Below are 70,903 nucleotides of genomic sequence, written 5' to 3'. Positions count from 1 at the left end.
ACCTAAGTCTGCAATGCAAAATATCCACAGATATAATTATCCAAGCTATGTTCGAAGTTGTTTTGGAATTTGGTCAGGGACTCTTTCACCATAGAAACTCAATTTTGCATGCTATGTAGAATTATCCAAGAAATCTCAAAGAGAAATAAACCCTATGAGAATCAAGTAATTATAACCGCACCAATGGCACATCATCTATCACGTATTATCAAATATTTTTCTTTCTTATAAATATAAACCAATTTATCATCTAAGCTTATATTATCTGAAATCTAGGTGTTTTCCGATGACAATATAAATCTCGTATTTTGCATGCTTGGCCAAAGGAACATAACAGAAACACAAAGTGAGTTATCATTCAGTTGAAGAAATTCAATTCTATCACAGCCTGTAGTACTTTACAGTATCTGAAAAATATGTAAGGACTCAATCACAATGTCGAAAAATTGAAATCCTCCACTTAATTTGCCTCCAATGATAAGGCTCATAATTCTACTTCCAAAAAAACAAAGTTTCATGTTGGATTGAATTTAAAAGGTTGACGTGAAAACATGAGGATATCACACCCGGAAGATATTAATTACAAAGGGAGGTCCTCTGTAAATGGCATTAACTTATAGTATAGATGTAGGAAGTGATCAAAGGAAAACACTAGGAAGCAATTTCTCTTTTGGAGCAGTCTTGGAATCTACATTTTCTTTTCATTGCTCATGTAGCACTAGGTAAAATAATTCTTACCGGTCACACAAGATATAGAATGTGATCATCGTTAATCTGAGATCTAAAATGTGAGGGCACAGAACTTGTAAGCCATCTTCTGATGCATCTTGCAGTGGCCTCATACACTTTTAACACATTCTGTTTTCCTCTGCTGGGAAGACTTTTTTTTTCTTTTTGGCTAACCAAGTTGCTCATTACAAGCCATGTCTATCCACCAAGCCAAAGATGCCAAGAAAACAAAAATGAGGACATACAAAATCACACTCATTTCAGAAGCTCTACCCGACACAACAAAATATCCGATTTCAATTCCAAAACAATTAACAACATGATGTTCAAAACTGTCGACTCATTTCCTCTCCTACCATTTTCAGCAACCGAAGAGAGCATCAAGGAAAACAAGTGCTTTTCACTATATACACATGTTATTGCACGAAGAACAAATCAATTAGCAATTTAGATTAACCATATATACATATATACACACAAAATTGAATTGCATATTTCATAAATGTTAAACCCTAGATCAGGGACGAGAGAGAATCAGATGAAAGAACAAACCCTAGGAGGAGTATCAGAGTTGGAATCCCTGCCGCCGTTTTGAATAGCGCCTGATGACCTTCGCACCCTTTTCTTCTCTGCCCCTCCTGTTCTCTTCATTTCTCCTCTATGCCTTTCTGCTTTTGCTTCTCTCAGTGTGCGTTTTGTTCTGAATGAATAGACAAGAAACAAAAAAAATAAGATTTATTTACTATTTCGCCCTTGAAAGTAACTTCTAGTCTAAATTCACTCCCTAAAGTTTATTTTGTATCATATTATCCCTTAAAACTAATTCTTGTGTTTCATTTTGCCTATTTCCGTTAATTCTAGCAAAACCACCATTTGAAATGCTGAGCTGTCATGAGCAAAATTATAGTTCCAAAAATTACCATTTGAAGAGAATTTTTTGAAACGGTTGTATCACAAAAATTTTTTGGGGGTGGGGGCGGGGGCGGGGGCGGGGGTGGGGTTGGGGGAGGGAGGTGGGGTGAGGCTGGGTGGCTAGGTGGGAGGAAGTGGGACAAACTGGGTGGGGGGAAGGAAGTCAGGGTGGGGGGCGGTGCTGGGTGAGACAGAGCTAGGTGGGGGCGGCGTCAATGCTGGTTTGGTGGCTGGGCTGGGTGGGTGGTGAGGTTGGGTGATAGGGCTCGGGAGGGGGAAGGGGAAGAGAATTTTTTTTTAAAAATAAAAGAATTGGGTGCTGAGTGACTGGAATTACAATTTTTCCCATGACAATTCAATATTTCAAACGATGTGTTTGCTAGAAATGACAGAAGTGGGCATGGAGGAACACGAAAATTAGTTTCATAGGGTAATGTGATACAAAATAAACCTAAGAAGGTGTATTTAATCCTAACTTTTAAACACTTAACTTTTGTAGACCTCCAAAGACTTTTTTAGACTTTCATAAGAAAAAAAATGTAGGATGAGCATACTTTTCTAAAAAATTTACAACTTGGAATATATGAGCCGAACTAGCCCATGTCAAGCCCATTATATAATGCCAATCCCAAATGATCCTCTAACCCAATTCATATCAATTGCAGCGTTAAGCAGCCATTGCATCTGCAGTAGCAAATGGGCAGCCACTGCATCTGCAATACCTTTGTTCTCTTTTTATTTTTTTTTATTTTTATAACATTTTGCATTGACTAGAGATTCGATCAGAAGCTTTAAAAACCTGATCTTCTCGTAGTACATGTATAAAGATTCCTTGCACATTTTTTTTCTTTGCAATTCCATTCTGATTTTAATAGCGTGAAAATGTATTATCAGATTGAGATGAGAACAATATTTAAAGTTGTTGTTTGTTCTTTATCATGGGAAAGGGGAATTGGCACTTAGTGTAGAGTTATAAGAAAAAGTTTGTTGTTGACATTTTTTTTTTTTTGGATTCCATGACAATAATGTAATTTATTAGAAGTCATTGAAAGTCTTCTACATAAAACTCTATTGTAAGTCTATAAAAGTCCATGAAAGTCTATCATAATTTTGTTAAGTTTATAAAAGTCTATGCAAGTCTATAAAGTCCATAAAAATCTATAAAAGTTTATAAAGTCCATAAAAGTCTGTTACTTAAAAAAAGTATTTAAAAATCATAATTGAATACACCCATCTTAAAATAGAAGTTAATTTCAGGAGGCGAAATTGTAAATAAGTCAAAAAATAATAAAATAATGAAAATTGCATTTACTTACATTATGGTTTATTTGCTAAGGTAATTACATTAATAGGTGGAAAGAAATTTTATTGTAAAATATATTTTTCTATTTTTGTTCTTTCCTTTTCGACAAATTAGTGTGTTTTTTTTTTTCTGACATTACCATTTGCTTTTGGGCAGGGTGAATAAACTTTTTTTCCTTTAAATTTTTCTTTTTCACATTTTTATTGAATTTTTTTTTTGGGCAAGTGACAAATAAATCACTAAATAATTTATATTTATAGATTTCTGAATCTACTTTTTTGTAATTTCATTTTAGTCACCATTGCTAAAATGAAAAAATAAATAAATTACAATAGATCAATAAACATATACTATCATGCATATTTAAATTTGTATTAGGTTTATATTTGACTGTTAGGCAACAAAACGACTTAGAGTTTGGGTCTCCAAAACCCCAATTCTAAAATAGGAATGGCAATGGAGGACAGGGGGTTGGATATGCTACCTCCATACCCATAATTGAATTTAATTTTGGCGTTCATATCCACCCAATCCTCAGATTGTTCAATTTGAGGATTCCCTGTACCCATATCCTTGCGGAATGGGATTCCCATCCTCATCCGCCCCATTAGTTTAAAAAATTTATTTTTTAAAGTTTTTAACAAATAAGTTTACTTTAAAGGCACATAATATAGCTAAAGATAAAAAAAATCATATTTGACCAAAAGAAAAAGATAGTTCAAAACTAGTTATATACATATTATATGTTAATAATATAAATATAAAATTATTTAAAATGAAAATATTATAATATATTTTTCCATTAATAAGATTATAAATAAAATAAATAAATAAATATAAATTGTTGATGCTCAAAAATGGTAGAGCACTCAACGTCGAGTCAAATCACGTGGACCTGTTGACCTCCCACTGAGAGAATGACACGTCGAAGTAGGGTATGAATGCATAGCTGGGCCTAACTAGTGAGTAGTGGTGAAAACGTAATATCCGAAGCACCTTGCGCAAACACACAAAAGTGAGCGGGAAGGGCACCGGTGTGGTACCGGCCAAACCTCCTCCGACGCTCAAGTCATTGTCAAGAGAATATTTGAACAGAGTGAATGAATAATATAATAATGAGTGAGTCCCATTTTCTGACAAGAAAGTACCCCTTTTATAGTACTTTTGGAAGGGTATCAACCAATCTGGTGATGACACGTGTCCCTTGTGACGACTTGCATTGTGGAAGTGCCACGTGTCACCTGTTTCGGGGATCCGAATGAGTTGACAATGGTCCAAGCCTAGGAGGCTGAAGTTTGGGAGGCCGGAGCCTAGGAGGTCAGGGGCTAGGAGGCTGGAGCCTAGGAAGGGCTTTAGTCTTTAGGCCTAGGAGGTCGGTGCCTAGGAGCCCAGGAGCCTAGGAAGACCTTTGCTTAGGCCCAAACGACATGACGCTAAGTCTTATGTGACTTGTTGTTCTGTCGAGATGATTCGTGATACGAACATATATATATACAAGAATGCTCTAAAACTAATTAGTTTGTAAGTTAATACAAAGCTAACTACCATGTTGGGCTCACCACACAATGTAATCTCAAAATCCGAATCGTCTATTTTTTAGGCCCTACTTCAAAGATCATCCTTGTAAAAAATCTTCAAATTCGGAAATCATTTAGTCATTTGATTGTAACAACAACTATTTATATGTTTTTATCAAAAACACTGATCGTTTATTTATTTGATTTCAATTAGATGACTAAATGATTTCCGATTTAGTTGATTTTTTGTAATGATGATATTTGAAGTATGACCTAAATAATTGACGGTTCGGATTATAAGATTAGTTATGTGGTGGTTCCAAAAGCATGGTTAGTTTCGTATTAACTTACTAACTAGTTAGTTTTAGAGCACTCCTATATATATATAATTTGGGGCGTGTTCGGGGATGGAAATTGCAATACCATCCTCGCTCTATACCAGATATGATAATTTCGAAAATCTTCAAATCCATAACCATACCGAAATTTTCCCCCCATATTCGCCATGTTCGGTCCCGGTACCCGCGAGTATTTTAACGCACAATTTTTTTGTCAACCTAAACTCTATTTCTAAACTCTAATCCTCGATCAAACCTCTTTTCTAAATACTAAATCAAGGCCAATGCCAAAATTTCATGCCCATAAGGCATAACTAATGAAAAAACAGGAATGGGCAAATTTGTAATTTTTGATGCACCAAAATACATGACATCATCAAGTGGATTTGGTCTATTGACTAAAGTGTGATAAATTTCACAACCTATTGACCTTTATGGGAAAAAAAAGCCCATAGAGACTATTATGTAATATTGAAACGTTTTATTGATTTAAATGGAATTATCTATTTTTTCTACTTAGGTAGCACATAATATGCAATCCAATGTGAGAATGTCATATAATTTTTTTTTTTTCAACAGAGTATCATATTTTATTTAGATAGTGTAATCGTTTTATTTATCAACCGTATTAACTTACATAATATAATAAACTTAATTTTGATGGTTTAGTCATTAGGATATTGGTCATGCTGGTAGTGGTTATGTTCTTTGTAATTCTCAGTGTTAGACAATAATATATGGATGTTTGCTTATTGGTTATGGTATGCTTATGTTCTTAAGGGTAAAGCACTTGGTCTTCTTCAAGGATTGATATAGATGTAGCGACTTCATATTGTTGTCGAATGTGATTCCAAAGTTCTCATTGATCTGTTATTGTCTTCAACTATGCCTCTCCAAAATCGTCAATGAAAGGATGGAGTACCTCATTCATCAATCGCATAAAAGTGGCTTGAGCATTACATAACCCGAATGACATAGCCACTCAAAAAGTCCCTGCTTTATCTTGAAAGCAGTCTTCCATGTGTCTTCTTTATGGATGCAAACTTGGTGATAGCAAGATTTGAGATCAAATTTTTTAAAGTAGCAAGCACCATGTAGATGATCTAAAAGGTCATCAGTCCTCGATAATGGATACCAATTCTTGATTTTTATTTTGTTGGGTGCCCTGTAATCAACATACATACATCATCCTCCATCTTTCTTCGACAAAAGAAATGGTGAACAGCTAGGCTGGATGACTCCTCATTCAAGAATCTCATGTACCTGTCTCTTGATTTCTTCAGATTCTGTTAGAAAAGTGTGATACAAACCCAGGTTTGGTAGTGGTGAATCTCCACGATGGTAATCCTTGTACATCCTGAAATAAGTCATTGAGTACGTACTCCTCATGCAATTTCCAATATTGGAACATTGTGAAGGTGATAAAGACAATATAGATAGGGTCACAGCTCCCGAACTCTACTCTTGTGGCCGAATCATCAATAAAACAAATTGTCCACATAAATTGACCAACCTCTTGGCCTTGGTTACAGGCTTTTCTGACAAGAAAGTACATTTTTTATAGTACTTTTGGAAAGGTGTTAACTAATTCGATGATGACACGTGTCTCATGTGACAACTTGCATTGTGAGAGTGCCACATGTCACCCATTTCGGGGATCCGAATGAGTTAGCACAGGTCAGAGGCTGCAGCTTGGGGGCCGGAGCCTAGGAGGTCGGAGATTAGGAGCCCAGGAGCCTAGAAAGGGCTTAGTCTTTGGGTCTAGAAGGTCGAGGCCTAGGAGCCTAGAAAAGGCTTAGTCTTTGGGCCTTGTAAGACCTTACTTAGGCCCAAACGACATGATGCTAAGTCTATGTGACTCGTCGTTATGCTAAGAGGAGAAGTAGTACGAACATAAGTCTCCTAAGTTTCCGAGCAAAAGGTACTTCTTGGTTGGGAACTTTGTACATAAAGAAGTCCGAACAGAACGACAAGTGACCACATACTTGTTCCTGCTTAGGGTACTGTCCAAGAGTCTCCTAAGTTCCTTAGCAAGAAAAGCTGTACCGTAGGAAAGCTTGGGAGGGTGAGGCATGAAGGATCATAAATTTTTTTTTTTTGTTAATTCTAATTACTCCGTACTCCGAGCCAGAGACACTTGGCAAAATCTCAATGAATCCCACCCTATTGAATGGTGGGATATTGCTCTTGTAATTTAAAATTTGAATTTAAATTGAAAGCCCAAATATAAAGGGCCCAACCCACCTTCACATTTATTTGTTACTGTTGAAGAGAGAGAGAGAGAGACCTAACATAGTGAAATGAGCACTGTGAGTTTCAGAGGGCTGGGTCGGAATAGGGCAGTAGGTAGGATCTCAAGGCTCGGAGGGTCGGAGCTTGCCAGTGGGTCGGAAGCCAAATAGAAGAAAGGCTGGGTTGTAGAGAGGCTCGGGTCGAAGACCTTGGGCTTAGGCTTGGAGGCTGTGAGGGGATAGGGTCAGAGACTTCACAGGTGGGCTCCGAAGTTGCGCAGGTCGGAATATCCCGACGAGCTGCTCGGGTTGGAGCTTGTGGCTAGACGCGAAGGGTTGGGCTTGGAGCACCGAGTCGGAAGTTGATGGGTGTTTGGAATTGGGCTCAAATCACTGTGCGTGAACCTTAGGTCGGAAGAGAGGCAAGTTCGTGGATCAGGCCGGAAGGGGGATGCTCGGGTAGCTTAAGTGCGTCGGAACCGAGGCGTGAAGCTAGGTTGTAGCTGCTCGGGGTTTGAAGCTCGAATGTTGGGTTTAGTTTTGTTTATCGGCTCGAAATTGCGACGTTGTTCGGAGGCTTAGAATTGCGACGTTGCTGGTTGAAAGAGTTATCAACATACAAAGACCAACTTGGGCTATTCGACCTGATTGCCGGAGTTGATGAAGTAGGTGGGCCAGTGGTCGATACAATGGTGGAGGAGGGCTCAGTCTCGGGTAGGAATGTGGATTATGAAATGAAGTCTGCAATGGCTTACCCTTTTATCATTAGAAGTGGGCGGTAAATTAAATTCACTTAACTCGATAGACCATTTGATGAGTCGGCTAGAGATCTCAGGCCATTACAAAACTTACCTTAGTGGTTGGTTGGTCAGAACCACAATAGGGTGAGCCTGGAAGTATGGGCGGAGGCGTTGAGCTGACGTGACAAAGGCGAGGGCTAATTTTCTATCTTTAGATACTTGGTCTCAGCATCTTGGAGGGCTTTGCTGGTATAGTACATCGGGTGCTCGACCTTATCCTCAAGTCGGATTAAGACCAAGCTAGTGGCTGTCTGGGAGACGAACAAGTAGATGAGTAGCTTTTCCCCTAGCTCGGGTTTAAATAGTAGGGGTGATTTACCTATATACTCCTTAAGGTCTTGGAAATCCTTCTTGCACTCGGGAGTCCAATCAATGTATTTTGTCCGAGCCTTGAGAGTTTTGAAGAATGAAGCACAACTATCGGTGACCTTGTATATGAATCGTGTCAAGGTGACGACCCAGCCTGTTAGGCTTTGGACTTCCTTATAATTCTGAGGGCATTGCATGTCAATCAAGGCTTTGATTTTCTCAGGGTTTGCCTCTATCCCCCTTTGGCTAACCAAGAAGCCAATGAATTTTTCCGAAAATACGTCAAACGTGCACTTGGTAGGGTTCAGACGCATTTGGTACTTCTTGAGTACTGAAAACATTTCTGAATGTTTGTGAACGTGTTCTTTCGCCCGGACACTTTTGACAAACATATCGTCCACATAAACCTCCATGGACTTGCTGATATATTCGGAAAAATTGAGTTGATCAAGCGTTGGTAGATGGCCCTATCATTTTTTTAACCCGAAGGGCATGACCTTATAATAATATAGTGTTCGGTCAGTAATGAAGGCAATATCGTCTTGGTCAAGGTTGTGCATAAGGATTTGGTTATAGCCGGAGTAAGTGTCCATGAAACTAAGGAGCTCATGACATGCTGTGGCATTAACCAGCTTGTTAATTCTTGGAAGGGGAAAGCTGTCCTTAGGGCAGGCCTTGTTGAGGTCAGTGAAGTCCATGCACATTCGCTACTTGCCATTAGACTTTTTGACCATCACAACGTTGGTAAGCTAATTCGGGTATGAAACCTCACAGATAAAACCTATTTTCTGTAACTTACCCACTTCCTCCTTCATAGTAGGATAGATCTCTGGTTTGTATTTCCTACATTTCTGTCGGACAGGACGATGCTGTGGATTAATGCTTAGGCGATGAGAGATCACCTCAGGAGAGATCTCAGGCATATCATTATAGAACCAGGAAAAGACTTATGTGCGAAGGAAACAGATGAGTTCTTCTCTGAGACCAACAGCCAATTGGGTTCCGACCCGAACCTTGTGGTTCGGGTGGGTAAGTGATATGGGAACCTGTTAGTTTCTAGGATTTGTTAATGTTGGCTATTTTCCGTGTCAAAACAATTGTATTAATTTGTATTTATTCACTCACAAGCTCTAGGCTAGATTTAGGACAAGGTCTGCTGCTTTGAAGAAGTCAAGAATGAACAAGTCACAAGGTATACTGCACTTCATTCATTTCATGAAATTAACAGATTTTTGTCTATTTGACTAGTCATTCACTGATCATAATGAACACTGTTTTTCACGTACAGTGACTGTTACTTAAATTACAGTTGCTACAGTGGGTCATTTCGGGTTTTGCTTTTTAAGCCCAATTCTTTGAAAGCCCATATTCTATTTAGTATTAGACATGCATGTGCATTGCACAAGACTTGTTTTCTCCACTGTAGCATTCAGATCTGATTTTCTCTTTCCCATTCACGCATACACACTATTCATCATCTTCTTCATTCTGATTTTTAAATACAAAATTCCTTTTGACAGCTGATTTTTTCTATCCTTAGTAAATACTAGGATACCCCACTAGGACAAAGGGAATATGCCCTTAATCCGTCTCTTGTGGACAGCCATTGATTGGCTTCCACGTGGCATGGGCGAACATGCCTCTTACGTGAGTGTGTACGGGCATAAGGGGTGCTGCCTGGTCAGATATGTAAGTGCGTTGATGAGCAATTTCAGAGCGTGAATTCTTGGGTTTTCACTGCTGGGTATTTTCCATGTGAGGTGCTCATCTTCATAATTTTCAGAAAAATGGTTTTTAATTCTTGAAAAATCACATAGAGATTTTCTGAAATTGTTTTTGTTTAAATCTGAAATTCTATATGGGTTTGAGTGCTTAAAAGTCTTCATACATACTTCAAACACATTCATTCTAGATTTAAGTTGAAGGATTCAATATTGATCTTTTCATGCCGATAGCTTGAGAAGATTGATCTTTGTTTGTGAATCCTACATTTGCATATCATGTTCATGCATTGATGAAACCACTGAGCTTGGTGCAGATTGGTGCCATGGGTTGATGAGCTTGGAGTGGAGCTGCCTTCTTCATGAATGACCATCTGCCTTGCGTATGGAAGTTGCACAAAATGGGTAAGATAGCTGCCACTTAGTCTAGGACTTAGTGATTGAGCTTGTGTGCTGAGTACCCTCTTTTGTATTGAACTTCTGATTTAGTGGATTGCCTGGTCAGCTGGATAGACCCCCAGTTTTTACCCTTTGTGGTTTTTCTGGGTGAACATCTTGTGTGTTTCTGTCTTCCATATTTGTGTTGTTATGATTACTGACTCACTCATCTTTTAAACACAAATCTGTACTGGAGCTATTTGCTTAAAATTGATATATGACTTATATAACTGTTTAGATAATCACACACCACTGTAGTTGTGGATAACACTGGGATGCCTATTGTGATGGGTCCTCTGAGTGTATAGGATGTCACTTGATCCTTGGTGTGTTTGATTTGTGTTGTTTTACTGAAGTGATTTTTTTGGTTTTTAGAAGTCAATGTGGAGTTTCACATTTTGTTACTGGACCGTCAGAGTTGTGTTTGGTTGACTAGTTCGTGAGTGATCACATAAACCAAAAATTGGGGTCCGATCACTGAAAGTGAATTTAATCAAGTTAATTGAGTGAATAGATCACCTAAATTAAACTTTCAATTGGTATCAGAGCGCTACTCTAAAAGCAAATAGAGAGATCCTAGGGTGTCGTTTGTTTTCTAGGTGTGTCTAGATGGAAAGAGATCGTGTTGCGGGATCTTGCAACTCTCCTCCATTCTTTGATGGCAACAACTACGCTGCTTGGAGAGAAAAATTTGAAATTTTTCTTGATGCCTATGATGAGTTGGCATATGAGTATCTCAATGTTGAGTGGATTCCTCCCACACGGATAGTTGATGGGATTGAAACTCCTAAGCCTAGGTCCGAATGGTCTTTTGCCGAAGTCACGGCCTCTAGCTCCAACAAGAAGGCTAGAAATGCTATTGTCACTGCACTGTCTTCCTCACAATTTGCACACATACAACATTGTGTCACGGCTAGGCAAGCTTGGAACAAACTTAGGGTTGTTCATGAGGGGGACAAACAAGTTAGGTCACTTAAGCTTCAAATGGTACATGCCAAATTTGAAGAAATTAGGATGAAAGAGTCCGAGTCATTTTCCGAGTTCTATGAAAGGTTGGAAGCCCTCACAAATGAAGCCATGTCCCTAGGTAAACCTTATGAGGAGTCTACCATTGTCCAAAAGGTTCTTAGATCTCTACCTAAGAGATTTCAATCTAAGAAGCATGCAATACAAGAAGTCCAAAATTTGGATGAACTCAAAATTGGTAAATTGGTAGGAAAGCTTAAAACCTTTGAGATGGAACTTGAAATGGATGAAAGGGATAGCAAGAAGTCAAAAGATATTGCTTTGCAAAGTGTCAAAGAGATGAGTGAAAACTTGAGTGAAAAATCATCCATGTCCGATGATGAGGTTGCCCTTTTTGTCAAAAGATTTAGACGAATTCTTAGAAATAAAGGGAGAGAAGCTAGAACTAGTGGTAACAACTTTAAGGAGTTCAAATTCAAACCTCAAGGAGAGAATTCATTTGAGAGAAAACAAGAGAGGAAGCCTAACTTTAAAGAAGGAAGAACAACCAAGAGAGATGTGAAATGTTACACTTGTGGTGGAATAGGTCACATAGCAATTGAATGTGCAAACAATAGAAAGAATCATTCTTCAAGTAAGAATAAAGCCATGAAAATCACTTGGAGTGATAGTGAGAGTGATGACTCAAATGATTGTGAGTCTTCTTCCGATGTTGAGGGTGATGAAGTTGCATTTGTTGCATCAATCAAGGAGATTGATCAAGTAGATGGTGGGTCTGACTCAGAATCTGTTCCTGATGATGAGTCTTACACTGCACTTTGTGATAAGTATGACTTACTTTTCACCGAAACTCTTAGCATAAAGGAAGAAAATCAGAAACTAAAGAATGCTAAATTGAAATTGTGTGAGAAGATTGAGTCATTAGAGAGTGAATTAGAAAGTGTGGCTATCTTGAAACAAAATTTTGAGAGTCAAGTCAAAGTGCTCAAGGAGAGCAACATCTACTTTAAATCTTTGAATGAAAAGCTTGAAAAAGAAGTTCATGAAGCAAATGAGAGCATTGTTGAGCTCACCATTGGGGCTGAAAAGGTTGATAGGATGCTTAGGATTGGAAAGCTTCATGGTGACAAAACCGGTTTGGGTTTTAGTGAAAATAGTCCTAGTGTATCCAACACAAAGACCATTTTTGTCAAGTCAGAATCTGATCATAGTGTCAAAAAGGGTCTAGGTTTCATTGACATTGGTCAAAATGCATCTCATTCTAAGTCAAGTCAGCCACATCAAGTGTCACACAAATTGATTGTTCTACTTCACTTAGAAAAACAAAGTTTGTCCCGGTTTGTCATCATTGTCATGTCAAGGGTCACATTAGACCAAATTGCAACAAACTTAGAGGAAAGAAATCAAGTGAACCAAAGAGAAATGTTTCTCTACAAGAGCAAGTGAACAACCTACTCAAGGAGGTAACCAAAATTGCCTTACTTGTCACCCCACTTCCCAAAAATAAGCCAAGTCTACATCAAAGATGGGTTGTGAAGAGCTCCACTAAATGTCTAGTAACCTTGAATGCTTTTTCAGCCACTAAGAGGAACATTTGGTACCTAGATAGTGGGTGTTCCAAACATATGACGGGAGATAAGGAGGTCTTTACCTCTCTTGCTCCTTATGATGGTGGGAGTGTGACTTTTGGAGGAGGAGAGAAGTCCTATGTGAGTGGAAAGGGGGTTGTACACATACCCGGTATACCCGAATTGAAAAATGTGAGATTTGTTGATGGGCTAAATTCTAATTTGCTTAGTATTAGCCAACTTTGTGATGAATGGGGTGGTGAAGTGTGTATGTCCAAGAGTGGATGTAGAATTGTTGACTCCCAAGGAAGGGAGATCTTGAATGCCCCTAGGTCTAGGGATGATTGCTATGTGTTTGATGGCAATGTTGGAAAAATTGAGAATACTTGCAATAGAGCTATTGATGACACTAGCTCTCTTTGGCATCAAAGACTTGGTCACATTAATGTTCATGACCTTTACAAGTTGTCTAAGCATGAGGTTGTTAGAGGTCTTCCAAAGATAGGAAAGCCCGAAACTTTTGTTTGTGGTCCATGTCAAATGGGGAAGCAAACCAAAGAACCACACAAAAGAGTCAAAGACATAGGCACCTCTAGGACACTTGAACTAATTCACTTGGATTTAGTTGGTCCGGTCCAAACCTTGTCAATAGGTGGAAAGAAATACATTCTAGTCATGGTAGATGATTTTTCTAGGTACACTTGGGTGTCATTTCTTAAGGACAAGTCGGAGACATTTCATCATTTTGTCAAGATTGTGAAATTGCAGAAAAGTGAAGGTATGTCGAGTCTGTCAACCCTGTCCAGAATCAGATCAGACCATGGTACTGAGTTTGAAAACTCTCAATTCGATGAGTTTTGTTGTCAAATGGGTATTAAACATGAATTCTCAGCTCCAATAACACCCCAACAAAATGGAATCGTTGAGAGAAAGAATAGGGTTTTGATTGAGATGGCTAGAGTGATGTTGAATAACAAAAATCTTGCTAAACATTTCTGGGCTGAGGCGGTAAACACGGCATGTTACATCATAAATAGAGTCTATCTTAGGCCGGGAACCAAAAAGACTCCCTATGAACTGTGGAAGGGTAGGAAACCTAAGGTTACACACTTTAGAGTGTTTGGGAGTGCATGTTACATCCTTAGGGATAGAGAACATTTGGAAAAATTTGATTCCAAGAGTGATGAGGGTCTGTTTTTAGGCTATTCATCCAACAGTAGAGCATTTAGAGTCTTCAATTTGCGAACAAATTCTATGTTGGAATCCATAAATGTGAAAATAGATGATCATGATGCATCTATTGAAATGGCTGCAGATAAGGATGGATTGTTCCCACAATCTGATCCTAAAGAGGTTAGTTTGGTTAAAGAAGAGTCCAAGTCAGACAGTGATGAACCTACTGATGACTCAAAAATTGTTGAGTTTGACAAGTCAGAGAGCGAACAAAATGACAAAACACTGAGTGACAGATCTGAAAAACCAAGATGGGTGAGGTGTAACCATGGTGAAGATGTAATTCTAGGTTCTTTAGACCAGCCAGTTAGGACTAGAAAACAAATGGCCAATGAACTTGCTCATGTGTGCTATGTTTCCATTGTTGAACCTAAAAATGTCAAAGAAGCACTCAATCATGAGGAATGGGTGAGTGCAATGCATGAGGAATTGAACCAATTTGAGAGAAACCAAGTGTGGACTCTTGTAGAGAGACCAACCAACACAAATGTCATTGGAACCAAATGGATATTTAAAAATAAATCCGATGAATTTGGGAATGTAGTTAGAAACAAGGCTAGGCTTGTTGCTCAAGGGTACTCCCAATTAGAGGGTATTGATTTTGATGAGACTTTTGCACCCGTTGCTAGACTTGAGTCCGTTAGGTTGCTTTGTGCCATTGCATGTCATCTTAGGTTCAAATTGTATCAAATGGATGTCAAAACAGCGTTTTTAAATGGTTACTTGAATGAGGAAGTGTTTGTAGAACAACCAAAAGGTTTTGAGGATCCTCACATGAGAGATGGTGTCTATAAATTGAGGAAAGCCTTGTATGGGCTGAAGCAAGCTCCAAGAGCTTGGTATGAGAGACTCTCTCATCACTTGTTGTCCAATGGGTATCAAAGAGGGTCGGTTGACAAGACTCTATTTGTAAAAAGGTTGAAAAATGATGTCTTGATTGCTCAAGTTTATGTGGATGATATTGTCTTTGGTTCTACTTCAGATTTTCATGTTAAGAGATTCATTGATGTAATGTCTAGTGAATTTGAAATGAGTCTAGTTGGTGAAATGAATTTCTTTTTAGGGCTTCAAGTCAAGCAAGTAGATAGTGAGATATTTATCTCCCAATCTAAGTATGCTAGAAACTTGGTCAAAAAGTTTGGGCTTGAGTCTTCCAAAGTGGCTACTACTCCAATGAGTAAAAGCTCCAAACTTCATAGGGATCCAAGTGGTAAGCAAGTGGACCAAACCTTGTATAGAAGCATGATAGGAAGTCTCCTCTACCTCACAGCTAGTAGACCGGACATATCGTTTGCGGTAGGAGTGTGTGCTAGGTTCCAAAGTGATCCCAAAGAATCCCATTTGTTTGCAACAAAAAGAATCATCAAATATGTAAGTGGGACTCTTGACTATGGGTTGTGGTATACCCATGACACCAACACTAAATTGGTTAGATTTAGTGACTCCGATTGGGCTGGGTGTAGTGATGATTTGAAGAGCACCTCGGGTGGTGCTTTCTATGTTGGGAATAACTTAGTGTCTTGGCATAGCAAGAAACAGAATTCTGTCTCTTTGTCGACTGCTGAGGCTGAATACATAGCAGCAGGGAGTTGTTGTACACAACTTATTTGGATGAGGCAAATGTTAGCCGATTATGGAATTGATGAGAAAACTTTTCTCATCTATTGTGATAACATGAGTGCTATAGATATCTCCAAGAATCCGGTGCAACACACTAGAACCAAGCATATTGACATAAGACATCATTTCATTCGAGATCTTGTGGAGAGTGGCACTCTTACCTTGACTTTTGTTCCTTCCGAACAACAACTTGCAGACATCTTTACAAAAGCTCTAGAGAATCCAAAGCACATTAGTCTTCGGAAGTCAATTGGCATTTGTACACATGCATGAGTCTTTGTAGTTAAATGTGCTTCATTGTTTAAGTTTCTTTTATTTGGTTAAGTAGTTTTTCTTTTAAAGAAAATAACCACCTTGAAAGGTCTTAACATTATGTGTCATACTCTCTTTGATATTCAAAAAGGTTCTTGCATAACATGAGTCATGTCAATAAGCATAATCCCCACTTCTTGTCAAATGTTAGCCTTGAGATTTTTTTTTTAACACTTTGTCATAATCAATCAAACTTGTTAAATGCTTTTCAATGAGAATTTGTTTGAGGATGCAATTTAGCCTTTCAATATAATTTCTCCTTTGTGACCCATCTTTAGCTAAAATTTTCCTCATTTGAACAAATGTGCACCATACAAAAACAACAAAAAAAAAAAAGAAGGAAGGAAGTGTGCCCAAAGAAGTCACGGCCCTAGGGAGAAACAAGGTGTTTTGATGGTGTTCTAGGGTAAAGAGTCGCAAAATTGGAGCAAATCATTGCACTTAACTTGGGATGTGCCTAAACAAAACAAATGAAAATAATTTTTTTTTAAAAGCCATTGTCATGAGTTAAAAACTTTGTTTTCAAGATTTGTTCCCAAATTAGAAATTCTCTTGAGTGGTTAAATTCTAATCTCTTGTTGTGGATAAAAATTATTTAACCTCTTTGGTTGTCTTTGACATCATTTTTCCATCTTCAACAAGTCTTGAATGCTAGCATTGACCTCCCTATATCCCAAATATGCTTATTCTCTTGCTCAAAATTTGCATTTTTCATTTTCCATATCTATGAGAGTGTTGACATTGGTGGTTCATTCTTTTCAAGTGTGTTTGTTGTTTTGTCAAATTTGTTTTGTCAAAAATAAATTCCCTGAAGCACATCTAACTCATAGATTTTCTTTGTGTGTCATTGCTTCCAATTCTCCAAGGATTCCTCTATCTTTTTGTTTTATGTTCCAGTACGCAGTTTGTTCATTTTGACTAGTCTCACAATCGTCAAATACAGTCAATTTACTACAGGACCATTCTGCACCTTGGATTACTGTTCATTAAAGGGCATTTCAGACTTTTCTGCATACCTATGTTCTTCTCTAGCTGTCCCTCATATTACATGTTTATATTCTGTAAGCCCGGTATCGAGATGTTGCATTTAGGGGGAGTTTGTCTTTAGGGGGAGTTTGTCTTTAGGGGAGTTAGCATTTAGGGGGAGTTCGAATTTAGGGGAAGTTAGAATTGTATGGAATTTTTTCTCTTTCGGCATGTATTTTTCTTGCATATCTCTCCATTTTTCTGTGCTTCTGAACTGAATTTTCTTTTATGTATGACCTTTTGTCTTTCCATGACAAAAAGGGGGAGAATGTATTGGTTGTTTAATCTCCATTGCTTGCTGCGTTTAAACTACATACTATCATATTTTGTGTTGTGCAAGTTCTTCTTCTTGCAGGTACATTATAACAAGTGTTGGGCTGTGTGTTGAGAGTCTTGTGAGGTGAATGGGTTATTGTTTTGTCAAGGAAAGCCAAAGGGGGAGATTGTTAGTTTCTAGGATTTGTTAATGTTGGCTATTTTCCGTGTCAAAACAATTGTATTAATTTGTATTTATTCACTCACAAGCTCTAGGCTAGATTTAGGACAAGGTCTGCTGCTTTGAAGAAGTCAAGAATGAACAAGTCACAAGGTATACTGCACTTCATTCATTTCATGAAATTAACAGATTTTTGTCTATTTGACTAGTCATTCACTGATCATAATGAACACTGTTTTTCACGTACAGTGACTGTTACTTAAATTACAGTTGCTACAGTGGGTCATTTCGGGTTTTGCTTTTTAAGCCCAATTCTTTGAAAGCCCATATTCTATTTAGTATTAGACATGCATGTGCATTGCACAAGACTTGTTTTCTCCACTGTAGCATTCAGATCTGATTTTCTCTTTCCCATTCACGCATACACACTATTCATCATCTTCTTCATTCTGATTTTTAAATACAAAATTCCTTTTGACAGCTGATTTTTTCTATCCTTAGTAAATACTAGGATACCCCACTAGGACAAAGGGAATATGCCCTTAATCCGTCTCTTGTGAACAGCCATTGATTGGCTTCCACGTGGCATGGGCGAACATGCCTCTTGCGTGAGTGTGTACGGGCATAAGGGGTGCTGCCTGGTCAGATCTGTAAGTGCGTTGATGAGCAATTTCAGAGCGTGAATTCTTGGGTTTTCACTGCTGGGTATTTTCCATGTGAGGTGCTCATCTTCATAATTTTCAGAAAAATGGTTTTTAATTCTTGAAAAATCACATAGAGATTTTCTGAAATTGTTTTTTTTTTAATCTGAAATTCTATATGGGTTTGAGTGCTTAAAAGTCTTCATACATACTTCAAACACATTCATTCTAGATTTAAGTTGAAGGATTCAATATTGATCTTTTCATGCCGATAGCTTGAGAAGATTGATCTTTGTTTGTGAATCCTACATTTGCATATCATGTTCATGCATTGATGAAACCACTGAGCTTGGTGCGGATTGGTGCCATGGGTTGATGAGCTTGGAGTGGAGCTGCCTTCTTCATGAATGACCATCTGCCTTGCGTATGGAAGTTGCACAAAATGGGTAAGATAGCTGCCACTTAGTCTAGGACTTAGTGATTGAGCTTGTGTGCTGAGTACCCTCTTTTGTATTGAACTTCTGATTTAGTGGATTGCCTGGTCAGCTGGATAGACCCCCAGTTTTTACCCTTTGTGGTTTTTCTGAGTGAACATCTTGTGTGTTTCTGTCTTCCATATTTGTGTTGTTATGATTACTGACTCACTCATCTTTTAAACACAAATCTGTACTGGAGCTATTTGCTTAAAATTGATATATGACTTATATAACTGTTTAGATAATCACACACCACTGTAGTTGTGGATAACACTGGGATGCCTATTGTGATGGGTCCTCTGAGTGTATAGGATGTCACTTGATCCTTGGTGTGTTTGATTTGTGTTGTTTTACTGAAGTGATTTTTTTGGTTTTTAGAAGTCAATGTGGAGTTTCACATTTTGTTACTGGACCGTCAGAGTTGTGTTTGGTTGACTAGTTCGTGAGTGATCACATAAACCAAAAATTGGGGTCCGATCACTGAAAGTGAAATTAATCAAGTTAATTGAGTGAATAGATCACCTAAATTAAACTTTCAGAACCTCTTCCACACAATTGTCATCTGGTTGGGCAATTGTTCTGAAGAACTCATAGCGTGGATCCTCGGGAGGGTAGGGGGTAGGGTTGGTGGGGGAAACAGAAACAGCCATAGAGGGCTTAGCCTCTTTCTTCTTCTTGACAAAAGTTGTGTAACATGACCGAGTAGAAACTTGATTGCCTTTGACCACCCCTGTTCCTCATGGGGTCGAAAACTTAATCAGAAGTAGGTGGGTGGAGATCATTACCCTGAGTTGGTTAAGTACCAGTCGTTCCAGGATTACATTGTATGCCGTGGGGCAGTCCACCACCAAATATTGAGTAGTCGCAGTGGTGAACGAAGGATACCTCCCAAAGGTGAGTGGGAGGTAAACCCCACCAAGATGAGTGACCGTGTCGCCTGAAAAACTGAGTAAAGGGGCGACTGACCGGTCAAGCCTCTCATGGTCTGTCCCAAGGGATGTGAAGCCTGAGGCGAAGAGAATATTGACTGAGCTGCCACAATCGACGAGGATCCGAGCCACATCGAAATTAGCGATTATGGCCTCAATAACTAAGGGGTCGTCATGTGGAAAAATGAAATCACGTTCTTCTTTAGCGAAGGAAATGGGCGACCACCCGAGCCTAGGAGTCTTTTTGCCACGGTGGAAGGCCACAGCCATAACGCCTGAGCATTGCTGAGCACTTCGGGCGTATTCCTTTCTAGCCATGTTGGAGTTGCCAGCGAGGGTCGACCCCCACAGATGGTGTTAACTCGCCATCGTCGTTGTCCTTCAGCCTTGACCTTCTTAGTGGCCTCATTGTCCACAAAGTCGCCAACTTGCTTGCCTGTACCAGAGTCTCCACTGCCTCCTTAAGAGCTCTGCATACCTCGGTGTTATGGTCATGGTCATGGTTCTCATGGTAAAGGCAAAAAATGTTCTTGTTAACCCGGTACCGTATTTGTGTTAGGCGGGGTGGGAGCTTAGGAAGTATGTCTTTGATCTGGCGATATAATTAAGGATTAATGCCATTTTGCTCCCCAGACTATTACACTTGTATCAGTTTGCTCCCCATACTTCTAATTTAGAAAATTAAGGACCCTGACTTTTTCAATTTTACCAATTGAGGTTCTTTCGTCAATTTACACATTTTTCATCCTAAATGTCGAAAATGATCAACCAAAATTTAGCGAGAAATAAAGGAGATAAAAATGATGTATGAGGAAAAAATGGTAAGATCTAAATGGAAGAGACCATTTTACCCTCAAAGATTTGGATGAAAAATGTGTAAATTCTCAGGAGAATCTCAATTGGCAAAATTGAAAAAGTTAGGGTCCTTAATTTTCTAAATTAGAAGTCTAGGGAGCAAACTGATACAAGTGTAATAGTCTGGGGAGCAAAATGCTATTAATCCCATTTAATTATGTATAAGTGACAGTGAAGACAATATATACTTTGAACTTTGAGGCATAGGACGTTTGATAATTTTTCTCCCTTCGTTGTCCTCCGCCTCTACCATTACCAAAGTGTTTCTTGTTGAATTTCTTGAATTTCTTGAACTTTTTCCCTGACCCCCCAAACTGGTTACCCGAGCAAGGCTCGAGTTGGGGTGGCACTATGATAGCCTGGTCGGTACTTTGATGGTCCATAGTAGGTGCCTTATTCCCATATGTTTTGAATTCAGCAGTGGCATAGACTACAATGGCCTTTTGCATGAGTTACTTGTAGGTGTGCGGATTGCGGCAGTTAATTTCAAACAAAAAGTCCCCTTCTCGGAGACCGCCATTGAAAGCAGCAAAGACCACCCTATCATTGCGGTCGCGACACTTGGATCGTTCTAGCTAAAATCGGGCAATGTACTCTCGGAGGGACTCCCTGGTACCTTGACGGACCCGTGTTAGATTGTCCGTGGTGTAAATCCTCTTAGTCTGGATAATATATTGGCTTAGGAAGAGTTCTTGGAGCTCATCGAAGCAATTGACCGAGCCGGGGGGAAGCTGATAGAACCAATCTCTTGCAGTGCCAGAGAGGGTGAAAGGAAATATCTGACACCTTGTAGTGTCATCAACACCTTTGAACTCCAGAGTTGACTAGTAATTCATGAGGTGATCATACGAGTCTTCATTTCCCGTGTATGGAGTTATTTTTGGAGGTCGGATGTCGCCAATCGGGGGCACTACAAGAAAACTTATTTTTCCCGACAAAGATATTTTGTCGGGAAAAGTCTTTTTTTGTCGGTAAAAGTTTTCGCCGACAAAATAATTTCGTCGCCCACTTTGTCTCCCAAAGCTCGTCGAGCAAACCTTTTATCGACAAAATATTTTACTTTGTCGGGATATATCAACGCCGACAAAGTTATTTAGTCGGGAAATTAGTCGGTAAAGGCCATCGGACAATTAGATTTAGAGTTTTTTGCCGACAAAGATTTTGTCGGGAAAGATATTTTTACCGACCAAATGGTTTTGTCGGGAGAGTTTAAATCTTTGCCGACAAACTCTTTGTCGGGAAAAGTCCTTTTTTGCGACAAAACTATTTTGTCGGCCAAGATGTATATGTTTATGCTGACCAATATTTGGTCAGGAAAAATCTCTGCCGACAAAATAACTTTGTCGTTAGAAATTTTATCAATGATAATTCATGCACAAATTATTTTAATTAAATTAATTACATATTTAAAACTTTTTACAATTAACAAAACTGCAATTAGTGAAAGATACCTTTTTAATTCATATATCAAAAAACATACAATAAGTGAGTTCATGTCCATATAAAATAATATATACCCAACAAATTCCAAACATATAAATAGTACCCTAATTAACCATGCATGTGGCAGCCTAATTCCTATCCAAAAAATTTACCCTGCAGTGGCAGCCTAATTCCTATCCAAAAAAATACCCTGCAATGGCAGCCTAATTCACATCCAAAATATACAACATAGCTGCATGCAGTGGCAACCTAGCTAATTCACATCCAAAATATACAACCTGCATACAGTGGCAGCCTAATTCACATCCAAAATATACACCCTGCAGTGGCTGCCTAATTAACATTCAAGATATGTTTGATGCATGTCAAATTTATCAAAAAATATAAATTCTAGATAACCCTAAAGAGGTGTATGATCATCCTCATCGTCATGAGCACCATCATCTTGTTCAGGCTGTACCTGAGTATGTGTTGGGGGTAGTACTAACCCAGGGATAAGAGTCTGAAGCTGTGGTAGAAGAAATTGAATCTGTTGCATTAAACCCTCCCTTGTAGCCTTCTCTTCTTGAAGCTGAGCTCGCAGCTGCTCCAATTCTTTAGTAGTGGAATTTGATGGGGGAGTAGAAGATGATGCAAGATCGCGAAACCTCCCATAACCCAATCCACGGATTGCCCGTCCTGGTTTAGTACCCATTACATCCATAACAATTTGAGTCCCAACCTGAATAGGAACTGAAATATCTTCTACTGTTGTACCCTCAGGATACTCCTTCATGATATCATCAAGTATGGCATTTTGCTTCTCCATCATCTTATCCTAGAAACAAGTAAAAAATTTGGATAACATTAATAATCTGTTAGGCAAAATCAATAAGTAAAACTTGGAAAATATAACATACAAGAAGTCTTTGTAAATTTAAAGGCTTTGAGATAAAAAAACCAAATTCTTAGTATAATGGAAAACCAAATATAACATACAAGTAAAACTTGGAAAATATAACATACAAGAAGTCCTTGAGATAAAGAAACCAAATTCTTAGTATAATGACAGCATAAAGAGGATGCATTTGGATTGAGACAACAAAGGCTTCTTTTTTATTGACCAAGACAAAATATTGGCTTCCTTCAATTTACCAAACAAAAAAGAAAAATATAGGCTTCTTTGTCATGCTTTTACCATTTTGATTCACATGTTCTTTACTCTTTTAAAAATGCCTAACAGTATAGGCCACTAAGGTCTAGAACTCTACCACTACTGAAATCTTAAATGCCTTTTCTTTTGAAAACTTCTAAAATTTTTCTGGTGAATTGTTCCTGTGTGACCTGCACTTTGGTTCTAGATTCAAGTTCAGATAGCATGCTAATTAGTCAAGTATGATGCTATTGTCATCCCTCATCAATCTTTATTTGCTTGCGAAAATGTGAATGTGATGAAACATAACCATTAATGGAGACAATAGAAGTGAATATATATAGCATACAATCTTCATAAGACAGAACACAATCTAGAGAAGATAAGATATTGAAAAAGTGTTATGGTTGACTGGAGTGTGAAACAAAACTTGCAGTCCATTTATAAACCAGTCAATCCAAATCATAAATAAACCCCCTTTGCACCCCTTAATTTATGATCATTAACCTTTTTAAAAAAATTAACAAAACTTAGCTCCTCAAGCTAGGCCCAGATATTATAAGCATAATGGCCATCTTATATATTACAAAAACTGAGAATATTAACAACTGAGAAAATAAGACATTATAAGCATGATGGCCATCTTACATATATTAAAAAACTTACATATTTCTCCTTTGCTAGCTCATTGGTCCATGTTTTACCATCCTTCTTGTGGTGGACCTTCTTGAAGGTGACAACATCTGGAAACTTCTCCCCAGCCTGTAATTAAAACATGATTTTAATTTTACCTTATAAAGAAATCAACATCATTATTCTTATATCACATGAAAATTTTACCTCATAAGCCTCTTGAAATGTCACACCGAACGGACACGACCCAGCACAATGGTTAATAGGCTTCTTGGTCCGGTTAACCTTGTTGGCCTCGGATCGCTTCTGCAATAATTGAAAAGGTTGGAGCATTACATATAGCCAAATGTTTACAAGTTGAATATTATAGCATAAATTTGTATATGTAATATTAATTTGTACAAGTGACTGGAATTAATACCAAAAATGCAGGACTAGAAAAAATATCACACAACTTCTGCCATTGTTCAACATCTCGGTCTGCCATCTCATCAGGAGGAGCTGCCCGTGCATCCTCATCCTTCTCAAAGGAAAGGTAGTAATCATGCAGCTCGTACTTGAACTCATTGTATGCCTTATTCATCACCTTATTAACATATTTATAACACCGGTCATCTTCCAAAGGTATATCAAAGTTTACCTACAATCCACGATTTAAAAAATTTGTAATTATGGCTAAAAAAAATTAGTAATAATATAACATATGAAATTGAAAAGGTTAATAGGAAACTCACTGTCAACTCCTCCATAAGGTCAACTCTAACATCTTGTGGAATGTGCCTCCAAAATTCATAATTCATTGGTGCTTCACTTCGTACAATGGCCCCTATGTCATTAGATAACAAGCTTCGTGTGGCTCTGTCAGGTAGATTACTAACGTTATGAAGAGTGACGTGAATCTTCTTCTTCATGGTTCGTGTGAGGGTGAAAGACTTAATTTGTCTACTTGGCCCTCTCACACCCCTTTTAGAAGCAGGCAAAGAACCCTCTGTGGGTGCTGAAAAGAGATAAATCAACATAAATCAAATTACCATACAAAATCAAATTGACTAAAATTAAATAATTGATTTTCAACCATTAACTTCTTACCATGGGAGCCTTGTTCATTACTGGTCTGGGGCATTGCAGAAGAGTCTGCATCCTCACCCAATGAGGGTCCTATATTAACAACAAACATATACAAGTATGAGAAAAATTATGAGAATTTAAAGTCAAATATTATGTACAAAAAAAGACTTACAATCAGCTTAATTGGTCTTGCTGAAAACAAACACTAGACTTAGACAAATTACTTAGAAGATATCCCAAATTCAACTCAACTCCACACCATTTCGAAAATAAAAAAATTTAATCAGATTTTAAGTGGGCTAATGAAGGTCATACCATTAGCAGATGTTCTGGCAGCAGTGCTTTGAGAACAAGACTTGTGACGACGACGTGCACTGGTAGACCGAGTCTGACTGGTAGTTTGGGGCATCGTAGTTTGTGTTGCCATAGTCTGTGGTGGTGAAGTCTGCTGAACTAAAGTCTGGGGAACAGAATTTTGGGGTGGTGAAGTTTGGCGAACTGAATTCTCAGGTGCTGAAGTGCAGCGAGATGAAGTCTCAGGTGGTGAAGTACGGCGAGATGAAGTCTGGAGGACAGAATTTTGGTGTGGTGAAGTACGACGAACTGAAGTCTCAGGTGGTGAACTGAAAGCTGTAAAAAGTCGCTTCCTTGGAGGCCTAACAGGTGGTGGAAGAGGGGTAGACAAGATGGTATCGGTCTTGCTCCTATTGGCTGTACGGCTCCTCTTTGCAGTACAAATAAGATCCATCGTTTGTCCATGGAAGTGCAATATTCTTGCTGGCTATGTAGAACTTATGAACATTAATATAGCACTAAAAATATAAACAAAACTTATACATAGCACCAAAAAAAAAAAAAAAACTTAATATATAACAAAAATTAACTCCTAGCAGTGCATTATACAAAAGCAATTAACTAATACGGAACAAAAAATAAAATGATCAAATGATTACATATTAGCAATTAACTCATAGCATGAAATAGGTAATACATAGTAGCAAAAAAAATAACTAATACATATCAGCAACTTAACTCGTAAGAGCATCATATAGTTTAGTATACTCATCACTTAAAAAAGCATGCATTTTCTAGCAGCCAATCCCAAGGCTCATTATGTTTAGTTATAATGTATTTAAAAAAAAAATTAAAAAATAAGAGTCCTCTAGAAATCATATTGAATTTGGATTAAAGTAATGGAAGATGCAAAAGATGTAAAGGAAGCAATTTGGAATATTGAAGGTGCTAGATTTCCTATATATCTTGACACCTAATCTTAAAGTTTTTCTTGTCTAGTGAAAAATTTAAAATTATAAATCATAAGAAAATGGCTGGATTTATTCATATTGTGTAGAGCTTTTCCCTATGTCTTCTAGTTCCCGTTTTAGTTTTTTGTTGGGGGGGGGGGGGGGAGAGAAAGGTAGACAGGGGACATGTAACTCTCACTAGTTAGAACTAATTACTTTCTTTGAAAACAATATTTTCCCTTAATATTTTGAAACACAAGAAATAAGCACAAAAAATATTCGTAAAATCCATCGCCTGTACTTTTCTATTACATTTAAAGTTGCTTCTTAAGGGACTAAAGAAGAGACTTCTAGCCTTAGAAAGTGGCTTCTTTTAAGTTTGTTTTTTTCTTTGTTTTCCTATGACAACTTGTATGAACAGATAACAATATTTAAAAGGGCAAACAAGCATAATTTATCTTTCCCCTAATATGTCAACAACAATTAAACAGGCAAGAACTTTACTTATAATTTGTCATTCACAAACTGGGTGACTATCTTATGGTTACTATATTACTCTAAGAGTGCAAGCTTATTTCTCATCTCATGACAAAATTAGATGCATATATAAACTTAAAATCAAACAGAACAACAAGCAGAAAATTAAACAAACAAAAAACCTTAAAATATAAACCTAATAAAAATTAATACAATAACAAATTTACAAAATCAAATCCAGAAAAAAAAAAAATAGCGGATTTTTACCTCAAATAAGCCCTTGGAGCAAATCAACCTGCAAGCACAATACTTTCAGAAACCAAATGATTAAATTGGAATGAGAAACCCATAATCCATTTAGAAACCATATCATTAAACTGAAATTTGAAAACCAAAACAAACAAGAAAAAGAAGAAAAAAGAAAACCTTTTCTCGCAGGAATAAGGAATGGTTTTCTGAAGTTTGGGTTTTGGGTTTGAGTTTGGATTAAAGGGTTTAGGGTTTGGGTTTATAAGGTCACAGAGTATGAGAAAGGGGCTTGGGGTTTATAAGATCAGAGAGTGGTGGCGATCGAAATGGCAGAACAAATGAAACCCATAGATAGAGTGAGGTGGACTGTGAGAAAGGCGACGGCTGAGCTGGGTTTGTGGCGACGACGACGGAGGCGACGACGATGGAGGCGACGACGATGGAGGCAACGACGACGGAGGCGACGACGATGGAGGCGACGATGGAGGCGAGACTCGTGGGTGGAGAAGAGGCTGAGTTGGGTGGGTGAGAGCGTTCTGTGTTGATGGAAAACTGAGAGACAGAGTGGGGTGTGAGAGACTAAGAGCGTTTTTGAATGCTCTGTTAATTTTGTTGAGAGGGCTTTTGGTTTTTTTTTTTTTTTATGTTTCTCTACTTGGCCCGACTAATTTCTGTCGGCCCATTGAAACCTAAGTCTTCACTAAGCGGGAAAAATGCGCGCTATTTTTTTTGTCTAAATAGTTTCATTGTTTTCCCGACAAAACTAAGTTTTTCGCCAAAACTTGTTTTCCCGACAAACTATTTGTCGCCCAAAGTCATTACTTTGTCGGCCCATTTGGCTTAACTATTCTGTCCTTTTTTACCGACAAAACTATTACTTTGTCGTTAGAAACCATTTTGCCCGACAAACCTTATATTTGTCGGCTAAACTATTGTCGGGAAAAATAAGTTTTCTTGTAGTGGGGAATAGATATATAGGATGCGAGCTGTGAAAGGTCTGGGTAGCTCCCTTGACTCCAAGGATGGGAGTCCGCCATGGCCTCCCCCTCCACTCTCCTTAGGCATTCACTGATGTCAATGAGGAGTTGTGTGAGCTGGTCGAGTAGTGGTGGAGGTGGAAGAGATCTTTTGTTATCAGAGTCAGCGACCTGCTCGTCCATAGAAGCATCATTTTCTGCACGGTGCCCAGTCGGCGAAGCCTGCTCCCCCCCTTCGTCGCTTGGGACAAATAGCCTCATCTTCCTCGAAGTCTTGGGGACACGAGTTGGATTCACCCAGGGCCGTTCGCTGCTTCTCTCATCTCGAACGGTTATCGTTGAGCAAATGACAATAGTCCCCATAAATGTAGAACTCCTCGGAACGGATAGAATGCTTTCTAAATCGGACCCGGCTGACTGGGTGGACGAGCCTTTTTGGGAAACCTGGGGGTGGGCGGCTAGCCTGCCCCGCATCCGACTGACGCTGAACGTTCCGATCCTTTCGAGGGTTCCCTCTCTCACCACTCCGAAGAGTAGTCTGTTCTTCCCTTTTCGTGGAGGAGTTGCTCGTACAACTGTGTTGTGTCACGCTAGAGGTCGAGTTGTTCCTGGGTTTGTTGGAGTTGGGTTTCCAACCGTCGGATGTAAGCCTCCCGATCAGGCTTGGCAACCTTCTTGCATTTTTTTGTCACCCGCTGAGGTGTTGTCAACTTGGTCTAGAATAGGACTTCCGTCGGACATCGCAAGAGTCGAAAGGTGGGGGGGTCAGATAGTTTTGTACCTTAGCTGAGGATAGAGAATCAAATGGGGAAAGTTGGACTTTCCCACAGATGGCGTCAAACTGTTGATGCCAAAAAATGGTAGAGCACTTAACGTCGAGTCAAACCAAGTGGATCCATTGACCTCCCACTGAGAGGATGACCCGTCGAAGTGGGGTAGGATCAGGTAATTTGGTCTGACTAGTGAATAGAAGTAAGAAATGTAATATCCAAAGCACCCTGTGCAAACACACAAAAGTGAGCGGAAATGGCACCAGTGTGGTACCGGCTGAATCTCCTCCGACGCTCAAATCAGTGTCAAGAGAATATTTGAGCAGAATGAGTGAGTGAATAATATAATAATGATTGAATTGTTCTTTTTTGACAAGAAAGTACCTCTTTTATAGTACTTTTGGAAGAGTGTTAACCAATCCGATGATGACATCTGTCTCCTATGACAACTTGCATTGTGGGAATGGCACGTGTCACCCGTTTGGGGATCCGAATGAGTTAGCACGGGTCGGAGCCTAGGAAGCTGAAGCTTGGGGGGCCGGAGCCTAGGAGGTCGGAGCTTAAGAGCCTAGAAATGGGTTAGTCTTTGGGCCTAGGAGGTCGGAGCCTAAGAAGGGATTAATCTTTGGGCCTAGGAGGTCAGAGCCTAGGAATCCAGGAGCTTAGAAAGAGCTTAGTCTTTGGGTCTTGTAAGACCTTGCTTGGGCCCAAACGACATGATGCTAAGTCTATGTGACTTATCGTTATGCGAAGAGGAGAAGTAGTACGAACACCGATCTAAGAAACGCCTCCAATCAAATTTCCAAACCAGAGCAACAACTTTGAAGCTCTGAAGCTCGTGACCTGAAAACTGAAAATTGCCTCCAATAAATTCAATAATTCAAATCAAAACCAGTAATAAATCAAATGAGGTAGATAAAACAAAGAAACATATAGATCTAACAAAGGCCTTCAATCAAATTTTCAAACCAGAGCAACAACTTCATAGATCTCAAGCTCGTGAGCTCAAATTCGAAATTGACCTCCAATAAATTCAACAATCTGAAGCAAAATCAACAATCGAAAATCAAATCAATGAACAAAATCAAGGATCGCAAGCTTGACAATCTCAAACTCGTGATCTTAAATTCTCAAGTCCCCAGCTTCGATTGAGTTTTTCTATTGAAAATACCAAAAAAAAAAAACACTAAACTAACATAATAAATGAGAATAGAAAAACTAGATATGGGCAGAATTGAAAATAAAAGTGAACTTGTTTCAGTATTGACTAGGGGGTGCGAGCTAAGAAAAAAAAAAAGCAAAAAAAAAAAAAGGGATCTAAATTATTTCTGATAAAGGTAGGTTAGAAAACCATATTATTAATTGGGGTAATTAGTAATTATTTACTTAAAAAAGTTTAAGTACGAATTAGAACAAATAATAATTTAATTACCTAATTAGAAAAATGATAATGGTCAAAATTTCATGTACCAAAATTGAAAAGAATCCTTTGGTTTGTATTTTCTAGTAAAATTAACGGTGTCAAAAGCTTTCGGTTGAAGAACAGGATAGGAAGACAATTTGGGCAGAGAGGATAGACGCAGAGACCCATTGGCTGGGTTTATCGTTAACCTCTTCTTTCTTGCAAGAGTGGCTGGCTGTGGTTCCCTTCTCATTCAAAATCAAATGCTTCCTCTGTATTCTCTTTCACACAACACACCACCTTTATCACTGCAACCGCTTTCTCTCACAAATGATAAGCTTAAAACATACATTTCTGAATTTCTAGTACTGAACGGGAATGGGGTTTTCAAGAAGAAGAAAACGCACCCAAATTCTTCTTCTTCTTGTGTTGTTTATGCAGTGGAGAAGGAGTCACAGCAGTTTGAGGTAGACCCAGATAAGGCCAGAGAAGCCCTTAGAAACCTTGACCAGCAGTTTCAATCTCTTTCCCAAAAACAAGTCCGCTCTCCCAGGAAAAAGGGTACTCTCTCTCTCTCTCTCTCTCTCTCTCTCTCTCTCTCTCTCTCTCTCTCTCTCTCTCTCACTCACTCACTGACACACACACACTTGGATGCAAATGAACATGTGAGTGAGTTTGAGCTCTGCTCAAACGTACCAATTTCTTTACTCCCCTATCAGCTCTCTTAGTCTTGTTTAATAAAACAAAGATAATAAAATGAAAAATCAAACAGAACTTATATTTGATGATTGTCCATCATTGATAAATTTGACCTCAATGGAACATAAACCTTGCATGCATATAGTTAGATTTGCATGAACTTTTTCTAGACCATGATTTGATTCTGCACCCTTCTAATCCTTCCTTTGCCTTATTTTGGAGTTAATAGCATTGTTCCTTTTAACCCAATATCTACTGTTCTATTGGCTTTTCAGCATTCCTTCATGTGCACAGGAAAACAAAACACAACCTTCTTTGGGACTTTTTTATTAGAATACCAAGACAAAGGGCCCTAAAAACATAAAAATATATCACAAAAAATCCAGAATTTACCAAAAAGGGGAAGATTTGAGTTTGACCAGGATTTCATTAATATATAATCTTAGAATTATGAAACTCCTTCCAGAATTACATTTCTAATTATAGCCTAAAAGTTATTGCTGAAAATACTTCTTAGTACACAATCTTAAGATTGAATGGTTCAGACAATGACTTGTTCTAACAATATTTTTGTTGAATCTGGAAGTAGTGTTTATGAATTACAGTTGCTTATAGGAGTTTTGAGTCTCATTATAATGCAGCAGATTCCTAGCACAAAACCGCTTTTACAATTTAAAGCCTTGTCATGATAAGCCATAGATTGATTTCAATTTGCAGTAAGGTTTCATGGCTCCCTTAAAGCAAGGTGTACTATACGATTACAATTAAAATAAATTTTATTTTGTCAAATTGTATTTTCTAATATAATTTAGTTGACTATGGACTGCAGCATCTAAAGCTGCAAAGCTATGATTTTGTTTAAATCTTTGCTAATATGTGAATTGTGAAGGAACTATGAAGTAGCATTTGCAATTTCATAGGGCCTTATTAGGAATGGCAATGGAATTATTTAATGGTATGTTAATATTATGGGAAGATTATTGATGAGAACTGTTTTCAACTGATTGCAGCTCCGGAAGTGAATCTTACAAGAGAGCAAACAGATGATCAAGAAACTGGGGAATTTTCAGGATCTTTTTTCACATACACTGCTGTTGCTCTCTTTGCTTTCACCATTTTCTATAATGTGTTCTTTTTCACAGTTATAAAGCCATCCATAGATGGACCAGAGGAAGCTCCAGCCACAATTGTTGAAAGACGAATCTCAAAGTAGCAGTTTTTTGAGCCACTACCAAAAAACTTTTGTTCAGCACTGATGGGTTATCAATCATTTTGGAGCAAAGCTTATGAATAAGTTAACTCTGGCTTGACCTTCTATGAGAATCTGCACAGATGATACAGAAGAATTAGTCCTCCTTATAATCTTTTTAATACTATGAATGTGCAAAATATTTAGAGAAGGAGAGAAGTCAATAATGGCTTATCAATATCTTTTATAAGTTCATGAAAATCCAATGTTTCCCATGATCTTGGTCTATATGGTGTATATTACATTATCTTTTGGTTCCTGTATATTACATTATCTTGGTCTGTATTGTATTGTATTGTATTGGAACCGAATCTATATTTTACATTCTGTCAGCATGCCTTCAGCTGCAAAACTTTATTTTACATTCTTCAGAGCAGAAACCACACTTTGAGCATCAAAATTGTAACAAAGTGAGTATGAGAGGGACAAAAAAGCTCCCTCCCACTCTTTCCATTGCCCAAGCTCCCATCCCTTCCTCCAGACCACCCTCCCTTCTTTTCTTAAGCCTTGGGAAGCTAACTATGAATTTTAATGTGCTGTCAAGACCTTTGGTCCTTTACTTTAAAATCCTATAAATATAATAGTGCCTAATTTTAAACACCCTACTCACCAAAAAAATTTGTCTAAACCCCCACCCATCTAGAAACTCTTTCAAAACCCCCTAAAACTTATAATCCTAAATTACCCTTCTGACGCGCACTGACGCATGCTGACACATGCTGACGTCATTGTAACTGTATTTTGGTGAAACTGTTTTTTTTTTTTTTTTTTTTTTTTTTGGAATTGAAGTTTTTGCTAAAACTCAATATTTCATTAAAACTAAAATCAAACACTGAAATTGAATTTCATTACACTAAAACTGAATTTCAAAAATTCAGTTACACTGAAACTGAATTTCAAAAATTTTCAAGAATTCAATTACACTGAAATTGAATTTCAGAAATTCAGTTACACTAAATTGAAGAATTCAGTTATGAATTCACTTACTGAAACTGAATAAAGTGATGAAACAATTACACCTCGACTAAAATGCCACCTTAATTAAAAAACAATTACACCTTTACTAAAACAATTACACTTCACTAAAACAGTTACACCTTTACTGAATTCCGTTTCACTAAAAAGAACACAGCAACCTTATAAAAAAAAAAACCAACAATACAACAAGTCATTGAGATGAGAGGAGTAGCCAACAATACAACGTCGTCTGATCACCTCACGCGCGACGAGTACACGACAGTCGCCACTACCTCGATCTGTTTCTACCTGCAAATTTGATTCATCATATTTCAGAACCATAATTTCATTCAAAGTTCATTTAAAACTCATGTTTCACGAACTGAAACTGTTTAATCAATAAATTAAGTAAATTTGTATATACTTATAAATCAATTAAAAAACCCACATTTCTATCCGATTAACATAATTAAGGTAGAACTGAATTTGGGGTGAAACTGAATTTTCAGAAAGTAAAACTAAATTTTCTAGAACTGAAACTGAATTTACACAGTTACACTAATTAAGCTAGAAACTGAAACTGAATTTGTTGAATTCAGTTGCACTTTTTAATCGCCGAGGTACCTGTTTAAGACCAGACAGTTCAACAAATCAAACAGGGTTCATAAAATTGATCGTTCAACGGCCGAGTCGGGCGGTGACCACCACACACGGTGGCTGTCCAGCCCCAATCAACACACAGAAAATTACAGAACTCACCCAAAAATATTCTTGGACCTCGAATTGAGCTTTTAGGATTCGGGGGAGGCTGAACAGCAAAAAAAAACACCCAACCCGCCGCCACAAGTGGCGGATCTAGCGGTTGCAGCGGCAAACCAACATGAAAACCAAGATTTGAGTTAAAACAACCCAACCAATAGCAAGAGCAGGTCGAGGGGACAAAGATTGATACCTGGATCGACAGAAAACACCATCGGAATCGGCCCAAAAACCGTCGGAGAAGCCGCAGCTTTGTAGCTTCGCAAAAGCCGTGCCCAGTGGTGGTCGGAGTGAGGAAATGGCATGGAGAGACTGAAGAGGAAGAGGCGAGAAGAACCCAACCGGTCCGACACCTCGTCGCCGCCGGAATTGACGGATCGCCGGCGAGAGAGCTCAGATCTGCTTAGACTCGATCTGGCATCGACGTTTAGTTTCACGGCACGTGGAGGGCATAGGGAGGAAGAGGAAGGAGAGGCGAGTGTGATGGGACCGGTCTCACCGGCAACCGTCGCCAGACGGCGGCGCACGCCCCGGCGACAGCAGCGGGGAGAGAGAGAGACGCAGAGGGGAGAGAGGCAACAGATAGGAGAGACCGAGAGAGAGAGAGAGAGAGAGAGAGAGAGAGAGAGAGAGAGAGAGAGAGAGAGAGAGAGAGAGAGAGAGAGTATTAGTTGGCTGAAAATGAAAATAAAACAAAAGGGGTAAAACTGGAAAATTAAAATATGGGGAGTCAAAGTTGACTGGGTATTAGTTGACTAGGGGGTTTAGGAAAATATTAAGTGTAAGATTGGGGGTTATAAGAGAGTTAGATTTTGGGTGGAGGTTATGAGAGATTTTATCTCTAACTAGGGGGTTTATAATTATTAACATTAAATATAATTATCTAGTTAAAAAAAAATTTAACAGTTTTGGGCTCAATTAAGTTTAGAAGTTAACCAAATCCAATTTATTAGCCCACTGTTTTCAGCCGAAAGAAATAATACAGCCCATGACTCATTACTTATTTAGTAAAGCCCAAAACTCAAAATAAATTAATTAGGTCCATTCCTTCCAGCCCAACGGAACTAAGACAGCCAAAATTTTAGCAGTAACGTTAACATTGCAGTCTTCTTCTTCCTCCTGTTTGCTTGTTCCTTTTATCTTCTTCTTCTTTCTTCTTATCTTTTTTTTCATCTATATCTTTAGAAATTATAACCTTGGCAACTAAGCAGTGGTGGACCCAAACGGTAATCACCTAGTAATCTAGTATATAATCTTGTTAAATGTGACAACTCATTGTATTTTTTATATAAATAATAAAAAAGTATATAAAGTATATTAACAAATAACTAGAAATTGATCATAGCCATTTATGTCTATAATTTAGTCTATAAATTGGTACATTTTTCTCCTTACTCTCATCACTTGCTAACTCCTAAATTGAAAGACAAAGAAATTAAGAGATGAAATTCTCATGTTCTAAACATTTCCTCACATTCTTTTTTATAACACTTCATTAGTTGCTGAATATTCTACTCAACCTCAACTAAAATATCTTGCAGTGCACCTACCAACCCTCAGATAAGTAATCAAGTAATTACACACACCGACACATAAGAAGCAATAATTACAACAAAAAGTCTATAAATACACACACAAGAAGCTATTAACCAATTACGACAAAAAAAAATAATAATAATCAAACAAGCAAGGAGACCAACACGGCAAGGAGACCAAATTCAAAGCAAACTGGAGCTAGAATTTAGAAAGTGTTTAACTTAAATAAAAGAGTATTAATTATAAGGTATCGAACAAACTTTTAATTTAACCAAAACCACCCAAATCAAATAACTTACAGCTCATCTTCCATTAAGTTTAAGGTACTCGCAACCCAACCAAAAGCATTCAAGCTCACAAATTTAATTTTAAGGTAATATCAACCCACCAACAACCATAAATTTAATTTTCAATTTATCTACACCACACACACACGGTAGGGGGTTTGATTAGGTTGAAGAGCACACACACACACACATAGAATTTCAGTTTTTACTGTAGTTTCAGTTTCACTTGTTTCAGTCGTAGTTCCAGTTATAGAGAACACTTTTATAAAATCGCAATTTCAATTATCTGATGCAATTAACAAACTAAAAAAATCGCAATTTAAGTTCATTTTGCAATTTCAGTTTACAGTTTCATTTCGTAATTTCAATATTTGTTTTACTCAAAAACACCCAAAATCACTCTCCAAAGCCAAAATTAAAGGTAACCTAAAATGAGTTCCTAAACCCCAAATTTCAATTTCTCAAATACTCAAAATTAAACTAACAAATATATAGGAAAAATGAAGCCTATAAGGAGAGGAGAAAAACCCACTAAAAACCAAGGTGATCGGAGGTTGGAGGTGGCCAGAATCTGGCGAGGAAGCCGGTGACTTTATTCCCCTTTCTTGTGTCAATTTGCTATAGGTGGCAGGCAGCCGGCAAGGGGGAGGGGTGGGTTAAGTTGGTGCCGATGTAGGGAGCACATCAGTGGTCAACATTCATCGGGGGAAGGCCAGAGCAAGAAGCTTCTTTATGGAGCAGTGGCTGCGCACATGGATCGAGAGAGAGAGAGAGAGAGAGAGAGAGAGAGAGAGAGAGAGAGAGAGAATAACATATATTTTAGGCATAAATTCAATTTAGACACATAACTATATATGCTATTTTAACGGGGTCCACGAACTTTAAAATATTTCAAATATACACCCGATCTATTATCTAAATTGAAAAATGGATTTCCGTCCATTGATTCGTTGAGAGATCAAGTAAATGTCAGTTTGGCTTTTGCTGACCGGGATTACTTGGCGACGTGGCGCTATCTCAGCAAACATTTCCCGCCAAATAAGCGACACAGTGACATCTGTCCACCTAACCCCTAACACGGGCCCACAAACTCATCATCTCTTTCTCGCTTGTCGAACACAAGTGATGGATTTATATTCGAATTTGGGAGAAAACGTGATGTTTTTGGGAGACTAAATGGTCAAGAGAGCGTTCGACGAGCGGGAAAGAGGTGATGGGCGTGTGGGCCCGTGTCAGGTGGCCATGTGTCGCTCATTTAGCAGGAAAGGTATGCTGAGTTGGTGCCACATCGCCAATTAATTCCCGTCAGCAAAAGCCAAGCTGGCATTTAATTGATCTCTCAACAAATCGATGGACGGAAGTCCATTTTTCAATTTAGATAATAAATCGAGTGTATATTTGAAATATTTTAAAGTTCGTGGACCCCGTTGAAATTGTATATATAGTTATATGTCTAAATTGAATTTATGTCTTTTTTTTAATATCATAACTTACAAATGTGACCTTATTGTTAAATTTGAACAATAGGTATAGTAAAGGTTAAATAGAATGCTTGTCATGCATCATAGAGTAATTAATTCTAAATAAAAACGCAAGTTTTTATCTTTAGTCCAATTTTCCAAACTCCAAATGGACCAAGGCCACCAAACAGATACAACAATTCTTAGAAGTTAGGAAAAAAATATGGGAATTACTTAGGTCCTGAGGTTTGAGGACCCTTTTGTCCTTAGTGTTGATGTGCCCAATAAAATCAAGTTTATGTGTTTGATTTTAAAATTGATTAAACATGTAGCCAAACACTCCCACTCATCTAACCCAGCAACTCCACCCCCTCCCATCATCACTTCCAAAGGTCCAATACTGGCCATCCTCACCACCGGCACCGGTGACATTCACTGCTGGCACCAACGACCTCTACGTACTGGTGGCAACGTCCACCACCGCCCAACCGCCGGAACCCCCTCCCTCATCTTTCTGCCTCTCTTTTACTCTCTCTTAAGTAATTGGAGATCTACTAATACCAAAAATCTATAACTCTACAATCTAAAATCACAACAACCAAAAACCAATATCATCCCATGTCCCTTCAATCAACCAAAAGGGTATCCAAAAAATCCAACACAAAAAATATATATCTTAGTGAGAAAAAAAAAAATTAAACCCCAAATCTTTTTACAAAGAAAGGGGAGCCAGTGGTGGGGGGTTCTCTGGTAGTGGGTGGGTTGTTGGTGGTGGGGGTTAGCCGATGAGGGGGTTGTCGGTGGTGGACTCTGACAATGAAGATGAGAGGGGGTGGGCTGCTGGGTTGAATGAGTGGGGGTGGGTGGTGCCGCGGTGGTGGAGAGGCTAGGTTGAATAGTGGGAGTGTTTGGCAATTTTAAAAGCAACTACATGGCTTTATGTTATTGGACACATCATTGTTGAGGACAAGAGGGTCCTCAAACCTCAGGACCTAAGTAATTCCCAAAAAATATGATCGGCAGACTTCTAGTGGCTGCTGAGCACTTGGACAGACCAAAGTCAAGAGATGGCAGACTTCCAAGCTTGCAGCGGTGCTGTGCAGTGAAGTTAAGGAAAATGTTAGGGATTTTGGAATTTGGGGAAAAAAATATGATCAAGTCCTTTATTTTGCTTTTATGTTTTTTTTATTTTTTTTTAAGTGACTCCTCCCAAACATCATCTATTTGGGCAGGTCATTTAGTAAAAAACAGTTCAGCGTGCTGCAAGTTCAATTCCCTCAAATTCTACTTTGAAGCTTGCCCCTGTCTCAGTGTTGTGTTTTAATTATTACTCGCAAGTGTACGAGTCTAGAGTATAGACGACACTTTCCAAGGCCGATCCTCAAGGAGTGTTACAAAAGAGATACACTAATTTAAACTTTAGTTACTTTAAATCTAACCTAGCTTAAGATATTTGATGGTTTTTTTAATAAGAGAAACTAAATAATAACTAAATAAAATGGCAAATATGGGTGGAAGGGACTAGAAATTGGTATGGAACCAAGGTCTAGGGTAACAAAGATCTAGTAATTTCCCATAGAAATGAGGGTACCCAAGACTTAACTTGATGCTCTTACCAAATGTATTTATATTTAAAGCTCAAAAGAAATTATTTTTCATGGTAGCTAGATCTTGTTTTTGCTTAAGAGCACAAGCTCTAAGCATCTCAAGTGAAACCAAATTTTAAGTAACAACTAGAGATCAAAAAATTTGCATTGAAACTTTAACAACCAAGCATAGATGTAGAAAAGAGGTTTCTAACAACCTATGATACATGGCATCATGGGTGAAAATTTGCTCTTTTCACAATTTGTAAACAAGATCTATAAAATTAACTAAACATTAACTAGAAAATATAACATGGTGATGCTTTCCCCTTACCAAGGTAAAAGGGTCTAGTGAGTAGTGACCAACCATGGTGAAAATAAAAACAAGGAAAAAAAATACTAAAACTAAAAATGCAAGAGAATAAATAAACTAAACTCATAATATTAAAAGACAAGAATGAAATAAGAATAGACTAAATAAAAGAGACAATAGGAGAATTTAAATAACTAAATAAACATAACATTAAATGGAGATGTACTACAAAGTAAAAATAAAAGAAGACATTACAAAACGTAAAAATAAAAATAAAGAATAGGCCTAAGCTAGCATAGCCCCTAATGGGCGTGAAAAAGGAGAGCCCAGAGATGAGGGCTAAGGCTTCTTTAAATAGGCAAAGGACTACAAAGAAGAGATGAAATTTCCACGAAAGAGCAGCAAAAAAATATGACTCACTATTACTCCAAATTGTGTTAATTGCGTTATTTTTCTCCTTAACCTTTTTTCATTCTAGTGTTAGCACAATCAGAAGCATAATGACCAAATCTCTGACATTCAAAACATTGAACATTTTTCTTTGAACTCACATTCACCTTAGACTTTGACCTCCTACCCTTGTTTTGTTCAAAATTCCTATCACTCGACTTACCTAGCCTGTATTTCACCTAAACATGCATCTAAATCGTTTAAAAAACAAAGTCAAATCTTTTATAGTTATAGGAGTATCAAACCCCTGATTATCATCATCATCAGACTCATTAGAGGTTTCATTAACAGCTAGTTTTTAAGAGCAATAATTTTCATCTTCTTAGGTTTAGGGAATTGCATCTTAAAAGTCTTTAGTGAACAAACCAAGTCTTAAATTTTCAAAGTGTTTAAGTTTTTAAATTCTTCAATAGCAGTTACTTTTGCATGAAAACATGTAGAAAGAGACCTAAAAACTTTTTTGACAACCTTATGTTTAGGAACTATTTATCACCTAGGTTATGACAAGAATTAATTATATCACAAAGCCTAGCATAAAATTTAGAGAAGTTTTTCAGTTTCTTGCATTTTTATATTTTTAAATTGAGTTGTGAGCAATTGCAATTTAGACTCTTTGACAGATGAAGTTCCTTCATGGATAACTTGCAGAATATCTCATGCCTCCCTAGATATTTCACAGTGTGAAATATGTTTGAAATGATCATGAGTCAAGGCTGTGAATATTGCATTCAAGCCTCACTTAAGATTGCAAACAATGAGAGATAAGCAATAGAACTGCTCGCACGATCCATTCTCAGTGACCTTACCTAGGATCTCACTAAGTGATTCTAGTGACTTGCTCTAATACCAATTGAAATTCTCAAGTTGATCACTAACTAAGCCTAGAAGGGGTGAATAGTCTTAAACACAAAATTATCCAATTTTAAAAATTACCAAGTTGATAAATTAAGCAACGAATTAAAATAAAATCAACTAAGTAATAAAACCAATAATCAATCAATCACATAGTGCACACAAGATTTTTTGATACGAAAAACCCTCCATTGAGTAAAAATTGCGGGATCTAGTCCAGGGAAAAAAATTCACTATGATACCTGAAAAGTTACAACAAGTTAACTAGACTCGTTCTAAAAAGATACACTAACCTCACACCACTTGCAGCTCTTCGATCACGAGAATAGTATGGAGACCTTCTTGCCAACGCCCTGAAGACAAGAGCTCGCAAACCCAGCTTCGATCATGATACTCGAGTTCAATCAAAGATGGAGAATGAATGAAAGATGTGATAGCTTGAATAGATTCACAAGCAACAATTTATTCAAACTATTCATACTTATGCACGATGAATTATCATATATGATTAATGTTTATGTAACAAGGATGTTCATAGTATCATAACAAAGATCACACCAAACCCTAGAATATATAATCTCTCAAAGTTGTATAATGTGTGTGATGAACCTAGAATTATGAGAAAGCTATATATATAAAAGAATCAAAACCTTATGGAATAAGGAAATAAGACAAAAATCATATATATAGGAGTAGGAAACAAGTCATAGACCCTGTATATATATTTGAAAATATTATAGATGAATTATGGATGAAAACCTTGAAAAAATCAGACTAGGAAAAGTGAAAACTTAGAAAAAATCTCACGGGATCGATCTCACTTATTAAAAAAAATATTCAAAATTTCATAGGACCGACCTTCCCAGGCATATGGTCGATCCTACAAAGCATAGGATCGATCCTACCAGACATAGGTGAAGGGAAACGTGGGTGAACCTAGAATCAAACATCTAAGTGTGGAAGCATGGTGAATTTTCAATTATAATCACTTTTTCCCTTAGCCCTAGGATCCTTAGGTTTGATAAGAAATGAAAAACTAGTAATAGCTATACAAGATAAGAAATTACTGTTGAAGACCATCTTGGGAAGAACCCAAGATTGCACACATCCATAGGGATGCCTTCATTCATGTCCATCTTCAAGGTTTGGCTCCACTAAGAGGATGAACTCTCATCTAGGCTAGAAGCTTAAGACCCCAAGTGTGAACTTTCTAAAGCTAGTCCACATCAAGTGTGGAAGAAGGAAAGATGAAAATAAAAGAATGATCTACAAGACCCGTTCTTTTCTGGGTATGGCATCAATGGAATGGTGATGGAGATGGGTTCTACAAGGCCCATCATTTGAATTTCCAATTTTACTCTCTTAGTAGATTAATTAGTTAATTAATCCTACTTAAGAAAATATTATGTCAAGTGATCATTTCAAATTAGTCACTTGACTTATGGGCTTACTAATTGTCTTCATCAATTAGTAATTAAGTCATTAGAGATTTATAGTCCCCATTAGTACTTCACAGTTAACTGAGCTCACAGTAGAGCAATACTAGGATGGGTGACCCACTGGGAAGTGTCAACTCCCAGTCTTAGGTAATAACAACTATCACGATAATTATGATCAATAATCAAACATATTGATCCTCAGTATATATCATCCTTTTCTTTTGGTCTCCCACATTGTATGTGTGACCCTTTAGGTTCTTACTCGATTTGGCAATATGATCACAATTAATCTAGAACTCCCTATCCTCTATAAATAGGGACCCTTACCCACATAGAAAATGATCTCTTCATCTCTATATCTCCTCTCTCTCATCTTTAGACCTAACTCTCATTATCTCTCTAGAGCTTTCATGCTCTCTTTGTACAATGTAACACATTTATTCATAATGAGAACCCAAAAGACATAAGTAGATGTAGCCCGATCACATGGATCGTGGTGATCCATTATACATCTCGTGTTCATTATGTGTCTGCTAAATATACCACCGATCCAAATTTGTGCATCAACAACTTATTTATCTATTTATGTCATATGTTGATGTTATAAATTATATTTCTTTAATTAAGATATGATTCACACTTAAACTAAATAGAAATTAATTAATATGAGTTGGGGCGTGACATGTGCAGAGAGAGAAAAATCATATTGTAAATATGTAACTAGTGAGATAAGGGTATGTTATGTACCTTCATTCATGAGCAGATTTGTCAGCCAATAATGCACAATAGAAAGAAATTAAAGTTCAAAGGTTGAACCAAAATACAAATAAATTTCTTATATCATATGCATGCACTTTTAAGACATGAAATGAAATTTTTCTAACCATTGTCAATGAACTTCTCATGATGAGAAGCCTATGAAGATTCTATTCACCAAGTTCTCCACATTAAGAAAAGACTGGACAACTCATATTGATTCATCTTTTAAAATATCCTTTTGAGTTTATAATTTTAAAATTTTTTGATTCTTCGTATCCTAGTAATTCACCACCCAAATTGCAATCATCATTATTGAGAAACTAAGGGTCCGTTTGGGAACCTGTATTTCAAGAGGTGGATTTGGATTTGGGCTTCCTAAATTCAAATTCACCTGTTTGGGCTTATCTTTAAGTAAGGATTTGGATTTGGCCCAAATCCAGGATAGATTTGAAAGGCCCAAAACCGTGTATTTGAAATCACTTCTGAATGTAGGTATTTGAAATACTCAGTCCAATAGAAAATCTATCACGATCTCGCCTCCACAGAAACCCGACCTCGCCACCACCTCTAGGCTTCGATCTGCTTATGCCGGCGTCGACGAGCTCCTTCTGGCGTCGGCCACCTCTGTCGGGTTCGACTTCTCCGGCCAAAAAGTTGTCTCATCACAACCTCGCCTCCACACAATCACCACCTCCCAGAATCGATCTGCTCCTGCCGGTGTCGATCAGGTACTCTCTCTTGACTTGGGGCCTTGCTGCCTTCACTTGACTTGGGGCTATCTTGGTTTGGGCAGGTACTCTCTCTTTTGTGCTATGCACTTTGAAAGCCGAAGATTTCTTATCAGTTAGCTTCTTTCTACTCCCAATCATCCCATCATTCTCTGAAAATAAAAACCTTAAAAACTTGAGTGTATATAGATGACAACAAAATTGATTGTCCTGGTAACTTGGGAACATAAGCCTTCATGGTTTTGGTAATTAATGGTAAAGAACAGCTTTGAATCTGCTTCACTGAAAATTCCGAGCATCTATATATCAGACAAAAATATATGGTTACTAACATTTTAACAAGTGATGAAATTAAATTGTACCCTCAGAGACTTTTGTCAGCAGCAATGCTCTGTGATCATTCTGTGGAGAAAGATCATCTTTTTCTTCATGCACCCTCACCTTCACTTTGGGATACACTTCAAAATCCAAAAGAAGCAAAAACAAAATTACATATTGCCCACAAAGTTAAGCTTGAACAAAAATCTGATTAGAATTACTCACTTTATTTTGTTTGTGCTTTAAACCCAAAAACAACAATTACCCACAAACATAATACAATAGAATTAGAAGTTAACAGAGGGTTTGCTCACTATGAAATTTGTTGATGTCTGTTTCCAAATTGGAATAGCTTTGGCTGGTCCTTAATTCAGTTCCTTGGAGGACATGCATGGAATTGGAACCTGCAGAAATCTTTGTTGGGTCACTTTTGGCAAAGCTTTGTGTTTGTTCCTTAAGAAAAGCTTCCCAGAAAAGAGAAGAGCAAAGCATTATATTACACATGTGGGGGAGAGAGGGCTTTAATTTTTTTTTTTCTGGGGAGAGTTAGAAAAAGAATATGACTAGTCAAAGAATTGGGTTTATTAATTGGGATGTGAGAAATTAATTGGCCCTGCTGCTGTTAATTTTTTATATATGTATACGTAGAGCTTCAGTCCCAAGTATTGTTTGATATCTATCTACACCTACCAAACTAAGCAAAAACGACTTGGCAGCAGAGTTCATTTCTCTCTTTATATAAGTTTGCTTATTAGCTTGGTCAATATAGCATCTAGTAGTGCACAGAGAATTATTAATTAAAATAGTACTCTCGTAGCTGCAGAGCCAGGCCAGAGAAGCTTAATTAAGAGACAACTAGACAAGAGATCAGAAAAATGGAGATATTTTAGTAGTGCAATGAATATACTTAATCAAGCAATCCTTGGTTTTATTTCAGGTTGGGCAAGAATCTTTCAGATCCATCACTAGATCTTACTACAAAGGAGCAGCTGGAGCACTTCTGGTTTATGACATAACCAGGTTGGTGGGTGAGAATTGCATGTGTTTGCGTAGTGGTGTACTTTGTGGTTGTGATTTAGTAGGCACATGGTTTTCTTTTTTCTCTTTGCTGTTAAGGGAGCACAATTTTGTTTTGTTATTATTTTTCAAGTTGTCTTTTTGATCTTTTTATTTTATATTTTGTTTGTGGGAATTTGGAGTTCTTGTGATTAAGCTTAAGTTAGCAGTTGTTGATGATTTGTTGAATGGTATGGACCATTTGCTGGTTCTGCTCAGACTCACCCACCCATCTAAACCCACATATTATTATTCTCTCTCAAAAAAAAAAAAAAACCCCCATTTATTATAAACAAACAAACATAAGAAATTTGTGTATTATGCAATTGTATTTGTTGAAAGTTAGGTGCTTTGGCTGATTCTGGTTGATTTCTGTTACTTGTTGATTGCTGTTAGGATATGTGGTGCATGTTACTTGTTGATTGCTTAATAAAAAATTGCTTTAGCATCCAGAATTACAAAATTTTTATTGTTCATTTGTTAGGGCAAATTGGTTCACTTTGTAGCCCTCATGGATAATGGTGAGAGAGGTTTGTTAATTCAAAGCAGAAATGAAAGGATGACAAAGAAATTACGTAAGAAAAAAGTAATGCAAGTTGTTGTTTTAGTTATTAGTTTTTTGATGTTAGCTATTGGTGCTCAAAGGCGGAAGAGAAAGTATATGACAAAACAACCTTTAAGATGTGAAGTTGATGAAAAAGCTTATAGGAGGAAACTTTGGATGAGAGCCTTAGAAAATGAGCCTACATGCTTTGCACAATTAAGAATGAAGCCATTGCAATTTCAGAAGTTGTGTAATATTCTACAAGATCAAGGTGGGTTGGTGACTACAAGAAATGTCACCATTAAAGAAGTTGTGGCATTATTTTTGCATATGCTAGGACACAACCTTAAAAATAGTACTATTAAAGCTATATATGCTCGCTCAGGAGAAACAATAAGTAGACAATTTCATGTTGTTTTACGAGCAGTGATCAAACTTGGGAAATATTACATAAAACATCATGAAGTAGTTCTCAATGAGCGAGATGCTGAGAAATGGAGATGGTTTCAGGTATTAAAAAGTTTTTATTCCTTGCATATATAATTGCAAATCAAATTATATAGTACTTAATTATAATATGAGCATTGATGTGTTTGTTAGGGCGCACTTGGAGCACTTGATGGGACTTATGTTAATCTAACTGTTCCCATTGATGATAAACCAAGATATCGAAATAGGAAGGGTGACATTAGCACGAATGTCTTAGGTGTTTGTGATGCTAACATGAAATTTACTTACGTATTACCTGGTTGGGAGGGATCTGCAGCAGACTCTCGAGTGTTACGTGATGCCTTGCATAGACACAGTGGCTTAAAAGTCCCATCAAGTAGGCATTCAATCCTACACTGTAACATTCATAGTTTATGCTGTGTAATTTTTATTTTCATTCTCATTTGATGTTTGATCATACTGTATACTTTGTATTTGTAGACAAATACTATCTCGTGGATGCGGGTTACACTAATGGACCAGGGTTTTTAGCTCCTTATCGGGGTACTAGATATCATCTTAAATTGTGGAGGGGAAATACTCCAACAAATTACAAAGAGTTGTTCAATCTTCGATATTCATCTGCAAGAAATACAATTGAAAGAGCATTTGGATTATTGAAAAAGCGATGGGCTATACTACGCACATCAAGTTTTTTAATGTGAAAACACAAGTTAGGATTATTAATGCTTGCTGCATTATTCATAACTTTCTTCGAGATGAGATGCCAGAAGATGAATTATTGAATGATGTGGACCAAGACTTGGAAAATTCTTTAGAGTTGGGAAATGAAGATGTGGATGAGGAGTACATTAGAGCAGTTAGAGTGACTGAAGAGTGGACAACATTCCGAGATACCTTAGCCATTCAAATGTTTGAAGAGTATCAAGCTAGAGCAGCTTATGTTGTTTGAACTTATAAAAATATAATTATATTTTTATGAATATGAATTTCAGTAGTTTTTTAATTTATAGTGATCTTGAACATTAATTTACATTTCCCAACAGTAGTGATTTTTCTAATATAAAATAGTAAGCCAATATGTGGTTTGAACAATTTTTTATTCTTTTTTTAACAATATGTAGTGATTTCTAATATAAAGTACAATTTAAAATGAGTTAGTTTAAATTTATAGGTCACGGGCCTCATTTATAGGCTATCTTTGCAAGCCTATCATATGTTACCATAATAATATATTTAAATTTAAAATTTTCAATTGAAATCCTTATTGAAATTCTCATATTTCATTTTTTTATCCAAACAATAGAATTTGAAATACATGAATTTGAAATACATGAATTTAAAATACATGAATTTGAAATTCAAATTCAAATTCAAATCCTCAATCCAAACGGACCCTAATTCTTTATATCCATGCAAATTCACTATCCAAATTGTGGTCATCACTGTTCATTAATACAAAACTAACAACACTAAGGAAGAAGGAGAAAAATCTAAACTAACAAATTAATCCGATGGCATGAGAAATGTACCTTACCTTAAGATGGAGATAATTTTTTTGTTTTACATTTTCTTTCATATTTATTTTTTACAAAATTCAAAATTGTTGTGAGAACGTATTATTGGACACATGGCATTTTATAGTAATTTTTTTTTTTAAGACTATAGTAAAAGGTTAGCTTAGATAGGTTGAAAGAAGGCTGGATTAGGAGAGGATCAAAATCTGTATAATACAACTATGTTTACTAAATATTTTGAAGGTAATATTCTTTTAGTAGCACAACTAACTTTGGTCTTAAAACTAAAAATAAACTAACAATGATTTAATTTTGAAAAAAAAAACAAATATTAATTGCTTAAAAAAAAATATATTACTTATTTTTTTCTTCAACTGAAAAATCAACAATTATTTAAGATATACAGTTGGTGGATAAAACAATTGGAAGAGTTGTACCTTGGAACTTGAGGCACTCAAGTTCGATCCCCGCTCCTCTAAATACAAAAAAAAAAAATTGAGATAATGATTCGTTGTAGTTGGTTGTTACTTATAACCATACACAGGTTGTGTGCAACACATACTATAATTTCTTTTATCACCTGTTTTTAGCCTTTAATTTTGCTATTTGTTTTATTTTCATATGCTTATTTTCAATTGATTAAAAAAATAATTTTTAGTATATTTAATATATATTTTGATGAAATTTGTGTGTAACTGACGTCACTGACCCAACGGTAAGTCGGTAACAAAGGAAAATTACCAAAAACAAAACAAAAAGAAACCTGTAATTGCAAAGGTTTGCTGGATATTTTGGGAAGAGAGAAAAAAAAAAAGAAAAAGAAAAAGAAAAAGAAAAAAGAAAAAGGAAAAGAAGAAAGAGAAGGTTTGTTTTCTGTTTTGTTATGGTTGACTCCCATACAAAAGAACAAGAAAATTTTGGATTTACAGAGAGAAAGAAAGAAAAGAAGAGAAGGATTGAAGGGAGGGATTACGAGAGAGAAACAGAAGCCTGAAAGAGCTTTGACTCTCTCTGCAAATCCATGGCGTTTTCACACCTTCACATCGCCTTTTCTCTTTCTTCCCCTTCCCAAATCCCTCATTTCTTGTTTTAGGTCGAGAGCGCTCTCTCTCTCTCTCTCTCTCTCTCCTACCTTCGAATTTCATCTGGGCCTTCTTGAAAATCACGTGAAATTCAAGAAATCTTAAGAAACCTTCAGGTGGGTTTTATTGTTCTCCAACATTTTCATCTTTAGCTTCATTGGAAAATAATTAAGAAAGAAATTTAGACGTCATTGTTTTTGTTTTGTTTTCTATACAAAATCAAAGATTCCTGGTTTGTTTCTGCAAAAAAAAAAAAAAAAAAAGCATTTTAAATCAAGAAAAACATCCCAGTTTCTAAATATGCTTCCTGCCAAAATCTTGGAGCTGAAATGTTATGGAGCTCAAATTTTGGATTTGTCAACATGATTATCTGATTTCTTTCTAATATATTTTTCTTGTTCTGTTCAGATTCGGATTTATTGACCCTTTTGCTCAATTGTGTTTTCCTGAAATCTCAAGAAAAGCTGGGAAATTGTGAAACATAGAGGCTCTGATTCATGGGAAATTGCTGTGTAACCCTTGGCACACCTGGCCAGAACAAGAGGAAGGCCAAGAAGAAACCCAATCCATTTGCTACTGATTTTGGTGGTGCCATTAATGGCAATGGTGGTGGGGACAAGCTATGTGTCTTGAAAGACCCGACTGGCCGAGACATTTCGGTTCAATACGATCTGGGTCGCGAGCTTGGAAGAGGGGAATTCGGAATCACATATCTGTGCACAGATGTAAACTCAGGCGAAAAATTGGCGTGCAAATCGATTTCAAAGAAGAAGCTAAGGACTGCTGTGGATATTGAGGACGTGCGGCGAGAGGTTGAGATTATGAGGCATTTGCCTAAGCACCCGAATATTGTGTCATTGAAGGACACTTATGAGGATGACGATGCGGTTCACATTGTGATGGAATTGTGCGAGGGCGGTGAGTTATTCGACCGCATTGTTGCTAGGGGGCATTACACCGAGCGTGCAGCTGCAGCCGTAATGCGGACGATCATTGAAGTTGTTCAGGTTGAATCTTATTCTTCTGTGGTGTTAATTTGGGTTGGTAATTCATATAGTTGTGAAATTTGATAATTATGCTCTTACATTAATTTGATATAACATGATATGGTTTGTCTTATATGAATATATGATGCTGGCTGAATCAGATTTGTTATGTTCTTTTGTTCTATTTATTGCTTTTGTGGTAGTTTAGGGGAAATCTCTATTAGTTTTGACCTTGATAAGTTTGTGGTGCTTCTTGTTCTTGTCATTTACTCTATGAACTTTAAATGGTAAATTAAAAAACATTTGGTGATTTGAATGTTTGCCTCCATCCGCTTGCATGGATATTCTCTGCAGGCACTTGTAGTTCTTCTCTGCATTCTGTTGATTGGTTTGAGTTTCCTGTGGTTGATGTTGAAAGTAAATACTATTATGTGTATAACCTTGATGTCTTCATTTTGTCTTTCCTTGTTCATTTTCTCTAACAAGATTAGTCGAAGTGTTTCATTGGTTTATTTATTCTTTTTGTTATTTTATGGGGCATATATATTCTTTTAGGTGATTTCTTGATGATTGTTTGAATCTTTTGTACATACAATATGCTAGATCATGCTATTATAACTACTTCCTATGCACTGAAGATACTTGTCTATATTACATAACAGTGTGATTAATATGCAATCTCTCTCTCTCTCTTCCTCTCTTCTTACATGTTAAATTAATCGATCTGCCAATTCTGTCTCTGATGTCACTTATCTTCATTGATTTGCTGTTGCTGGATGATGGTGTTCAGAAGATTCTCTTGTGAAAATTCTGGTTTACTTACATGCATTTTACTTTGCAGATGTGCCATAAACAAGGAGTAATGCATCGGGATCTCAAACCAGAGAACTTTCTATTTGCAAATAAGAAGGAAACGGCCCCCTTAAAAGCAATTGATTTTGGGCTGTCTGTATTCTTTAAACCTGGTACTGCTTCAGTATAGCCTGTTTACTGATACTTCCCTCATTATTGAAAATCATGTTATAGCATCATTTTACCATCTCTGCATCTGCTTATGTTGAATACAATGTGGCTAAAGGCTCCCTATTCTGTAGGCGAGCAATTCAATGAGATAGTGGGAAGTCCATATTACATGGCTCCAGAGGTTCTGAAGCGCAATTATGGCCCTGAGGTTGACATCTGGAGTGCTGGGGTTATCCTGTATATTTTACTCTGTGGTGTTCCACCTTTCTGGGCAGGTTTGTGTCTCTGTTTCCAGTATTTCTATTTTGATTCTTTACAACTCCTATAGGTGGTTAGAGATGAAAAGGGATTATGCAGTGTCTAGTTTGATTGTCTAAGATAATTGTGAAAAAGATATCTCTGATTTAGATATCATGCACACAAGTGCACCTGCTGGTGTATTTCCTTGTTTATATTATTAGTATTTCCTTCTGGTAATTTTCAGAACTTTTTCCCTGTAGAAACTGAACAAGGGGTAGCACAAGCAATTATTCGCTCTATCATTGATTTCAAGAGGGACCCTTGGCCTAGAGTCTCTGATAATGCGAAGGACCTGGTTAAGAAAATGCTTGATCCTGATCCAAAGCGGCGGCTGACAGCTCAGGAAGTGATTGGTAATTACAGTGATCTGATATGTTATATAATTGCAAAGATTTATTTCTGCAAAGATATATTGCTTTATATGACAAGTTCTTTCCAACTCTTTTCATGTAGATCATCCTTGGGTACAAAATGCCAAGAAGGCCCCAAATGTCCCACTTGGTGAGAATGTCAGAGCAAGGCTGAAACAATTTTCTGTAATGAACAAACTGAAAAAAAGAGCTCTGGGGGTAATGTTTTAATCTACTTTTCATTATAAATTATTGATGTCCCATAATTATAGAAGTCATTTATGTTGGGCAACTTGTATCTTGTGTGAAATTTTCCCTATAGGCTTCATATTTTTTTAAATTGATGTGTGAACATTTGAATCTTTTCATCCATAGGTCATAGCCGAGCATTTGTCAGTTGAGGAAGCAGCTGGCATAAAGGAGGCATTTCAAATGATGGACATTGGAAACAAGGGCAAGGTAACCCTGGAAGAGCTTCGAAGTGGGATACATAAGCTTGGCCAGCAGATTCCTGACCCAGATCTTCAAATACTAGTTGAAGCTGTAAGCATCAATTTGTGCTTAGCCAACTTGTCCTCCATACTTTTAACCTTGGGTTGGATTATAATATGCTTAACTCTGCAACATGTAAAATCTTGAGAAGCAAACTAAAATCTAGCAGCAATAGTTTCATTGTGATGATTCAGCTCAAAATAAGAATGTAAAGAAGTTAAGAAAAAAAAACATGTGAGAGAGAGAGAGAGAGAGAGAGAGAGAGAGAGAGAGAGAGAGAGAGGAGAGGAGGGTTAATTGCTAATTTTCTTGTAATTGACTACAATATGTTACTGGAAAACATTTCATGTGAGTTCCTTTTGTGGTTTGTAAAAAGTTACTAATTGATTTCTGGTTTCTACAGGCTGATGTTGATGGTGATGGAGCTCTGAATTATGGAGAGTTTGTTGCAGTTTCAGTTCACCTTAAAAGGATGGCCAACGATGAGCACCTACATAAAGCTTTTTCATTCTTCGATCAAAACCAAAGTGGGTACATAGAAATTGAAGAATTGCGGAATGCTTTAAATGATGATGTTGACACAGGTGGCGAGGATGTCATCCGTGCCATTATGCATGATGTGGACACAGATAAGGTGATAATTGTAGTTTTTAGTTCACATTACTCATTTAAAGACAATTAATTTAGAAAAGCTTTAGCCTTAATCCAAAAAGATTTTATTCCATTATACATGATTAGAAGACCTTACTTTGTTGCTAAATGTGAATCGCAATATCATATTTCAGACTTTCAAGGATTTTCTGGCCTTTTGACTTTTTGAGTCTTCCTTTTTTAATACCTTGCTGTGTATTTGTTATTTTCCCGAGGCCAGATAATCTTAGTTGGCTTTCCTTTGTCTAGTTCCTTGTTGATGCTATAATTGTAGTGGGAAAATGCTTATTCTAAGAACAGACTGGTCTGGTCACTCTGTATTCTGTACAATATCTGGAAGCATAATTTGGTCTTTCCATTTTGTGTATTTTTTCTCCAGTACTTGTGGACAAAGGAGGCCAATCATGCAAACTCCAGATTCACCCTCTCTACTTCTGTCATTTACAAAATGTGTTCAACTGTTGTTTGTCTTTCTTTTATTGCTGACTGAATCACCCTAATTGAAAGGGTTGTCTTGTGCTTCTGGCCACCAGTGTTACACTATATATATATGTGTGTGTGTGTGTGTTTATAATATAATTATTGGCCTTTTAAAATGTTTTTCGTCTTGGTAACTTGAACTACAACCTTTCTCATATCATCTTGCAGGATGGGCGCATAAGTTACGACGAGTTTGTTGCTATGATGAAGTCTGGTACAGATTGGAGAAAAGCATCAAGGCAATACTCGCGGGAAAGATTCAACAGCATAAGCTTGAAGTTGATGAGTGAAGGGTCCTTACAGATAGGGAATGAGGGTAGATGAACCAACAATTTTTTTTTTTTTTATTTACTTGAACCAACATTATTTGAAATGAAATGATGTTTAAAAAGTTGAAAATTCCTTTGTTTTCTGTTGGACTTATGAATTCCTTTTTTCTTTTCTTTTTCCTTCTATTTTAATTTTTCTTAAGTAACCTTGTAATATGCAGGATCGGAGGGTCTTAGTGTCTTTTTAAATAGCTATGTTTAAGATTTGTTTGTTTTGAGTTAGTTGCAAGAAGAAAAAGAAAAGAAAAAAAAAAGAAATGAAACATTAGTGTTAGAGAGGGAAGTTGGTGAGATTATTATTGTTGACCTCAATATGTGGTTGTAAATATGTCAATTAAGGGCCACAGACCTTTTCCACTAGAAAGGATTGTCTATATAATTGCTTGCATGTGCAGTTGAAGACAGGTCATGCCACTTGATACTGTTCTGTAATCAAATTATCCCTCTACTTCTGGATTTTAAGACAAAAGGAAAGAATCGAAAGCTTAAGTTTGGTTTGTTTTACTTATTACGCATATTTATATATACATATATGTACATGAATAGAAGCTTTATGGTGTTGATTTTTGGTACCGTTTTGCTTTTGAACACTTGATGAAGAACATGTTTTATATTGGAAATTCTACTCTTGGTTGTTTGATTTATAATGGTTGTAAAAAATAAAAAATAGTAGCATGATGACCAAAACTCAGCTGCCAATTTTATTTTGAAATGGGTGTTTAGTATCAAAGTCCTCCAAGGTATAAAAGCTTCCTGTCTGCTACTTCTTCCTTGCCAAGCTGCAATGTGTCGAATATATATGATCACAAGAAGAGATGCTGCTCTCAATAGTCAATGGTCTACAGCTTGAAGGAGAAACTGGGTATACAAGGTGGACATATGATGACTCTTGGATTCCGGGGGACTTCACAACAATTTTCATGGATTTCACATCATTGTTGATTTCACCAAAAAAACAGTAAAAATTAAACAATGATAAATTATTTATTTTTAAAAAACTTTTTTTTTCCCAACAGTAACATGCTTTGGATTAAAAGGAAAGATTTACACTAGAATAACCAAGTAGTAACTTCTGGCCAAAGAAATTTTATTCAATGACCATTTTAAATATCAACTAAACTTTTTTGACCTCCTCTCTTTAAAACTTACTTTTCTAACCTTTTTTAATAAAATACCCATAATACCCTTCATATATATATATGTAAAAGGGAAAATGTTAGCAAAAGGACTATAAATATACTCCTATTTTCAGTTGAGGACTCCAATTTCACTTTGATTCAATTAAGGACTAGAATTTTTCAAATGGCTCAATCAAGTACATTCCGTCATGTCTGTCACATTTACCGTTAAAAACTGGTCACGTGACCCGCACGTGACCAGTTTGCAGGGGCATTTTCATCTTTTCGTGCACAATTAAATCAGACCTTGCCCATCCCAACTGCAATCTCGATTTCCCGCCATCCACATGGACTTTCCCACCAATATTAAACCTCAATCCCCATCTGAAACTCTAGGTCTATATATTAGCTATTTAACCCAAAAAACAAACAAAGCATTTGAGTGGATTATTGAGAGCATACCTGGTAATTAGTATAATGTATTGCTAGTGTGGAAGACCCATCCAGATAAGGACATCTTGGACTGATTTGAATCCAGAAAGGAGGTTCGAGTGTTGTTCCATGGTATGATTCTGATGCCTCAACTTACTTTCTCTTATTTTTTTATTGTCAAATATTCAATATTTAAAGATTTCTGGCCTTTGTTTTCTTGGGGCATTTTTTCACTGTCCTCTGTTTGTAAAATTGCAGAGAGGCAGAGGTGGTTGCAATCTGTGGAGGTGGGTCGATCCACCTATGTGTGAAAGGTCGAGGCAGGTGATACCTGGGCTTTTAAGGAAGCAAGGGCTAATGGAAGAAGAAGTTGGTCGAGTGAAATCAAGGTTAAAGAAGATGTGGCTCTGCATCATTCTTTCATGGGTTTTCTTTGTTCTTGTACTGATGTTCGGGAGGGAACATGAAGAAAATGGGTTGGGTGTTGGTCCATAGGGCCTATAGGGTAGTCTTTAGTTATCATTTTAGTAGTGTCTTTAATGTATGATGACATTGTGCAAATTACTGTGATGTATTTTGCCTAATCGGGCTTGTTCTACCAGCACATATTGGGTTTGAAATTGTGTAAATGAATGTAATATCGGCATCTGTTGTGTAATGGAATTAAGTTGAATATTTTCCAGATTTGGGATTGAATTCAGTTGAAATTAAATCAAGTGTTCATGTTCTTTTTAACAAATAAGCTTATTTTACAATAATTTCATGCCAAAATATAAGTTGAATCATTGTTGTCAAAATGGACGAATAACAAAGTAATCACGGTTGCAAAAGACATTAACATTAACATGTCTTACATCTTGCACATGAGAAAATTTGGACATCTTGCAAAAGACATCAAATAACAGTTCCTACTTAGGTTCCCTAATAACAGTTCACCTTCTAATCCACCTGCTTAATAACAAAAAACAATTCACCTTCCTAATACAAATATGTCCCACCATTCCACTATCAAAATACACAAAAACAGTGACCACCATTCCACCATTCCTAATACAAAAACTTGCTAATGTTAGTGATTTACCACAAAAAACAGTGACCACCAATCCCTAATCCAAAATCAAAAGCAAAACAATTCAATTACAAGCAAAATCACCATCATGTCCTGAAATTAATTGCAAAAACTAAACTAAACCCATAGCCTATGGCTGTTTCTTCTTAGCAGCTGACTTCTTTTTTCATGTTGGGCTGTTCAGTGGCTAGACTGGTTTATGATCTTGTGTTCCTCTTGGCAGAAGACTTAAACCTCCTTGTTGGCTGAGACATGGAAACTTGGTGAGATGATGTAGCAGGCTGGGACATGGAACTTGGCTGGTATCATGCCTTTTAGAGGCAATAGGTTGACTCAAAGATATTGGCATGCTGCTTCCTTTCATCCTCCTTGGTGGGGTGTCTGGTCTCTGTTTCATCCTCTGCTTCTTAGGTTTAGGCTGCACAGCTTGCTTAGGGTTCTGGGCCTTAGTCACCTGCATTTTGACCAAGTTAAAATTTTTGTACACACACCAAATCTATTTACAAGAGCAGAATCCATGTGCAAGAATTATAAACTCACCTGAGTTGGAATCTTTTGTCTGCCACATGTCCTTGAGTTATGGCCTTCCTTGCCACACTGCTTGCATTTGATGGTAACATCATACTTTCTCAATTTATGTGGATTTGATGGTGCTTTAGGCTCACTTGCATCTCGAGCCCTTACTCTTTTTGGCATACCTGGCTATGTTTTAAATGCAGGAGGCTTCAATGGAGGCTTTCCACTTCTCAACTACATGTCTGGGCCAAGTAAAGGATTGATCATAGGAGCATAAGTCGCCATGTAGGACTCTATCAGATATTCTCATCCACATATTCCTCAACTTGTTTTTCATGCCTGAAAATACAAGCCATGGCATGATTGCAAGGTATACCACTCACCTCCCACTTTTTGCATGAACATGATCGAGTATCAAGATCCACAGCATACCACATGCCATTCCCAGTATCCACTTGATATTTTTTTGCACCAGAATGGCTCACAATGCAAACATTGCACTCTTTCTTCCTCTCAGAGATTATCTCTCTTATTCTTGGACCCACAGGATGATTCCACTTTTGACAAGCCTCCCTCCTTCTAGCCATCAACAACATCACATACAATCTTATCTTCTCGAGCATGTGTAGAATAGCCTAGCAGTAAGTATAGCAGCATTAAAAGACTCACACAGGTTGTTCAGGATAAGATCACACTTGGCATGAGTCCTGAAGTACGCTTGACACCAATTATGTGGTGGTTTGTCATGAAACCAACCATGTGCTTCAGAATATGCATCTCTCATTTTGTCCATTTCAGCCAAGAATCTTGGCTCTATTGTTGACTTGGCTGTAGAAAACACCAAGTTGTATAGAAACAACCCTGGATGTTTTTTCTTGAAGTTGGCAGCCATGTGCTTCACACAATTCCTGTGCTCTGCATTTGGGAGTAGATCTTTTATGGCATCCATAAGACCCTTTTGTTTATCTGAGATAAACACCTGCCCCCATGAGTTTTTTTATCCCAAAGCATCAATCAACAGGGTTAGAAACCATGTCCAGGAGGATCTGTTTTCAATCTCAACAACTGCATAGGCTATTGGAAACATGCCATTGTTGGCATCCACACCAATAGCACTAAGCAGTTGTCCCTTGTAGTGCCCCTTTATAAAACACCCATCTAGACCTATTACAGGTCTACAACCATTCAAATATCCCCTCTTGCTAGCCCCAAAGCAAATATATCATCTTCTAAACCTTGGAGAGTCACTTTCCCAGTCTGCTTTGACCTTACATGTTGTGTTCTCATTTGTCTGCTGAAGCGTTTCCAAGTAATCTCATAACTTGGCATATTGGTCATCAATATGACCATCAATCTTCTTCATTGCTATTTGTCTTGCTCTATAGAATTGAGATGTACTCACTGTCACATTAAATTCCTTCTGGACTCTTTGCTTGAATGCCTTCATGTCCCAATTGGGATTCATTCTAAACTCAGCCCCATATCTATTTGCCATCCAAACTGAATTTGCATGCCCATTGTATAATGGCGGTGTGCACTTATGATCATTAATGTAGGTTCTCACAACAAAAGTATGCATCTTTCTATCATATGAGCCATAAAGATGCCAAGGACATCCCTTAGCACATTTGGCTCTAACCATTAACTTATGATTCTTGGAAAATATGATATCCTTTTGATTGATAATGAAATACTCCTTAATGGCTGCTCTTAAAAGCTCAACAGATTCATAGACCTGCCCTAATTTGAATTTTGGATCTCGCATGTCAGTTTTCTTTCTAAAATATGTAAATTTTGGCATTAGTTTCCTTCGTCTCCTTTCCTTGGCAGGGAGGTGATCAATGTCTACATCATCATTCTCATCACAATTCCATATATCGTCCTCATTTCCCATGTCATCAGATTGAACTTCTCCAAAACTGCCACAATCATCATCATTATGAATATCCATGTCAACATAGTCAAACATGTTTATGTTCTCAACCTCCTGCTCATATTCATTATCCAGATACCAATAGTCTTCATCATCTTCATCACCATTTAAACCCTTAGATAACTCATCATCCTCACAATTTGATTGTGCCTCTTCATCATCACTTTCTTCTACCATTGGGGCCTTGCCTTTGTCATTTGATATGGTAACAATTGGAACATCGTACAATGACTCAACTTCTTTAGAACATGCTGGCCTCTTTCCACTATCATCTGCTTCAACTTCTTTAGAACATGCTGGCCCCTTTCCACTATCATCTGCATCAACTTGTGCTTCACCACCATCAACTTCTGCCCCATCACCTTCTGATGCCCCTCCAACAGCCTGTGCTTCCCCTCCAGTAGCCTGTTTTTCTAGATCAATAATATCAGGCTATGCTTCATTATTTTCAATTAGATTCTGGTGGGTGAATGTGATGTAATATACTGAGGCAATCCTATTCACTTGATGTTCGCAACACCTCAGCATACATTGATCATGTAAGACAGGTTCCCATCCAAAGTTTGGAGGATAGCTAGCCAGCCTGTAATAATACAAAGGTGACACCAAATACCCCAAATACCTTGAAATCCCATCAAATTCAAATAAGGACATGTAGTCCAAATTGCAATAGTCTGCCCAAACAACATTCCTACCTTCATAAATGCTCGCACCTGTTTCAGGATTTAAAGTCACCAAGGTACCCCCATGATGTATTTCAAAGGTAAAGTGATCAGGATTACCTGCATAGCAAATACATATTAAGCATATAACCAAACTAGGTTACTATTTTAGCACATATTAAGTAATTAACAAAATAGTTAATTAATTATGCATTTCATAAATGCATAAACCCTTTACTGTTTTACAACACCAAATGATTAATTAAGTAATGGAATACACCCTTGACTAACTAAGAATTTGTCTAACCATTTCACTAATTAAGCAATTAATGAATTAATTTTACTAATTAAGCAATTAGTAAATTAATTTTACTAATTAAGCATGTCTATAAACCCTATTATTTAAGGTACTATTTTTGCAGACAAGTACCGAAATTGAAGTCAACAATTAATCCAACCCACCTCAGTCCCCACTGCCACCCACCTCTAATTTATTCCACATACTGGTCCTAACAACTCATAAAGGCCAAAAGCCACAACAAAACTCCAAAACGTCAACGCAGTAGAGGCAAAAAAAAAATCGAAACTATGATATAAGGAGACAACAGAGAAACAATATCCATAAAAAGAAGGTATTTTTCAAATCGCACTTCATGGAAGAAACTAAAAGAATGAGTAAACAATTCATCGAAGTACCATGGGACCACCTACTGTAGATCGGGGTATTCCCACTTTCTCTGAGAAATTCGCCTATATCCATCTCCAGTCAGAGTCGCAATGATTCCCAAATATTCTTGGATCAGATTCGCACTGGTAAAGGCGTAAAGCTTCTAGAAAACTAAAATCCCTAAAGCTTTTGTTGAAGGCGATGGCTCTGAAGGAATAAGATACGATGGGTCTGAAGGTTTTCAGATTTGCTTTTTCTTTTTTGGATTTTCGTACGAAATGGCGGTTGGGATGGGCAAGGTCTGATTTAATTGTGCACGAAAAGACGAAAATACCCCTGCAAATTGGTCATGTGCGGGTCACGTGATCAGTTTTTAACGGTAAATGTGACAGACATGACGGAATGTACTTGATTAAGTCATTTGAAAAATTATAGTCCTTAATTGAATCAAAGTGAAATTGGAGTCCTCAACTGAAAATAGGGGTATATTTATAGTCCTTTTGCTAACATTTTCCCTATGTAAAATCTACAACATTTTTTCAGAAATTGTAGTTTGAATTTCCCACCTCCCTTCTCTCTCCCTTCCCTCACCAAACAAATTTACAGATCACCCTTCTCCGCCCTCATCGTTGACCACCACTTGCCGGCCTCCTCATCGCCCTGCTCGCACTAGTGGGTTTCCAATTTGCTTTATTTTGGAGTTTGTGAAGATGATTAGTTGGGGTTTTGAAGTTTTGCTCATCACCTTCGCCTACCAGAAGAAGAACAAGAAGATGATGAGTTAATGTTAGTCATTTTGCTATATGGATTTGATTGCATTGAATATTGTATTTAATGTTAAGTATTGGATATTGTATTTACAAAATGGTTAGGCAATTGTTTTTGGCTTTACTGGGTTTCTTTGTTTGGTGTTTTTTTTTTTTTTTTTTTCCAAATATGCTATTTTGTGGAATTTTTGGTCAACACATCGAATTTTTGGTTGTTACATGGTCGCCACATGGTCGACACATGGTGGAATTTGTGGTCGACACAAATCGACTTGTGTCAACCACAAATTCCACCACGTGTCGACCATGTGGCGACCATATTCTTCTCCTCCTCTGGCGACCACGCATTTCACCAAATTCAACCCACCACCATCCTCCACCTCCCCCACTGACCTCACATCTCTGTCTCACTTTATCTCACACACTCTCTCTCTCTCTCCTTCCATCCCAACCCAATTAGAGAAATCACCCAAATCTAGGTTTTCGATTTTTTTTTTTTTTTTTTTTTTTTCAGATTTTGGTTGGGAGAGAAGGGTAAAGAGATAAAGTGTCGCTGGCCGGTGAGGGAGCACCACTACAATTATATAAATAGACAACAGTCAATAGACAACGGTTAGTATTTTATCCGTTATCTTAATTTAATACACAACGGGTATTAAGAAACCGTTATATAATGGTATCATATCCAATGCTATTTGGTTGGATAGATTTTTCTAAATTATTAAAAACAATAGTTTTAGGAAAATCCGTTGTGTAGGGCAAGTTACACAAAAATTAAAAATTTGCGGGTCTTTGTATTGTCAAAGCGCACGCCCGCTTTAATAAAACCCTTTTGGCGCCTTAAGTCTTTTTGGGTCAAACCCTCTTGACTTCACCCACCCATCAGACAGAACACTTAGCCCCCATTCGAGAAGCATGCACTGGGACTGAAGAAGCACTCAGCGCCATTGAACACTTCATCTGCATCCTCAATCTTCACTGCAGCCCAATTCGTACACTCATCGCTCAATCTTCACTCATCACTGGGACTAAAGAAGCACTCGTCGCTCAATCTTCACTCATCGCTCAAGTTTCACTCATCGCTCAATCTTCAATACTTCTGCCATCTTTCTCCTCCTAGCTCCTTCCTTGTCGCCCATTTGTGTGCCCTAATTTCAACACTAATCGACCAAAGAAGCACTCCTGTTCATCATCTTCGCCTATCACTCAGGTAAATTTGGGTTAGGGTATGAAATTTGTTAAATAAAAACAGATTTCAATATGGGTATGAAAAATCAGATTTCGAACGGGTCTTTTCCTCTCTAAATAAAAGCCCCAAATTTGGGTTAGGGTGTGCACTTCTGTTTTGTGGTTAGAAAAGCACCAAATTTCGGGGTTTTTTTCCTGCTTGGTTTTGTGCTTTGTTTAGATCTTGATAACTTGTATAATTAATTTCCTATATATGACAGCATTAGTTGAAGAGGTGAATTGCTTAGTGAGCTTGGGGATTGTGAATATAGGCTGCGCACTGATTGGATTGGAAAGGTGAGTTCATCAGGCTGGTTTTCATTTTATTTTTCTTGTTTGGTTTTTTTTTGTTTTCCCTGTTTTGTTGGTTCTGGCATGTAGTTAGGTATAGTTTAGGATTACTCACTACTTTGTTTGAGCTTGGTACTTGCATGTTGAATAACTACTTTGTTTGGTACAGTTTTATTTTTAGACTATTGTAGGGATTGTGTTGATTTCTTGATGCTATTCACATTACTTTTGTTACACATTATAGAAAACATACTTGAATTTGATGGGAATAATAGTTAGGAGTTTGAAATTTTGTATTGAAGTGCATATATAGCTGCTGCCCCTCCAATACCCCAAAATATGTGTGTTAAAGGTACAAGGTTTATGGGTTCTGGTATAGTGGTTATGTTTAGTTTGTGTTAATTTCTTTTTGTTTTGTTTCAATAGAGTCAATATTTGGTATGATTTTATAAATGATATGTTTGTTTTTGGTGAAAGATGGATAAGTCATGGATGTATGCGGATAGGAGATCAAGGGCATATGAGTTAGGGATTCAAGAATTCTTCAATTTTGCATTACAGCATGCTAGAATCCCAAACCTCATTCATTGCCCTTGCCAAAAATGTGGAAATATGAGACAATTTGGGATTGGAGTTATAAGGGATCATCTCTATTTAAATGGGGTTGACCAAAGTTACCAAACTTGGATATGGCATGGAGAAGTTTCAAGTACATTTGCGAATGTAGGTAGATGTGTGGAGGAACAAGATACTAATTTTGTTTCCGAAACAGTGGATATGGGAGATAATGAAGAGGAAGAATGTTCAAATGATTGTAACGATTTCATTAATTCGGTTGGGGATGGCGATGAACCTTTATATCCTGGTTGTGATAAATTCACCAAGTTGGGAGCACTTGTAAGATTGTACAATTTGAAAGCAAAGCATGGATTGAGTGATGCAAGTTTCACTGACTACTTGATTGCCTTTGGGGATTTTCTTCCATCAGGTAATAAAATACCCACGTCTATGTATGAGGCTAAGAAGACTTTGTGTGCATTAGGTATGGACTATGAGAAAATACATGCATGCCCTAATGACTGCATTTTGTATAGGAATGAGTATGCTGATGAGGTTAATTGCCCCAATTGTACTGTGTCAAGGTGGAAGTTAAGTAAGGATTCAACTGTTAAGGAAGGAGTGCCCGCAAAGGTGTTGTGGTACTTTCCAATTATCCCAAGGTTTAAAAGGATGTTTCAGTCTAGTAAAACATCTGAGAGTTTGACTTGGCATGTTCATGGAAGAGTGAATGATGGTAAGATGCGGCATCCTGCAGATTCCCCGTCTTGGAAGTTAGTGGACTATAAGTGGCCTGAATTTGCTGAAGATCCTAGAAACCTAAGACTCGCACTTGCAGCTGATGGTTTCAATCCCCATAGCTCTTTAAGTAGTAGATACAGTTGCTGGCCTGTTCTACTTGTCACTTATAACCTTCCACCATGGTTGTGTATGAAAAGAAAGTTCATGATGATGAGTCTATTAATTTCTGGTCCTAAACAACCTGGAAATGATATAGACGTTTACCTAGCACCTTTGATTAATGATTTAAAAAGGCTATGGCAGGGAGTTGCAGAAGTGTATGATGCATACAAAGGAGAGTATTTCACTCTAAAAGCTGTACTTTTATGGACAATAAACGATTTTCCAGCCTATGGTAACTTATCTGGATGTGTGGTAAAAGGATATAATGCATGTCCAGTATGTGGAGAACACACAAAACCCCACAGGTTGGTTCATGGTAATAAATGCTCATACATAGGCCATCGAAGATTCTTAGCACGACATCATCCTTATCGAAAGCAAAAGGCTGCATTTAATAATTGTCAAGAATTTTCTCCACCTCCTGTGCCATTAAGTGGGGAAGAAGTATTGGCAAAGGTGGAAAGCCTTAATTTCTTACCTTTTGGGAAGAAAAAGTGGCCCCGTAACCGGGTGGAGGGTGATACAAGAGCGTGTTGGAAAAAGAAGTCAATCTTTTTCCAACTCGAATATTGGAAATCTCTTCATGTTCGGCATATTCTCGATGTTATGCACATTGAGAAAAATGTATGCGATAGTATTATCGGTACATTGTTGAACATTCCTACCAAAACAAAAGATGGGCTTGCAGCTCGTTTAGATCTCCTGGACATGGGGGTACGTACTGAATTAGCACCTATTGTTGGAGAAAAAAGAACTCATTTGCCTGCAGCTAGTTGGAATCTTTCGAGGGAAGAGAAGAGAACCGTATGCAATTCTTTTTTTGGTATGAAAGTCCCTGAGCAGTATTCTTCAAATGTTAGGAGTCTGGTATCAATGGAGGATTTAAGACTTGTTGGCCTTAAGTCACATGATTGTCATGCCTTCATGCAACAATTACTACCCGTGGCCATCCGTTCAGTTTTGGAGAAGCCTGTGAGATATGCTATAACCAGATTTTGTTTCTTCTTCAATGCTATATGTAGTAAAGTGGTGGATACTTCTATACTAGATAAGACGCAGGAAGATCTAGTGGTTACACTTTGTTTGCTCGAGAAGTATTTTCCACCATCATTTTTTGATATTATGGTTCATTTAACGGTGCATCTTATTAGAGAAGTTCAGTTATGTGGACCAGTTTACTTTAGGTGGATGTATCCGTTTGAACGGTATATGAAAGTGCTAAAGGGGTATGTTCGGAATCGGTATTGACCCGAGGGTTGCATTGCCGAGTGTTATATTGCTGAAGAAGCTTTGGAATTTTGCTTTGAACATCTTTCTCGTGGCAGTACTGTTGGAATCCCATCAAGACACAATCAGGGATCTTCTAAGGAATGTAAGCCCTTATCCGGTGCTTCTATACATAGGGTTGATCGTGAGCTTTTGGACCAAGCCCATCTGTTTGTATTAGAGAATACAAAGGAAGTGACACCTTATATCGCGTAAGGGAAATCTGACTTCATTTTCATGTTCATTAATTAAGTCTTTGAGTAGCACAACTGTCAATATTAATTGAGGATTCTAACATTTTTTGTAGTGAGCATATGAGCTGTTTGAAGGCTACACATCCTAGGTTCAAAAAAAATGAAAAGTGGCTGCAAGATAAGCACAATCGCACTTTCATTCTTTGGTTAAAGAATCGAGTAAGTGTTAGTTTCTTAAAAGGATGCACTAAGCTATATAAGTAATTCCTAGCTTGTATGTAAATGAGTGTTTATCCTTGCAGGTTAAATCTGACCTCAATTGTGAAACTAATGACATACCAGACACGCTGAGTTGGCTAGCTGATGGGCCATGCATGGAAGTCCCGAAATTTAATGCTTATTCCATTAATGGGGTTCATTTTAATACTAAGACTCGTGATGCAGTTTGGGCTGTTCAAAACAGTGGCGTGTGTTGGGTTGGTGATACAATGCAAATTTCTAGTGCGAAAGATAAAAACCCCATAATCACAGATATGTGTTTCTATGGGGTGATTCAAGAAATATGGGAACTTGACTACTTCAAGTTTAGAATTCCTATCTTTAAGTGCGATTGGGTTGAGAATACAAATGGAATTAAAATAGATGATCTAGGCTTTACTTTGGTCAATCTTAGTAGGATAGGTTTCAAGCATGATCAATTTGTTTTGGCTAGCCAAGTCAAACAAGTCTTTTACGTGGAAGACCCTGCAGATGCTGCATGGTCTGTTGTTCTATCAACCCAAGATAGAAATTACAATGATTGCGATTATGATGATGAGTTAGGGGATATTATAGTGGATCATGAACCTTTTACCAGAGATCTTCCATCCATTGAGACATTTGATGACATTGTTAGTGAAAATCCTACAAATTGCATTAGACCTGATGGTGAGGGTATATGGATTGATCAGTAGTATCAAAAGGGCATTTATCTAAGGTAACTGGTTTTTTTGTTTTGCTTGAGCCATGACTGTGTGCTTATTTTTAATGTGTGATTTTTGGTTAAGTGTTTTTCTGGTTATATAAAGCTTTTAATCCATGTATCTGATTATATAAAGCTTTTAATCCATGATTGGTATTGTTTTGCAGGTGCTTTACTGCATTCTTTGCATTCTTTGCAAAATTTAGCAGAAACTACAGATAAGTAAAGGTTAGTTCTATTAATCTAATTGGAAGGATATGTAGCATATCTCTATGACACTGCCATTCATGAGTTTTTACTTGGTACTGAAAATTAAATCTTTAGTAGTAAATTCTATAGGTTTCAATCATTTATTTATTTATTTTTTACAGTAATCAAAATCAGCTGAGCCCACTTCAATGGGTGCAAAGGCAGTGGCTTCCTCCAAGAAGAAGACCTCCAAATCAAAGGCAGCTGAGCCCACTTCATCTCAATCGAAGGTGACAAAGGACACTGCCACCACCGAGAGCTCAGTTAATGGAAAGAATAAGAGGGGGATGGTTACAATGCCTCGCATTGTAAAGCGAAAAATAATGAAAGTCAAAAAGGTGGTGGAGTTCAATGCAAAAGGGCAGCCACATGGGAAGGCAGCGACCGAGATGCAGTCTTACATTGGGACTTTAGCACGTACAAAGGTCCCAATTATCATAGACACTTGGAAGAAAGTGGATGATCATGTAAAGGCCAAAATTTGGGAAAATGTAGAGGTAAGCAACATTTGTCCTACATTTATATGACTAGTACATTATCATACTAAAACTTTATAAAATTACAGTTTTATTAAGATGTAAATTGTGTAACGTGTGTTTCTCTATGCAAGTAGATGGCTTTTGTGCTACCTGCTGAATGTAGGAAGATGGTGTTAGCATCTGCATCATCTAAGTGGAGGGAATTCAAGTCTAGACTGACTACTAAATATGTACTCCCTTACAAAGACCAACCTGATTTATTAATTGACCCTCCTAAAGAGTATGAATTTATTGAGAAGGCAGATTGGAAGGTCTTTGTGAACTCTAGGATTTCGGTTCAGTGGGAGGTAAGATATTAATTATGCCTATTTTTTGTTGGTTATATTCAGTCACTATTCAAGGACAGAAAGGGAGGATTTAATACACATGTACAAAAACAATCTAAAAAGACAAACAAGTCATGACTCATTACAATAACAACCTCAATGAAAAATGAAAGTGAAATGAAGTGATTGCCTATAATTGAGACAGTAAAGGTGACTGATATTTGGTAGTTGATGAGTCAAGGACAATTACAGTTACCTTAATTGTCATTGGACTTTAACAAGGTACAAATACTTTGCCATCAGTTAATTGACTAAAGAAATATTTTCCAGATATTAAATTATTAATCATTTCAATAAACTATTGTGAGTTTGCATTCTATACTCAAATTCAGAGCACATCTAAGTTCATACTTAGGAATGATTGGACATTGGCAAGCTAGATGCAGACAAGCAAAACTAGTTAATTCTAAGTGCAAGAAAATGCTTCTAAACTAATTTATGTTGAATACAAAGTAGTGGCCCATGTTGTTTAGGAAGAAAGTGTTTGAAAATGCATGTAACTGAAGTAGGATAGGGTTACAGATTATATTATAGCAGTTTTTGAAATACAATGTGTGGCTTCTAAAATGGTTTAAGAAATTGAAACCAAATTGTGCATCATAAAAACATGCATGCACCTGCAAGTACACAACATACAGCCACAACAACCACACAATTCAAGTCACAGGCTCACAGCTGTTAGCTACATATGCATTAATGTGCAACTAATGCAGATAGCATATTACTGTACCAGTAATAAATCCTCCCTTTCTGTCCTGGCAAGTGAGCTGCCAGGACTTTGAATTGGGATGACCATGCAAGTGATCCTTGGCCTGGTCTGCATGTCAGCTTTTTCTTTTGTTTTATTTCTATAAAATTGTTGTTTTTAAACTTGTAAATAGAGTCCTCACTGTGTGGAAATATTCTATTTTGCAGCAAGTTCACAACGAACAGGTGGATAGGATATCTAAGCATGAGTATCGTCATAGACTATCGTGTAAAGGGTATGCTGGTTTTGCTGGTTTGGAGGATGAATTGGTTAGTGTGAATTTTAACTGCCTTGGTTGAATATATATATTAAGATGTTAATCAAGTTTATTAAGATGTTAATCATTTGTTTGTTTTAAAGCTGAAAACAATGCCTGATGCGGAGTTTGATCGGGCAACCCTTTGGATTAAAGCACACGAAGATAAAAGTGGGAAGATCCCAAATGCAAAGGTAGCGGAGACTGCTGCCAGAATTGTAAGTAAGCTACTGATATTGTATTGATTATAATCCTACCAATGTTGGATCTGACAATGTTGACTTCTTTTTAAATTTGAAATCAACTTTATTTGTCCTTGTTTATTTATAAGACATATATTGTTTCAGGAGGATTTGAAGAAACAGGTAGCTGATGGCACATTATCTATTTCTGGTACCACTGATGTGCTAACAATGGCATTAGGGACCCCTGAGCACTCGGGGCGAGTTAGAGGTGTGGGAGGTTATGTAAAGCCTAGTTCTTACTTTAGGCTCCCTCCAAGAAAGAGTATAAAAGACACAATCAGAGATAGTGTCAAACAGATCATGGAAGAGGAGCGGGAGAAGATAATAGCTGAGGAACGAAAATATTGGATGGAGAAAATTCATGAAATAGAGGAAGGGGAGAATTCCAAGGCTGAGGGACCAACCCCTGAGATGTTAGCCCCTAATCCCGGTACTCCATCAACTCCTCATACTGTTGGATATGGCTCTGATAAAGCAAGCACCAATGCAGTCAAGAAGACTCTTATTCTGAACAAAGTTGAGGACAATATTGAAGAAAATGTGGAGAAGGAAATGAAGAAGAATGCTGAACAGCAGGTGGACAAGAAAGACACGCAGAAGATCGATGTGGATGCTGATTGTGTCCACCTGGAATCTGGGCAGGACAAGAAAATTGTTTTGAAGGTATATATTTCATCTCAACTTATTTGAATTCACATACAATAATTTGACTATAAACCTTGTTTCAAAGTATTATTATAAATTTATAATAATACTTGGCCATTACCCCTCTCTGCAATATGCATTGTATTCATCAGATCAATTTCTCCCTTGCCTAACTACAAAGCTAGCTAGCCTTAATTTTTCTCATTAAGTAACCATGAATATGACTCATAGACACTCTTTTATAATTTGACTCATAGACGACACACCTTGGCAAGCTGGCAGCTGCTGCATGTACAAATTAAGTAGTCAACTAATACAACATATTGATTTTTGATGATTATAAGTACTCCATTGAGGTTTGAATGAATTGAAACCCAGCCCTACAATTAATTTTTATAATGTTATATGTGCTTTGGATGTGTGCTGGGCAGGACAAGATTGTGTTGAAGAAAGCAAAAGATGAGAAGCAAGATAGGATGAAGGGAATTGTGTTGAACCTGCAAGCAATGCCTACGCCACTGAAGTTGTTGTGCATGTATGCACAAAATGTAATGAATGAGGGATTAACAATCAACTTTGAAATAGAGGCGGACGTTTTTGGGGCAGCTCGTAGAACCTACATACTGTCCGAAGATATTACCCAATTAGGTGGCATGGTTGAAATATCAGCCAACTGTATTGTGGTTTACATGAGGTAAAAAAAATGAATAGGGGATTTTTACATATTAATATCCAGCAAAAAAGATGAGATTATTCAATCATGCTAGCTATTTGACTTGCTAAATATTTTTTAGGTACTTGTACAATGTGGTGAAGAGATCAAAGATGGTAAACATGGTTGGTTTCGTAGACCCTGCTCGAACTGGTGCAATAGGGTGTGGAACTGTAACGGAAAGAACACGGCACTTGGCAGATAGGTTCGCCACGTCTTCTAACGATAAGATTTTTTTAGTCCCTTACAATTCCGGGTAAGTTATTCAATGTTAAAATATCTTTGATTGTCAATGTAAATACACATTTCCAGCCATGTAATGTATTTAAAGAGAATTTTAAATGCGTAGAAATCATTGGATGTTGACGGTTATCAATCCGGAGAAGGAGATTGTCTATTTTATGGACCCAATGAGAAGGCGTCTGATCGGTGATGAATGGAGAACTGTTGTGGACAAGTAAGGCTGTAATTTTTTTGTCATCAGTTTATAATTTCACTCCATATCTCATAAAGTGTTGAAATCATTTGGTTTTTCGATCATGCCACAGCGGGATTAAAATATTCAATGCTCAAGTGAATAGGCAAGGGCGTAAAACAATAATTTGGAAAAATATGGCGGTAGGTTGGCTTGTTTGCTTTAAACATCAAATAACAAATTGCTAAATGAACTATATATGTGCTCATTCTAATTAATGTTTATTTGTATTTAGGGCATTCCTCAACAACCAAGTGACAAGGAGTGTGGTTATTTTGTTATGCGCTTTATGAAGGAAATAATTGAAGATGAGGGCTTAGCTTTTGTGAATAAGGTATGAATTAGTCAGCCAACCTCACATTATGTTGGTCATGTTTTTGGTATGAGCAGTGATATGATAATTGTCTTTTACTTGGACATTTTGAACCCTTGCTACTCTTAGGAGCTATATAATATCATGTCAAAATGACTTATAAATTGTTTAGACCTTGCATGTTTCTACTGTTTGTTGCAGTCTCTGTCTCAAATTATATTTCACTTTTCATGATTACTGTTTCTACACAGTGGCCCTTCTGGGTTTGTTCAAATCTCTGCTATGTGATGCTGTGTGGAGCTTTGAGCTTCACAATGTAATAATAGAATATGCTTGCTCAAGTTTTGGAAGTGTTTGTTGGCGCCACCTTGATAGTCCCAGGAACCTCAACTGCTTTCAATTAACCGAACAAAGATGGGAAATGGGTCTTAGAAATAGATGAATTTTAAATTGAGACCATAGATTAACAAATGCCTCTTACCCCCCAAAAAAAAAAACAATATGAACAAATGAAATGCAAGCAGGGATAGTGACATGCCATCACAAATATAGAGGGCCAGGGAGGTTGGGACATTGAGATTCAGAACTAATCCTCTTCTTTCTATTTGTGGTGTTACATCATTATCTTTGTTACATAAAATTTTTGGTTGAATTTTATTTTTAATTAGTACTCCATGTTTGCCTTGTTTCAGTGGGAACGAAGGCAGGACAACACTTATACCCAAGAAGATATCGATGAAGTCCGGGCTGAATGGGCAAACTTCGTGGGCCAGTTTATGTAGACATTTCTGGTTGGATTTTTGCATGACACCTTTTTTACATAGGCCATATGTTTAGCTAGACTAGCTTTGGGTATATATGATATATTGATTACTTTGCTAGATTAGCTTGGGATGATTGATAGGCTAGCTGCTGGATAATATTTTGATATATATATGGCAGCAATTAGGTTGATTCATTAGATTGATGCCTAGTTTTTTGGAAAGGTATATATGGAGGGTTTTTGTTTATGGCATATATGGCTGGTTTTGTGAATGAATTTGGGTTAAGGGAGCAAGGTACATATATACAATTACTACCTTTAAATATCTTATATTATTTGGTTATATTAGAAATTCAAATCCTTTATTATTGTGAATTGGTATTTTGTAAATGTATAATTTATTAGGAATGTTAATTATGAAGGGAATCAATTAATGGTTGTACCAAAACAAGCTATCTCATCAATCAGATTCTGCATTGTTTGTTCATAATTGCATTGTGGTCAAAGACAATTGGGAGTTTCTAAAAACAGATGTAAACAGGCACATTATACAACAGTTTTTCGATAAAAAGCGTGGTCTGTGCCCTTGACTTACAATGGTTCAATATCATAAACCATTGTCTAATTCTTAAGCATACCACACAAATCTTAAGAAGCCATTGTGCTAAGTACCTTCATACAATAGTTTCTAATCCAAAAATCGATGTACCAAATAAGTATA

At 37.3% G+C, this 70,903-nt stretch overlaps 6 protein-coding genes and 1 pseudogene across 6 annotated transcripts in view; 4 read left to right on the top strand and 3 right to left on the bottom strand.

Annotated features, from left to right (window-relative positions):
- Positions 1-1,416, bottom strand: part of LOC147299582 (translocation protein-like protein) — a 5,571-nt gene extending 4,155 nt beyond the window's left edge. Inside the window, exon 1 of the mRNA XM_086253039.1 lies at positions 1,282-1,416. Coding sequence (XP_086109165.1) covers positions 1,282-1,380 — 99 coding nt within the window. The 5' untranslated portion in view covers positions 1,381-1,416. The remainder of the gene's footprint in view (positions 1-1,281) is intronic.
- Positions 1,417-22,016: 20,600 nt separating this feature from the next.
- On the bottom strand, positions 22,017-24,479 carry LOC147299581 (uncharacterized). Its single transcript, XM_086231229.1, has 5 exons — positions 24,303-24,479; positions 23,990-24,208; positions 23,776-23,874; positions 23,602-23,697; positions 22,017-22,620 (listed from the first exon to the last, which is right to left on the bottom strand). Exons 1-5 carry the CDS (start codon positions 24,477-24,479, stop codon positions 22,204-22,206), a joined length of 1,008 nt encoding a protein of 335 aa, XP_086087355.1. The 3' UTR covers positions 22,017-22,203.
- Positions 24,480-29,893: 5,414 nt separating this feature from the next.
- Positions 29,894-32,038, top strand: LOC147299580 (uncharacterized). Its single transcript, XM_086228316.1, has 2 exons — positions 29,894-30,316; positions 31,465-32,038. Exons 1-2 carry the CDS (start codon positions 30,019-30,021, stop codon positions 31,665-31,667), a joined length of 501 nt encoding a protein of 166 aa, XP_086084442.1. The 5' UTR covers positions 29,894-30,018; the 3' UTR covers positions 31,668-32,038.
- A 10,725-nt stretch (positions 32,039-42,763) lies between these two features.
- LOC147299579 (uncharacterized) lies at positions 42,764-43,661 on the bottom strand. Its single transcript, XM_086231222.1, has 4 exons — positions 43,462-43,661; positions 43,192-43,287; positions 43,113-43,128; positions 42,764-43,061 (listed from the first exon to the last, which is right to left on the bottom strand). The coding sequence occupies exons 1-4, from the start codon at positions 43,649-43,651 to the stop codon at positions 42,764-42,766; spliced, it is 600 nt and encodes a 199-aa protein (XP_086087348.1). The 5' UTR covers positions 43,652-43,661.
- Positions 43,662-47,636: 3,975 nt separating this feature from the next.
- Positions 47,637-52,417, top strand: LOC147299578 (calcium-dependent protein kinase 8-like). The gene is made up of 9 exons (XM_086229881.1): positions 47,637-47,912; positions 48,205-48,803; positions 49,624-49,747; positions 49,877-50,020; positions 50,246-50,398; positions 50,499-50,614; positions 50,771-50,938; positions 51,291-51,521; positions 52,187-52,417. Exons 2-9 carry the CDS (start codon positions 48,294-48,296, stop codon positions 52,340-52,342), a joined length of 1,602 nt encoding a protein of 533 aa, XP_086086007.1. The 5' UTR covers positions 47,637-47,912; positions 48,205-48,293; the 3' UTR covers positions 52,343-52,417.
- Positions 52,418-61,506: 9,089 nt separating this feature from the next.
- Positions 61,507-64,903, top strand: LOC147299577 (uncharacterized; annotated as a pseudogene).
- Positions 64,904-65,309: 406 nt separating this feature from the next.
- Positions 65,310-70,452, top strand: LOC147299576 (uncharacterized). Its single transcript, XM_086231204.1, has 11 exons — positions 65,310-65,657; positions 65,774-65,986; positions 66,941-67,042; positions 67,134-67,247; positions 67,377-67,937; positions 68,351-68,613; positions 68,714-68,887; positions 68,981-69,088; positions 69,180-69,249; positions 69,342-69,440; positions 70,112-70,452. The coding sequence occupies exons 1-11, from the start codon at positions 65,310-65,312 to the stop codon at positions 70,199-70,201; spliced, it is 2,142 nt and encodes a 713-aa protein (XP_086087330.1). The 3' UTR covers positions 70,202-70,452.
- The last annotated feature ends 451 nt before the right edge of the window (positions 70,453-70,903 follow it).

This window comes from Dryas octopetala, chromosome 1 (assembly GCF_963921425.1).
Source record: "Dryas octopetala chromosome 1, drDryOcto1.1, whole genome shotgun sequence".
In the NCBI taxonomy this organism is placed as follows: domain Eukaryota; kingdom Viridiplantae; phylum Streptophyta; class Magnoliopsida; order Rosales; family Rosaceae; genus Dryas; species Dryas octopetala.
This window is presented reverse-complemented; position numbering and strand designations above follow the sequence as displayed.

What these genes read in the sequence shown, in the direction of transcription:
- LOC147299581 (XM_086231229.1), bottom strand. Translation starts at nt 24,479, where the DNA reads ATGAAGAAGAAGATTCACGTCACTCTTCATAACGTTAGTAATCTACCT. An exon ending in CATTTCAAGAGGCTTATGAG is followed by an intron (nt 23,698 to 23,775) that starts GTAAAATTTTCA and finishes TTTTAATTACAG; the next exon opens with GCTGGGGAGAAGTTTCCAGA. An exon ending in AGCTAGCAAAGGAGAAATAT is followed by an intron (nt 22,621 to 23,601) that starts GTAAGTTTTTTA and finishes ACTTGTTTCTAG; the next exon opens with GATAAGATGATGGAGAAGCA.
- LOC147299580 (XM_086228316.1), top strand. Translation starts at nt 30,019, where the DNA reads ATGCTTCCTCTGTATTCTCTTTCACACAACACACCACCTTTATCACTG. An exon ending in CCGCTCTCCCAGGAAAAAGG is followed by an intron (nt 30,317 to 31,464) that starts GTACTCTCTCTC and finishes AACTGATTGCAG; the next exon opens with CTCCGGAAGTGAATCTTACA.
- LOC147299579 (XM_086231222.1), bottom strand. Translation starts at nt 43,651, where the DNA reads ATGTGTAATATAATGCTTTGCTCTTCTCTTTTCTGGGAAGCTTTTCTT. An exon ending in AGACATCAACAAATTTCATA is followed by an intron (nt 43,288 to 43,461) that starts GTGAGCAAACCC and finishes TGGATTTTGAAG; the next exon opens with TGTATCCCAAAGTGAAGGTG.
- LOC147299578 (XM_086229881.1), top strand. Translation starts at nt 48,294, where the DNA reads ATGGGAAATTGCTGTGTAACCCTTGGCACACCTGGCCAGAACAAGAGG. An exon ending in GTCTGTATTCTTTAAACCTG is followed by an intron (nt 49,748 to 49,876) that starts GTACTGCTTCAG and finishes CCTATTCTGTAG; the next exon opens with GCGAGCAATTCAATGAGATA. An exon ending in TGTTCCACCTTTCTGGGCAG is followed by an intron (nt 50,021 to 50,245) that starts GTTTGTGTCTCT and finishes TTTTCCCTGTAG; the next exon opens with AAACTGAACAAGGGGTAGCA.
- LOC147299576 (XM_086231204.1), top strand. Translation starts at nt 65,310, where the DNA reads ATGGGTGCAAAGGCAGTGGCTTCCTCCAAGAAGAAGACCTCCAAATCA. An exon ending in GGATTTCGGTTCAGTGGGAG is followed by an intron (nt 65,987 to 66,940) that starts GTAAGATATTAA and finishes TCTATTTTGCAG; the next exon opens with CAAGTTCACAACGAACAGGT. An exon ending in TTAGTCCCTTACAATTCCGG is followed by an intron (nt 68,888 to 68,980) that starts GTAAGTTATTCA and finishes TTAAATGCGTAG; the next exon opens with AAATCATTGGATGTTGACGG.